This window comes from Rhinoderma darwinii, chromosome 7, assembly GCF_050947455.1.
Source record: "Rhinoderma darwinii isolate aRhiDar2 chromosome 7, aRhiDar2.hap1, whole genome shotgun sequence".
NCBI lineage: Eukaryota > Metazoa > Chordata > Amphibia > Anura > Rhinodermatidae > Rhinoderma > Rhinoderma darwinii.
The window spans coordinates 43,146,115-43,218,203 of NC_134693.1; the positions used below are offsets into that span (position 1 = coordinate 43,146,115).

At 40.8% G+C, this 72,089-nt stretch overlaps 1 protein-coding gene across 2 annotated transcripts; it reads right to left on the minus strand.

The window, feature by feature from the left end:
* Positions 1–6,109: 6,109 nt before the first annotated feature.
* On the minus strand, positions 6,110–44,732 carry LMO4 (LIM domain only 4). 2 transcript variants are annotated; one of them, XM_075832193.1, is made up of 5 exons: positions 44,297–44,732; positions 41,314–41,552; positions 22,506–22,602; positions 22,114–22,269; positions 6,110–6,866 (listed from the first exon to the last, which is right to left on the minus strand). In XM_075832193.1, the coding sequence occupies exons 2-5, from the start codon at positions 41,547–41,549 to the stop codon at positions 6,858–6,860; spliced, it is 498 nt and encodes a 165-aa protein (XP_075688308.1). In that variant the 5' UTR covers positions 41,550–41,552; positions 44,297–44,732; the 3' UTR covers positions 6,110–6,857. The 2 variants fall into 2 exon arrangements, with proteins under 2 accessions (XP_075688308.1, XP_075688310.1); XM_075832195.1 differs by lacking the exon at positions 44,297–44,732 and adding an exon at positions 41,724–41,744.
* Positions 44,733–72,089: the final 27,357 nt, after the last annotated feature.

Below are 72,089 nucleotides of genomic sequence, written 5' to 3' on the forward strand. Positions count from 1 at the left end.
TTAAATCTTCCCATTAACTGAGTAGCAGTTCTTTAAGAACCTAGGGATATAATGGCTCATTTAAAGCGCTAACTGAACTTTGACCCTTACAACACTAAATACCTTTTTTTGGATACTTACTAATTGTTAGCAGCCATGTTTAGCATTCCTTGCCTATCATACAGGGTACTAGGTTTCAACCAGTCATAGGGCAGGATTCTCACTAATGCCCTGGAATTTTCACTAATTAGCATATGATATATGTAAGCAAACTGGAGTCCTCTGACATTGTATGCCCACAATATATGATCTAAAGCTTGGAGTGCCAGATAAGATGGTACGAGACTGAGGTCGCATGAAAATCATTAAGCTCTATGATTATCTTGATTACTACAAAAAGGATGCCTTCCAACTTTCATGGACAGGGACAACACATGCAGCATGCAAAGCCATGTTAAGCCTCACCTCTAACCCTGCCCAATCCCTGTCTATACACACCTCAGTATCGTGCCCTCAGAGTGCCCTGACACAGAGTCATGCCCCCAGACAGTATCCTGCCTTTGTAACGTCCACCACATATCATACCCCCATAGTGCCGCCACACAGAGTATAATGCCCCCATAGTGCCTCCCAACACAGTATGATGCTCCCCATAGTGCCCTCCACACAGTATAATGCCCCATAGTGGCTTCTTACACAGTATCTCGCCCCACATAGTATAATGCCACATAGTGCCCCATGCACAGTATAATGCCCCCATAGTGCCCCAACAAACTATAATGCTCCATCGTGCATCCCCACACAGTATAGTGCCCTCAGAGTGCCCCAACACACAGTATAGTGCCCCCATAATGCCTAACCACACAATATCATACCTCATAGTGCACCACACAGTATAATGCCCCCATAGCACCTTTCCACACACTAACATGCCCCATACTGCCACCAAACAGCATAATGCCCCTATAGTGCCTCCCCACATAGTATAATGCCCTCATAGTGCCTCTCCATAGTATGATGCCCCCATAGTGCCCTCACACAGTATAATGTCCCCATAGTACTCTATCTCTCCACACAGTATAATGTCCCCATAGTGACTCCCCACACAGTATAATGCCCTATTAGTGCCCACCCACAAAGTATAACGTCCCCATAGTGCCCCTCACACAGTATAATGTTCTTATAGTGACCTACCACAGTATAATGCCCCCATCGTGCCCCTCACACAGTATAATGTCCCCATAGTGCCTCCTCACACAGTATAATTCCTCCATAGTGCCCCTCCACAGTATAATGCCCCATTAGTACCCACCCACACAGTATAATGCCCCTATAGTGCTTTACCACACAGTATAATGTACCCATAGTGCACCCAACACAGAATGGGTCCCTACACTAAACATTATAGCTATACACAGGTGACTTTCCTCTCTCGGGCCTAGACCTACATAATAAATTCATGTTAGATAGGAACCAGCGTTATTTTATACTAATTAAAAAGCGCCTTCAACAAGTGGGGAGGATTGCAGAAACCAAGATGGAGGCAGTCACCACCCCCAAGAGCACAATGCAGAAGATAAAGTTAGTCAGTAGCTTCTAACAAAGTTAAAATAAATGGGCAGGTGCTTATCTGCTGTGACTGCAATGAAAAACAAACAATTTAAAATAATACAAATATTAAATGTTTGCATATATCTTAGCGCCTGCAGGGTGCTGCAGCAACTTTGTGTTTGTTTGTTTTGCATTGCAGTCAAAGCAGATTAGCACCTGCCCATTTATTTCACTTAGTTAGGAGGTGCTGACTGACGTCTTTTGTGTTGTGTGAAGGTATCATGTCAGGCAACCTTTGTCTGCAACAGCACCATGGCCCCTTAAGGTCCAACACATGGTGCCACTCAATGGATTTTATGGTCGTTGATCATCATATGCCCCAACTGTTGTGCCGCAGAAGTAGTACTGTAGCCTTGGCTTAATAGATAACCCTCAATGGAAGACATCATATCCAGACAGGTGCCACTTTGCTCTCACACCTCCAGTTCCTCTGTATTTACTTATCGGTAATTGCGGACAGCTCAATCTCAAGATTTATCAGCCAACCACAAAGGAAAATGTCAGCAGTACGGAGTTTCATTTTTTTTGGTTTGATTGGTTAAATATAAGAATTAACAGAAATCACGACTTTATGACTTTTATGGCTGGAAAACTTTTAGGCCAAGGTTATACAAGGCGATGGTACGTTTTACTGTTGATGTTAGTGATTGAGAATTTATGAATTCCCACTCACATACAAGTGTACTGTGCACTTATAATGATCTCTTTGCAGTTTATTGAAATAGCAATATGTCCTAGTCTAGGATGTTTGTGGTGTTGCTCACATGGAGATTCTATTAAAGAGGCTCTGTCACCAGATTTTGCAGCCCCTATCTGCTATTGCAGCAGATAGGCGCTGCAATGTAGATTACAGTAACGTTTTTATTTTTTAAAAACGAGCATTTTTGGCCAAGTTATGGCCATTTTTGTAGTTATGCAAATGAGGCTTGCAAAAGTCCAAGTGGGTGTGTTTAAAAGTAAAAGTCCAAGTGGGCGTGTATTATGTGCGTACATCGGGGCGTTTTTAATACTTTTACTAGCTGGGCGTTCTGATGAGAAGTATCATCCACTTCTCTTCAGAACGCCCAGCTTCTGGCAGTGCAGATCTGTGACGTCACTCACAGGTCCTGCATGTGTCGGACACATCGGCACCAGAGGCTTCAGTTGATTCTGCAGCAGCATCGGCGTTAGCAGGTAAGTCGATGTAGCTACTTACCTGCAAACGCCGATGCTGCTGCAGAATCATCTGTAGCCTCTGGTGCCGATGTGTCCCCGCTCGTCAGACACGATGCAGGACCTGTGAGTGAGTGCATACAGTATCACAGAGTGCCTATTAGTCTGCATATTGGCCCACAAAGACACCATGTGCCGCCAGAGCATTGCCATATGCATGAACTCCAAGTCTGTCAATATTATGGAGGCACTGATGGGCTCTGTAGCTGGGTCCTTATGGATTCAGTTTAGCTAGCATTTATGGGGCAATTTAGTGGACAATAAGCTGGCACAATATAAGGGGAGACTGTGGCTCTGCTCACATTCAGCAGTGGCAAATATTTATCTAGTTACTTCCAATTCACGCTATACCACTTGTAAGTTATATATAGAATTATATCTTGGGGCCCTTTAGTTAATAGTAGTGATTAAGGCATTGGTATTTGCAATACTTTGTAGAGGAGCTAGAGGGTAACATCGGTGGTTAATGTTTGGTGATTGTGTCCATCACATTCATAAATACAGTACATGTTTTCTTCATGGAATATTTTACTTCTATTCCATTCTTGAAATATCTCATGACATGATAAATGAAAGAATAAAACACTCAAGTGGATAGAACGTTAAACATTTAGCAGTTTTTTTTAGTATTAGGGAAAGTGTACGTAAAGGGGTTTTCCCACGAGGGACATTTGACATATCCACAGGATAGTTAATAAATGTCAGATAGAAGCAGGTCCCACCTCTGTAAACACAAAACCCTGATCGCTAGTCAAATACTTCTAAAACAGAAGTTCCCATCTTAGACCTGCACACGTCAGACATTAATGGCATATATCCTGAATGTGGGTCATCCAACCCCATCTCTCCTTATGAGGCAGCTGCCACATCCAGGCGAAGGATGAATGGAGAGGTGGCCACACATGAATGGAAGAGCTGGGACCCACATTTATGAAATTTTTTGTGGATATGGCATAAATATCTAAGATAGACATAACCCCTAAGGCCGGGTTCTCATGGGTCGGATACGCTGCATAATAAAAAAAATCATGCAGCCTATCAGACCTGGAACCCACAGTACATTGTGAAAAAAATAATAATAAATCGCACCACATCGTGGTGCGGTTTTTCAAACAGAATTTCCACAGAAGAAAAAAAAGCGATGGAGAAAAAAAAACAAACTGATCATACTTACCCTTACCTCTCCATCTGCTTTGCGCATAGTCCAGCCTCCTGGGATGACATTGCAGGCCATGCGATGCTGCAGCAGTCACATGGGATGAAATGTCATCCCAGGAGGCCGGACTGCAGGAAAAAGGAGAGTCTTCTGGGTAATTATAATTATTTTTTTCCCTGACTTGCAATTTTTGCGGCGGATTTGCTGTGACTCTGCGCAACACTTGGCTTGCTGTTGCGTGTTATGCATCTAGATTGAATTCAATGGGGAAAACCCGCAACAGAAAATCGACGAAAATGCAGCATAAATTGGCATGCTGTGGAATTAAATTCTGCACCGCAGGTCAATTTATTAACGTTTATGCTGCATTTTTTTTCCGCAGCGTGGGAATGAGATTTACTAAACCTCATTCACTTTGTAGCTACTGTAAATGCTACGGAATTAGTGGCTGGAGAGAGGGGATAGCGGGACAAGAAATAAATAATTTGGTACGGTTTTCAACATGGTCACTATACATTGTGATTAGGGCTGGGCGATTCTGCCAAAAAAGTAAATCTAGATTTTTTCAAAACTTTGGGCGATTTTCGATTTGAAGCTAAATTTTCTTATATTTCTTCGTTTTTTTTCCCCACTAGCACCGAGCAGGCACTCTAGGACGAGATTACATTATAGTGTCTGAAGTGTGAGCAGGACCCTGTGCAGAAATGGCCCCACCATGGGGTTTTAATAAATGACATTAAGGTCAGATTCACACGACCGTGATTGGACTGTGAGAAACAGTCCGTGTCTCCGCCGGATTTCCCAGCCCGTTCATGGTACATGTGAACGGGACTGCTGCCACCATAGACATTTAGGCTGCAGTCACACGACAGTAAAAAAAAATAAAAAAATTGAAAAAACAAAAATGGCCATTAAAAAATGATCAATTGTGTACGTACATCAGTGTCTCCAAACTCTCATCCATTTCCAGTCCATCTGTCCACTTTTCATGGCCGTTAAAAAAAAATGGATTTGATTTGTCAGGGTTTTTGTATTAATCCACTGAAAACAGCAGTGCCCATGTAGATAGTGCCGCAAAGTCCCTGTAGATAATGCCAGTGCCCACATATAGTGACCGTGCCACAGTGCCCAGATATAGTGACAGTGCCCATATAGTCAGTGCCACAGTAACTACAAATAGAGTGCCCACAGAGACTGTGTCCACATAGACAGTGCCCAGTGCCAACCCCTCAATATAGTGCCAATGTAGATAGTGCCACACACCCTTGCAGATAGCACCCCCAACCTCTATGTAGATCGCAGCACCCCTCCTCCCTTGTAGCTAGCACCCCCACATGTATGTCTCACCCCCCTTGTTGATCGCAGCACAACTCCTACTCCCTTGTAGATCGCACTCCCACATGTAGATGCCCCCCCCCCCTTGTAGGTCACAGCATAACCCCAACTCACTTGTAGATCGTACCCCCCTTTCTTCCTTGTAGATATCGCCACTATAGCTGCCAGTAGGAGCTGAATCCCCGGCCAGGGATGCCGACGCTTTGGCCAGGGATTCAGCTACTGTAGTGCAATCTCAAGGTGGGGTGGCTAGATCTGCAAGGGGGGGGGGGGGTGCTATCTACAGCTCGGTGGTGTCTCACTCTATACTAGGAGTCCCCGTGGAACTGCTGTTTCGCACTATCATTTTGTTCAGTACAGAACAACAGCTCCATGGGGAAGCAGGGACAGAATGGGGCGAACCAGGCAGTGATGAGGCAGAGCTTCCTCCTGCAGCACGGTACCACTAAAGAATAGATAGAGTACTTGAGGGCGAATTAGTCAAATTAATTTGATTAATCGCCCAGCCCTAATTGTGGTCTTCAAACGAACTGGAAATGGTAACAATTTTAGGGAGTATATTCATAGATTGTAAGCTCTTGCGAGCAGGGTCCTCGCTGCTCGTTTGAATTAATTAGTTTTTTCACTATGTAATGTCAGATATTGTCTGTACATGTTCCGTCTGAATTATAGAGTTCGGTGGAATATGTTGGCGCTATATAAATACATGTTTTAATATTGTAAACCAGTCAATATACTGCTAGTGAACCGCTTCCAAAGAACAGCTACAAAATGGTCAGTTTGTGTTTCGCTATAAACTTTAAAACACAATTTAACTATAGCATTTTAATCTTTTATTACTTAAATACACCATACTAGAGCAAGTCTCTGAAAATATCACAAATAAAAGTTTTTCTTCTTCAATCAGCAAGTAGGTGAAAATTTCTACACAATAGCAGATTCTTTCCCCGCCCCTTCCCTTTTGCCACGGGAAGCAGCAACAATATAGGACAAACAAAATGTTAAAAATAAAAACAAATAAAATAACACATACATGCATACGTACATTGTATTTTACAGAGAGATACAATAAAAGTGTTTGTGATAAAGTACCACAAAAGCTACAACTCCTTTATCTTATGTTCACTTTGACCGGAACATTCTTCCTCACAGCACGTAAAATAGACAGAGTGAGTAGAGTTGTCGAGGGAAAGGGTGCAAACTCTGGCCAGTGCCCTGCTAATCTGTAAGGAGGGTAGTAAGCAGTTTTGGACTGCCTCTTGTAATTGGTCTCATTAGTCATTTTCACCCTCGTCAAAAAGTCCTCTGGTGAACTGCTCATTTAATTTTTCCAAGTCTCCCAATTAGCCCAGGTTCATGGAGTCCTTAATATGTGTCTTCAGTCATTTTCATACACCAATAAATGTGGGAAGGGCAACCAAGAGGAGAAAAAAAAAGGTGCAATGGCATGAAGCTGGCACTGATGCCAGCTACAAAGGTGACTTGTCCACTGGAGACAAATGGGATCCATCTGCGATGAACAGAACTTGAGATGAAGGCACGCATTCTGTTTTATTCTGACCTTTTAACAAACCTAGAACGAAAAACAGACATTTTATTAGTCTAATTTGCAGAAATATGTGTACGGTCAAAAACAAGACAACTTTTTTTTTTTGCCTGTAGACAAAGAAGGCAACTCCTCACCTCTAGGGAAGGGTTAGCAAAGGAGATTGCAAAGGAAACTACATAACCCTTCCCCACACCCTTACAAATGTAAAACAATACTTTTCAAGAATAATAAAAGAATAATCTTCTATGTACATATCCTGCAAAGCAGGTTTAGTGTAGATATCACAATTGAAACTTAGCACTACGTGTGAACTTACTCTTGGCGTAAAGGATATGAAAGTCAAAATACTGCAAATTTTCTACAACGTATTTCATTGTGGAAAATCCGTAGCATAATACAGTAGCAGCAGAGTGGATGAGATTTGAACAATGCTCATCCACACACTGCGTAAATACTGAGCGGGAAAACCGCTCAAATCGATTGGAGGTGCAGTTTTTCTTAATCCGCAGTAATTTTGCGTAATTGCGGCTTTTTGTTGCAGGTTTCCCCATTGAATTCAATTGGGAGATAAAACCCACAACAAATAGCAGACGTTGCGATTTTTGCGGTGGAATATCTCAACCACTTGCCTGCAACAGTGTTCCACTGCAGCTTTTCCACCCGCAAATCCAGACAGAAAATCTGCAACTAATCTGCTACGTGTACAGGGTCCTACCTCTGTATTACAGTGAAGCATCACAAAAATAATTTTTCGCATGGATTACATATGAATCCATGTGAGAAAAAAACGCCTTGCATGCCACCGTATCATGACCTATAGCGGGCAACAGCTACAATGCAGATCTTTAACGACAGCGTGTATGACGTGTAATGAGATTGTTAGGGTATGTTCACATGGGCTATTTTCAGTCGTTTTTAGGGCCATAAACGCCCCAAAAAAATTGCTAAACATGCGGTGGCTGAACACCTCCAAACATCTGCCCATTGATTTCAATGGGAAAAACGTCATTCCGTTCCCACGGGGCGTTTTTTACGCGGCCGTTTTTAAAAACCGTTTTTGACTGACAATAGAAAAACAGCTCCTAAAACAGCTGTAAAGATCTATACAAAAAACGCTAGTTGCTTAAAATCAGAGGCGGTTTCCCCTAGAAAACAGCTCCGTATTTTCAGCCATTTTTTTTTTTATAAAGTGTTTGAACATAGCCTAATTGTGGATGCCAATGGCTGAACGCCCCAGCTTTTTGGTGCGAATGCTGAATGTAGGGCCAGCAAAATCTCATTAGAGACAGAATATCAAAGTTGGCCTGTACATGTCTAGTGTAATAAAAAAAAATGGCTTAATGGCCGAGCCAACAGAGGCAATAATTTAATTTACAAGGTGTTATATTTAATTAGAATTTAATAAAATATCACTGAGATGAACATATTTTCGCTTAAAAAAAAAAAAAAAAAAAAAAAGCTTCGTCTAATCTTCTCGAAAGAAATATATATTAAAAAAATTCTAAGCAGCACAAAATAAGTGCCATAACTTCAGCTCAGTGTAAAAACAATCTCCCGAACCTAGAAAAGCACCAAGTTAGTAAAAACTTACGGTCTCTGAATAAGTTCAAGGTCCCCACCCCCTCCTTCAGGAGCACCGTACTTTCAAGCTAATTAAAGTGGTGCGGGAGTAGAGGTTCAATTCCCAAGAGTTGAAGCTCAGTGTGAGAAAGGTAATTTGGCTGTCCAGAACAAAGAGATTAGAGAGCAGCCAGTGAGCATATTTAATAAATGAGCATCATATGTCCTCTACTATGAACGCAGACAACTCCAATTATATAACAACGAGGGAATTGTTGAGTGATATGTAAACTAGAAGATTTTTTTTAATAACCAATAAAGTGAATGGTGCAGTCCTTGGTTTAAAACAACCCAGAATAGATCACATAATACTCTATATGCTGATTGATTGTACAGGTGAGCTTGCTTGCCTTGCCATGCTCTTCCACCCCCTTGCCAAACACAACGTAACAAAGAACTTAATTAACAAGTAAGTAAATAGTGAGGGGCACATCTACATGCAACAGCGGCTAGGCCTGGAATTACAACGTGGAAACTAAATTAGAAACGGGTCCTGTATAGAAGCTTCAAAGTAAACAAAATAGCTCCTCATAGTGAAGTGTTTTTGTTTTTTTTAAATTTTCTGTTCAAGATTTGTGTCGATTTTCAGACTAAATTAAAAAAAATAAAAATCTGCAGTTTTTCATTTTCATTGATTTTAGATTATAATTTTTAATACCACTTGTAGGTTGACATTAAGATGTATAATAATTAAAATGTAAGCTGGTATTTGTATGACCTTTTATATAGGCGATTTGCTTTTCAGTTCTGATTTATATAAATAGTTTGTTCTTCAGTTATAGAAGTGATTGAAAAAGAAGATGCTGATAACTTGACATTAAGGTTTTAGATACAAAATGACGAGGGCTGATAATCCGTTGAAGTTGCAGTTTAATGGATAGTGGTCACTCAATACGGAAGTAAAATCCAGAAGATACAGGACTATGATCCAAGACGGACATCTGTTGATCCAACAGTCTATACATGGAGACAAGTCTCATTGACGCCTACAGTTGGTGAGACATTTTCACGTACGCCGCTGCCGACATAGTGGTCTGATCCTTTCCTTTTCTGCCTGATGGTGCAAGTCTCTCCAATAATAGAATTAAGTTGGCCATTTTTAAACTAGGTAGAGAAATACGCAAGTTTTTGTTTCTACAAAGTCAGACCGAAAACATCATCAAACCAGATCTAGAAGTGACGAAGATTGGTGCAGCTATTGGGCAGCTTTACTAAACGGTCTAAAATTTAGACCCCATAAACGGTCTGAAGATGAGCCAAATTTATCACAGCGGCGCAGGCTGTATGGTAAATTTGGCACATCACGTTCGATACTTTTTGCTTCCTTATATCAACTCTTGGTTGGCTTAGTTTTTTGTGGGCACTTTTTGTATGTGTATAGTGAGGCCTAAATATCGGTTCTAAAATTAGTTTAAAACGTGAAATGTGCCAAAGTGTGGCACATTTTCTGACACTTTCTAGACGCAGACACAGTGGTAATTCTGCCCCATTCTACTGTTGTTTAGGGTGACAGTAAAATCATCTATGTAAATGGACGCACTATTGTCCCATCACCTTCCAGGGTTGCTTTGTTTAGCCTACAATCTAATTGCTACTGTGTTTTTAGTCTGTCTTTGAAGCATTTAATGGTGTGTGTAACCCTACTCAGTGTTTTTGTAGGTCGACAAAATCCCTCAACCAGTTATAATCCTAGCTGAGCCTCACACTGTGCAGTCACACATGGTGTATTTGCCTAGTATTTCTGCAGCATAAAAATACGCTGCAGAAAGCATTACAATGTAAGCCTAAGGGAAAAATATTCTGCAACACAAGAAATTGAGAATACTGTCTGACTAGCGGAATATTTTCCCATTGGACATTGTACAACTTTCTGCAACCTAGGATTACGCTGCAGAAATATATGTCAAATACGCCTCGTGTGACTGCACCCTAAGGGTATGTTCACACGCACTAATTACGGACGTAATTCGGGCGTTTTTGATCCGAATTACGTCCGAAAAAAGCGCCTCGATAGCGCTGACAAACATCTGCCCATTGAAAGCAATGGGCTGATGTTTGTCTGTTCACACGAGGCGTATATTTACGCGCCGCTGTCAAATGACGGCGCGTAAATAGACGCTCGCGTCAAAGAAGTGACCTGTCACTTCTTGGGGCCTAATTGGAGCCGTTATTCATTGACTCCAATGAATAGCAGCGCCAATTACGTCCGTAACTGACGCGGCGTTCAAGCGCCTGCACATGCCGTTACGGCTGAAATTACGGGGATGTTTCCTCCTAAAAACATCCCCGTAATTTCAGCCGTTACGGACGCTGCCGTGTGAACATACCCTTACTGCAGTTTGTCAGGGTTGAAGGTTTCCTTAACGGTAAAGACTTCTGTTACATAACAGGAAATGGATGTGAACCCCCTTATAGTCTATTAACCTCATAATTGCGGAATCAAAACATTTGTGGCGATCAATATGTGCACTTTCGTGATTTACTTTATATTGTTAGTTATCCTACATTATCAAAAGTTTAACAATCCAATTAAATCATGAGGATCGTAATAGTTGTCTTACCATTACCACTTGAGTAACGTTAATGTGTGTTTATGTGGCTGTACATAGTGATCTAGTATGATCACTATGTGCTGTGTAAATGAATGGAGAGAAGTGTATGACGCTGATTGTTCACTGATTGGTCAGCGTCATACACTTCTCTCCACAACGCCCACTTGGTCAAAAAGTAAAACACGCCCGGTTGGGCATTAAGAAACTAATTAGCATAAAGCTAAAATCGTTCATAACTCCATCAAAAATTATTATTTTTCTAAATAAAAAAACACTGCTGTAATCTATATTACAGCGCCGATCACATTATGTACAAGATATGGTACTTATAATCTGGTGACAGAGCCTCATTAAGCCAAGGTCACATGTTGTGTTGAAAGCAAGTGTATGCTGTTTTTATAAGAACTCGCAGGCTATGCTCACATGTAGAGAAAGGCTGAGTTCACACGGGGTTGATATGCTGCGTAAAAGCACGCAGCATATACGCCCTCTGTGCCACAGGGAATTCTGTGCCGAAAAACCGCATCAAACTGTGGTGCAGTTTTTCGCCCTGAATGTTTTCTGTGGAAAACTGCAGCATTTTGCCGGCCGCCTAACAGGCCAGTATCCCAGGATGAAGTTTCATCCACAGAGACTGCTGCAGCCTGGCATTGGCTGCAGCAGTAGTCACATGGAGGATGCGTTATCCCATGAGGCCGGCCCTCTGACGTCATCCAGGCCGGCCTCCTGATGTCATCCCAGGAGGAAGAAACACAGACTTCTGGGTAAGTATGAGAAATGTTTTTTTTTTTCGAGTAGCGTTTTTTGTGACTGATTAGCTGTAAATCCGCCGGGAAAAAAACCCAATAGCTGCTATTTGTTGCAGGATTTACCTTCGCTTTGAATTCAATGGGGGTAAACCAGCAACAAAAGCAGTGTTTACGCAAATACAATAGACGTGCTGCGGAATAAAATTCTGCACCGCATGTAAATTTCTGAGCGGTTATTCCGCTCAGTATTTGTGCAGCATGTGGATGAGATTTGTTCTCTCATCCACTTTGCTACTACTGGATTATGCTGCAGATTTTTAGCAACAAATTCCATTGCAGAAAATCTGCAGTATTTACGCAATGTGAGAACGGACCCGAATTGCTGCATATTTTCCATCCGGATTTGTGGTCAGAATACCTGCTGCGAATTACAGCAGCAGCAAACTGAATGAGATTCAAAAAGTCTCATCCACACTCTGCAAAAATTTCCATGCAGAAATTGACCTGTGGTGCAATTATTTTTTTAAATGGTTGCATATTTGTTGCAAATTTTCCATTTAGAATTCAATAGGGAAAGGGAAAATCAGTAACAAATGGCGTGGGTTTTGTGCTGAGGAATAGCTGCAATTCCTCAAAAATAAAAAACAGAACACGACCATACTTTCCTCCCCTGGTGCCGCTGTAGCGACGTGTCCCCGTTCCCCGGGCTGGTCTGTGTTAATCAGGCCTCCTGGCATGACGTTTTGTCCCATGCAACTGCTGCATCCAATCACAGGCTACAGCATCATATGGGACGAGACATAATCAAGAGGCGGGCTCAACACAGACCAGCCAGGTGAGCAGGGAGTCTTTGCTATAGCAGAACCAAGGAAGGGGAGTATTTTAATTTTTTTTAACCCCCCCCCCCCCCCTCCGGCCAAAATTTGGTGCGGACACTATTTGGTGCGGACTTTCAGCCGTTAGACCCTGCACAATCTGGGTCGGATTTGTAGAAAATCTAACCAGTGTGAACAAACCTTAAGGCTGTATTCACACATCCAGATTTTGCTCTGTTTTTTTTTAATGCATTTTTTGAAGCCAAAGCCAGGTTTGGATCATAAAAAGGGAGAGAAAGTAAAAAAGGAAAGATGCTACTTCTCTTAATTGAATTTCTGCTTTGATTTGGCTTCAAAAACTGGATAAAAAAAAAAAAAAAAAAAAAAGAACCTGAACAAAACCTGCACGTGTAAATACACGGTTAGGCCTTCTTCACTGTTTGTTTCTCGGACATTTTAAACTGCATTAAAAAAAACAAACACCTTATGTAAAAACCCAAGTGCTTTTAAAATGTAACATGCGTTATTGGTGGCTTTTTTTTTTACTTAGCGTCATTTTGTACGAGTTTTTCCTGTAGTCTTTGAAGTAGGGCTGGGCAATTAATTGAAAAATAATCTAAATAGAAATACAGCGCAATTAATAGAAGTCATCTTGCAAATTTCGGTTTGATAAATTTTTTCCCCCGGTTTAAACTGTATCTGAATCTTCAGGACGGAGATACGGTTGAATCTAAAGGTAGAACATTCACTATGTATCGCCGGACGCGAGGCAGTGACATCATCGCGCCTGTCTGAGCCGTGTTGCAGAGAAAGGAGGAGCTGAGGGATCTCCTCCACTTGTCGGAATGGGTTAGGGGAGTACGTATATTATTATTTTTATCAGGTACTATGGGGGCATTATATTGTGTGGAGGGCAGTTATGGGGGCATTATACTGTGTGGAGGGCAGTTATGGGGGGCATTATACTGTGTGGAGGGCAGTTATGGGGGGCATTATACTGTGTGGAGGGCAGTTATGGGGGGCATTATACTGTGTGGAGGGCAGTTATGGGGGGCTTTATACTGTGTGGAGGGCAGTTATGGGGGCATTATATTGTGTGGAGGGCAGTTATGGGGGGCATTATACTGTGTGGAGGGCAGTTATGGGGGCATTATATTGTGTGGAGGGCAGTTATGGGGGGCATTATACTGTGTGGAGGGCAGTTATGGGGGGCATTATATTGTGTGGGGGCAGTGTCAGGGTGTATATTCTATACACTAGTATACAGCAGGCTCAGGGAATAAATATGACTTCAGTGGCGTAGCATGCAAAAAGGGGTGTGGCCTGAATAATCGTTCATTAATCGTAATCGTGGTTATATGTTCAGTTAATCGTGATTTTTATTTAGGTCATAATTATCCAGCCCTACTTAGAAGTTCTAGGCTGGATTCACACATCACAAATTCAGCCCTATGGAGACGCCTACGAGAAAAATTACATAAAACCGCCATACCTAGAGCTCAAATAAAAAAATTAAACTCACCCCAAAGATTTCAAGTAAATACTGTATGTGAATCCAGCCTTAGGCCAGTTTCGCACAAATATACGGGTTGGATAATCCGCAGCTAAAAGTACGCTTTTGCCATGCATATAGTTGCAGAAAAGCTGTAAAAACCGAAACAGCAAGCCTGGTCTCACAAGGGATTTTATGCTCCCCATATTAGTCAATGGGGAAAATCAGCTCAGAATCAGCAGCATAAATGGACATGTTGTAGATTATAAAGCCGCACCACAGCCGAATTTCCGCACAAATAAACGCGGTGGATTTTCTACAGATTAATCCGTTCAAAATCAGTTCCAATCATCTGAATGGGTTTGTTTCTGCAGAAAGCGCATGGATTTATGAAAGTTCCATTCAGATAAATGGAATGGATTTTCAGCCTCAGAAATTTCTGCAGCAAAATCTGCTGCGCCTGAATCCACCCTTAGGCCATGTTCAGATGTGGCGGAATTTTCCGCTGCAAATGTTGGTGCAGATTTGGGGCAATTATGCAACGAATCTGCACCAACATTTGTATATTTGACAGGTAATTCAGACGCTGCAGATATCACAGCGGACTTGCCACATCTTTCAGTTTTTGCATTGCAAAGGCTAAAATCCGCAGTGAAATTCGGCTTCTTCTCCGCAACAGACAGTGAATGCTGCGGAGGAAAAATTCTGCACCGCAGGCTAATTTCCGCAAAGTTATTTTCTGCAACGTCTGAACTAACTTTCCTAAAAATGTATAGAAAGAAATGAAAAAAACGGCTGCTGCAGAATTCCACTGCAGACTGTCCGCAGCGGAATTCGACAACAATTCCACCATGTCTAAATGTACCGTAAGGGTATGTTCACACGCTTAACAAAAAACGTCTGAAAATACGGAGCGGTTTTCAAGGAAAAACAGCTCCTGATTTTCAGCCGTTTAAGCAACTTGCGTTTTTTGCTGCGTTTTTTTTATTGCCGTTTTTGGAGCGGTTTCTCTATTGAGTCACTGAAAAAAATGGCTCCAAAAACGGCATGTTCCCACGGGATATTTTCAGCCGTTTTTCGGTCCGTAAACGTCATGAAAAACGGCAGAAAAATCTGAAGCAGAACAAACACCTGCCCATTGATTCCAATGGGAAATACAGTGTTCTGTTCCAACGGGGCGTTTTTTTTAAGCCGCATTTTCAAATAACGGTGCGTAAAAAGACGTAAAAAGAAATGCATGTCACTTCTTGAGCCGTTTTTAAAGCCGTTTTTCATGGACAATAGAAAAACAGCTCCAAAAACCGCTAGTTTAATTAAAAACGGCTGAAATTCAAGCTCCGTATTTTCAGCTGTATATTGTTGAGCGTGTGAACATACACACGTGCATCTTTTTATGAGCCATTGTTTGAAAATGAGGCGTAAAAAATACCCCGTGTGAACGGAAGGCCGTATTTTTGATTGAAATCAATGGGTAGATGTTTGTTGGCCTTCAGCCTTCGTATTTTCAGCCGTTTTTCAGGGGCATTTGTGGCCCAAAGAACGGCTGAAAATAGGCCGTGTGAACATAGCCCGTTTTTACGACCACAAATTCAGGCGTGACCGTGGTTCTGATGACTTGACCTTACCGTTTCATAGGTGCATAAATTCGCCTGTATTAGGCCTGGTTCCCACCGGTCGGATATGCTGCAGTAAAAACTATGCAGCATATCCGACCTGGAACCGGCAGCACCTTTCGTCCGAAAAATCGTCAGATTTTCAGCCGGAATTTCCGCTGCGGTGAACCAGCGTAGAAAAAAAATAAATCAATAAAAAGTCCATACTTACCTAGGCCGTTGTCCTGGTGGCATCTCCCTCTTTTGCCATCCGGTCTAGCCTCCCTGGATGACTCTACAGCCCATGATTGGGTGCAGCGGTCACATAAGATAAAATGTCATCCCAGGCAGCTGGCCTGGAGGAAGAAGCGGCTGAGTTATGGGTAAGCATGGGTTTTGCTTTTTTCCTGAATTGCGATTATTGCAGCGGAATCGCTGTGATTCTGTTTTCTGTTGCGGGTTTTGCATCCCCATTGAATTCAATGGGAAAAACCTGCAACAGAAAAGCAACGAAAACGCAGCATAAATTGACATGCTGGGGATTTAAATTCCATGCCGCAGGTCAATTTATTAACGTTTTCGCTGCGGTTTTTTTTTCAACAGTGTGGGCATGAGATTTTCTAAATCTCCACTATCCACTTTTCTGCTGCTGTAAATGCTGCACAATTTCCGCACAGAATTCAGTTGCGGAAATTCTGCAGCATTTAGGCTACGTTGGAACCCGGCCTTAGGGTGGGGTCACACGTGGCGTATGTGCCTTGTTTTTCCACAGCGTAAAAATACTTTGCGGAAAATGTTACAATGTAATCCAATGGGAAAAATCTTTCACAACTAAGACAGATTTCTCAATTTCTTGCAAAGTGGAATATTTTTACCATTGGATTACATTGTAACCGTTCCTGCTGCGGAAGTACAAGGGATACAGGGTGCAGTCACACGTGGCAGATTTACTTACAGAACTGAAAATCAGTTCCATTCATCTGAATGTGGTTGTACTGAAGTAGGTGCGTGGATTTCTGCAAGTTCCAATCAAGGGAAAACAGCTCCTGATTTTCAGCCGTTTTTAAAGCAACTCGCGTTTTTCACGGCCGTTTTTTCTATAGATTCAATGAAAACCGTCTCCAAAAACGTCTCAAGAAGTGACATGCACTTTTTCGCACGCGTTTTTTTACACAACCGTTTTTCAAAACGGACGCGAAATAAAACGCCCCGTTAGAACAGAACACCGTTTTTCCTATTGAAATCAATGGGCAGATGTTTGGAGGCGTTCTGCTTTCCTTTTTTTCGGCCGTTTACAGCCCGAAAATAAGCCGTGTGAACATACCCTTATACTCGCGTGGAAATGGCCTAACTTTAAATAGTAGAAAGCGGTTTTGCTCCTAGCTGAAAACATATCACAAATGGAGAAAATTATACGTCTCTACAGGTAACCTGATATTATATTGTAGATCACCAAACATATAAAATCTGTACATTTTTGTGACAGTGATGCCCATTGTATTCCATGTCTAACATCAGAACTCCAAAAATGGTCCATGAAACATTAAAAAATAAATTAAAAAAATATATAAATAAAAAAACACCTCCCTAGGGTATGTTCCGATGTAGCATAAATACAGCAGAATTTACGTCCGGATTTTTCGGAGCTGAAATTCTGCTGCATTTTTGCAACAATCAGATATGCTGCAGAATGAAATTCCGTTCAGAATGTCAATTTCCGACCGTTTTTGCGTGTGGATGAGATTTGTTTAATCTCATCCACTTTGCAGCTACTGTAAACATAGAGTTGTTGACCGGATTTTCCGTCCTGACATTCAGCAACGTTTACGCTACGTGGGAATATACCCTTAATCTGTAGGAATAATCTATGGAATTAAAGCATTACTTGTCAACAGCAATTATCTATAAGTGCCTAGACAATAAGAATAGTACACAAAGTCACAGAAGATGGGGGGAGAATATGGACGTATGTGTACGAATATCGTCATTTAATTTATAGGGAGAGAAAATTCCTTCTCGAATATAAAAATATATTATATATATATATATATATATATATATACACATACACACACACATTATATATATATATATATATACACACACATATATACACACATATATATATATACATATATATATATATACACACACACACACATATATATATATATACATACACACACACACGTGTATATATATATATATATATATATATATATATACACACACACATATATATATATATATATATATATACACACACACACATATATATATATATATATATATATATATATATATATATATATACATATATATATATATATATATACACACACACACACACATATATATATATATATATATATATATATACACACACACACACACACACACACATACTTCCTTCCTAAACAAATAATTTTGTGCACATATAATAAAAGGAGTAATAAATCCATCAGGTTGTGTTTAAATATAATCCTACATAGAGATAATTGCTTTTGGGAAATAGCAATGGTGCTAAGATATTGGGTGAATAATTCTATAAAGGATACATATGTATTCTAATATTGTTCCCTCTGCAGGGAATGTTTTACAAAATCCGGAGTTATTATTTTATTCGACTATGCAGAGAAGAGAATAAAAGCATTTTCTTTAATTCTCAGCACATTAATGAAGTTTCTATTGCAAATCCATATAGTAGCAGCAACTGAAGTACGGTATGCATTTCTTGTTTCACTGCAATAACTCAGTGCAGCGTGATTGCCTGGGTTAATGATGAAAAAGTCAAATACGCTATCAGAGCTGATGGAAAAATCTATCACCAATTTGAAATTAAAATTCATATGTGGTCAATAAGATTTACTACCCATGCAAGTGGAGCTGTAAAGAGTAAATGAATCAATGTCATCAATACATAATCAGTATGAAATATGATGTGAATACAATTATGTGCAGGAGTCGTGCGTTCCGTCTTTTCCCCGGAACCAGCGCGGAATGAACAGACTTGGTGAGGACTGACAGTAATTGGTACAAATTAGACACAGCAGTTATCAAAATGCACTCACTAGAATAGCAAGGAGACTTATTAGGAAAATGAAGCTAGATCTTAAACAGTCTCGTTCCCGGAGATATTGTACAACTGTTGATCTGAATTGCCGGTCTCCATACGTGCATTATGAGGATACATTCATTTCAATCTAGTCAGGGTGAAATGCACGGAAATGTTAAAGATCTAGTGTGCGTTTGTCACTGCATTTGTTAATAGAGCAACCAGACACGCAATGTTAATGGGAATTAGGCTTCATATACGCAGAGCCTGTACACAGGCATATAGAGTCCCTCCATAGTACAGAGCTGGAGGAGATAGATAGATAGATAGATAGATAGAGACATAAAACACGGCATTCTATGGAGCAGGACATTTTTTTTTCTGCTGGATTTATATGGAAAAAAAAACCTGTTTGCCTTTGTATGAAATCAGTGGCATACAAAAAAAAAACAGACTGTATATAGACTTATATGAGTACCATGTTATGCGGAGGGTCTACAGAGCCGTAATGCAGCAGTGTACACGAGCTCGTAATGAAATATTAACATTCGCAGCAATTTTAATGCGTACTGCGTTTTTTTTCTCCATAGGTGTGTCTTTTAGGTGGACATTTGTCCCTATGGACTTCAAGGCTGGTTTTACACTTGCAGTTTGATAGTTAGGTTTTGTTTGTTTTTTTACAAAAAGGAAGGAAAATGTAAGAGGAAAGACTGATACATCTCTTCCTTTTGTATCTACTCGTGCATCAAAAACTGGATCAAAACTTAAGGTGTGAATCTAGCCCAAAAATAGAAAAAAAAAAAATTATAGAAAAACAGAACTTAAAATTTAAATGGGATTTTCTACAGAAAATTTCCTAAAATGCCTAAAAAGCATCTACAATTTCTAAATCCCACATATATTATTGCCCTGGATTTCCAAAAAATGATCACGACGTTAAAAAAAACGTTAGACCAACATTTTATAACGTGCTTCTGGATACGGCATTTGCCAGATATTGTTTATTAGAGCAGTTGGATGTAATAACACAACGAGCACACGGTGGCATGCGTATAATATACCCTCACGTGGCGGGCCTGTAGACATTTAGTCTGGATCTATGAAGTTCTCCAACTAGCAATTATGTATTTGTTGTTTTAAGCAGATAAATATAATTGCTCGAGTCAATTGTGCCGGATCAAATAGAGAAAAAAAGGAAGTGAAATGACAAGTTAAATGTTGACAAAATAGTTATTCTGCTAGACAGGAAGGCTGGAAGTGACATTTACTGGGATTTGCCTGAGAGGTGAGATCACGTCCTATCAGGAACCATATGCAGGAAATAAACATAGGCTACAAATGATATTGAGACGTAATGGCCAGTTTAGACTTTGGTTCCCATTCTAGAATTAGTCGGGAGCCATAGTACTGAATGCAATCTTTCACATGTAAAATGATGCGACTATCCAAGCGGATAGACCTCTTTACATCAGGGCATTTCAACGATACGTTTTGGGTGGGGTGGGGGGTTGGTGGGTACAACTGCTACCCATAACACAGAACAATTAGAGCATCCTTATAGATGCCCTGTTATACACGAATATAGAGAAGCCAGTCTGGTGACCGACCCTCTGAGGTCGCAGCTTATTTTTCCTGGGTTTTAATTAACGGTAAACAGACATAATAAAAAAAAAAATAAAAAAAAATAAAAAAAAGGAGCGCATTAATTATTTCAGCTGGAATTATAATTAAAAATCCCCTGTGAATAAAAGTCCTTGTGTTGTACTCTTGTGTAAATGCTTCATATTCTATTCAGCAGTTTCTTAGATACATCTGTTTCTAAAAAGGCTTGTTAACCGATATGGTCCCCATTATATCTGAGGGGTCATCGGCCATCTTTTCCGTCTAGTTATGCAGCGATTTATCTTGTGCTCCCATAGTGCTGTATAACTAGTTAGTTTTGCCATTCAGGTCTCTAGGAGAGCTGGGTGACAACCACTGCGGAAGCCGTGGTGGTGGCCACAGCTTTTATTACTATTCATAAACAGTGTAGAGAGTGAACACCAACCTTTATGAACTCCCATATGAATTCGTAATCACCTTTAACTAGTCCTCCTTTAATGGATTTTTACTTCTCACCTGGGGTTCGCTACCTCAAAATGTACATTCTGATTGGTTTTAATAGATCCGTTTCCAAGACCATCTCTGAGGGTCTGACCAATACGTCCACCTGCAGCCATTGGAGTAGGACATGCTCTGCGCCACTACTCTATTATATCTCTTCCCCTGAGGTCCTGTGACTTCATTCTTGCAGTCTAAAACTTTGCAGACCGTACAGAAAGACCCTGTAGGCACTAAATCTCTGCTGCATTAGGTCCTAGACCATAATGGTCATGAAGCATAGTCTTAGGCCACGTTCAGACGTGGCGGAATTGCTGTTGAATTCCGCTGCGGACAGCCCACAGTGGAATTCCGCTGCAGCCATTTTTTTACATTTGCTTCTATACATTTTTAGGAAACTTAGTTCAGACGTTGCGGAAAATAAAGGTGCGGAAATTAGGCTGCGGTGCAGAATTTCCCCTCCACAGCATGCACATTATGTGGCGGAGAAGAATCGGAATTTCACTGCGGATTTCAGCCTTTGCAATGCAAAAACGGAAATCTGTGGCAAGTCCGCTGTGATATCTGCAACGTCTGAATTACCTGTCAAATATGCAAATGTTGGTGCATATTCTTTGCGTAATTGCCCCGAATCTGCACCAACATTGGCAACGGAAAAATTCTGCCACGTCTGAACGTAGCCTTAAAGTGATACTCAAGAAAAACAAGCTGCATCTCAGCGCGGTCCGGTCGAAAATGTGGTTTTATGGGAAGATGTGGCCTGTTTTGGAGGAGTGTCACCTTAAGGGGTCGTAAACCTTAAGCCAATATTTAATACACTTCTTGTCAGCCATTTTTAGGCTGTAGAATAAAAAAAAATTACAACTTTCCTAACCAAAAGCTTCTGAGCAATATCAGATTTTTGCTCCACTTTTTAAATATTTTATAAGTATAGTACATAAAATAAACTTTCTTCAGGGCACACAACTGCAAGTGAATCTGGAATTTTACAAGAGGCTTCTACTTCATCAGTATCGTAAGACTTTTTCAGGACCATCTGATATGGCCCGAAACATTTTTATAACTGGCACCGATTGGGTTCAAGTAAAGCTCAGAGTATTTTACTGAATGTGAAAATATATATATATTTTTTTAAATATAGAGAGTTAAATAATAAAATGAAGCATTGAGCATAAAACAAAAAAGATCTATTCTGTACCCCTCAACCTGTAAGAAATGAACATAAGAGTATATAAAACATAATTGTGGCAATTAGCCCCCTGGAAAAAGCTTGTTAATAAAGAGTTAAGTATTCACCTTCTGGTCTGGCAGTAGTGGATTGCTCTGAAGTGAATTCAAATGACCATTGATAAGAGCTGTAGGTCTATCATGTTCACAGAATAAACTGCCATTGATGTAGTGAAACCGGTCCCCTGGGACGAGGCGATTCCGACAGGTTGAGCACGTAAAACACTGCACGGCAGAAGAGGGAAGGTAATAGAATCAAATTAATCATAGAAAGAAAAAAAAAGGTTGATAAAACAATACTATAGATCATAGCTTCAATCAAGGGCCGCAGTAAAATCTAATCAGGATTCATTTTTAACCCCTTTCATGCCAGACAGCATCAAAATACACCAAATTCCGGATGAAAAGCAAGCATTTAAAGCTCGAAACGACCCAGATAACATTGTATACGGCAAAAATACCTTAAGATGATAGACGTTTCCTTGTGCCCTCATGACCAGTTCACTGGCTGGAATTGACTGCCCACAAGCACTGCAAGCTCCGCTGTTTCCAAATAACCTATAACAAGACAAAAAGGGAAGAAAATGAGGATTGATTATTGTAATGACGCATCGTACCTCCAAAATCATTACAGAAGATCTAGCAACATCTGAAGATATGGTGCTGGGCTTACAGCAGGGAACTTGGGGGGTGGGGGGTTGGGATGTTTTTTGGTATCAGCAGAAAAATACAACCTAGGATTCGCAAGGAGCCATGGGATTTAATCAAAAACACTGGTTTATACCTCAAGCAAATACAAAACAATTCTGTTCTACACACATTTTATCAGATTTCCAGGCTCATCATAAAAAAATAGATACAATTCATGACTGGAGTTTAAATGTATTGTGTCCTTGAAATTATTTGAAGAACTCTCTTTTTGTGGTTTAATCATATCAAGAGATATGAGTCATCAAAGGGGTTAAGGGGATTTGATTGTATATCTAAGAAGACATCATGCTCGGTGTATTGAAACTCTAGCAAACCGCCATCAGAGCAGAGTTTCCATTAGGAAGTCACTGCTATCCAGGTTGATATATAATGTGTATGGGTTAACCTTTTCAATCATAGTGTCAACACTTTAGATTTGCCTCCGCTCATCTCTTTCATTCTAACCTTCTCTCTCTCTCTCTTGATAATGAAATGCTTGCTCCGACTTCCCTCTATCTGCTCCTGAGTCCACAATTTAGATTACTTCATCTCTGCTAGCAACAAACTGAATGAAATTTCGATTTGAGCAGAAAGTAATTTACCGGGATCTGGACCCATTTGTCATCATATCTCTCTGGGTGTTTGTTGTATCACTGCAGTTTTCCTATGCAATCAAATGAGACCACAACATCTGCCATAGGGGGGAGTGTAGAAAGGGGGACGTGAAAAAAAAAAAAAAAAAAAGTACGTACATAATTTGTTAATACATTGATGCCCTCGCTAAAACAGTGCACACGGTAGTTAATGAGGATTGCATTTTACCTCCGTCAGGCGGGCGAAAAGTTAATTTCGTTTGACATCTTGCCTTTTAGAAGGCACTAGTATAGCTGGCTCGTAAGATCTAGAACCCAAGGATAAGTCTTTTCTAAACGGACAGATGTTAATTACTGAACGATTTTTTTTAATTTAAAGAGAAAGCTTATGTGGAGCCTAAAATGAATCTTAAGATTGGCTTGCCTATTATTTCTAGAGGATTAGAACACTGAATGCTTGACAATGAAAGGACAATGGTGTTACATTCCCTTCCGCCTCGCGTCTAAAAAGGGAGACAAAAAGTGGAGGAGAAGTTACTCATAGCAACCAGTCAGATCTCAAATAGTTACTCGTAGCAGCTTTCTAAACCGGTTGCTACGGACAACAAGCACACCGGGGCAGTTATACTAGTACGGTCTTAAATTTAGACAGCTTAGAATTAGACTAAATGTGCCAAATTTATCACGTTGACTCATGCTGGATGATAAATTTGGTGCACATTTAGACACTTCTGTCTAACTTTATACCACCTCTTTGTTGGCTTACTTTAGTCCACTTTTTTGAACCAATATATTGGCGCAATTTGTTATATCTAAAGCCACACCCCTTGACAGACTAGACGTAATAATCTGTTCTTTTTAGCAGATTTCATTAATAAATTTGCACCAAAAAGAAGTGCAACTTAGGCCAGAATTCTGACGCAACACCAACAGTAAATTTGCCCATTTGTGTCAAATGGGTAAAAGATCTGTGGCACTATAGGGATACTTAATTTTTAGGTTCTTCTTGTATACTGATTGACCGCTATTAAAAAAAAAAAAAAAAAAAAGGAGGGAATCTGAGATTTGGCGAAGCGCGGAAAGTAATTAATGGAGCGCCCCTATACTCTACAAGTGTGTCCAAAAAGTGTAAATAACCTTTTCTATACAAAGCCAAAGTGCAGCAACTTTCCACATGTTTGACATCAAATAGTCATGTATGTACGGCAGTATTTTGCATTATTTGTAAGCCGAAACCAGGAGTGCGTCCAAATCTTTCCATTACACGTTTTCCTGCTTGTGCTTCACTCCTGGTTTTGGACTAAAAATACTGATGCAAAACACTCGCCTAAATAAGTGTAAAGATGCTGCACTTGTCTTTGTCTTTCTGCTGCCGGTAGACCTCCTCTACCAGCTCCTATCCCACACTACTTCAGTAGGTATCAGGGACCATCTTCTTCTTCAGGAGTTGATGTACTGGTGACGTTTATTCTACCAGCACTTCTAAAAAAAAAAACAGCAAAAAAAGGTGACCACTCTGATCACAAGTGCCTGAAGATTCAGCATGCTCCCCTACTCAAATTGCCTCCCAAACGCGATCATGTGTTGTCTAGTTAGCATAGTAATTGCAGATATTTCTTAAGGTGTTTGAAGGACTCCCTAAAGTAGAATACCAAATAGGAAACTCAAAATTTCCCTTCAAAACCAAGCCTGTGGGTATTTAACTGATAAAAATGTGGTATTATCTAGTCAATGCCAGACCATGCTCTTTAGATGATGCATTCCCAGTATAAAAAGCCACGTAGCCCTACACTAGCAGTTTATATATAGTGACTTTACAAAATTATATCATAATAGATTTTGGTATATAGCAATTGGTGGAGGCCTAAATAATCGGACCACAGGCTTCATGCGCCTATGACCGTACAAAACATATATCTTTCGAAAACTCCACATGAACACAACACTTCTAACTTCCGTGACCTAAAAGGGATCTCCAGACTTCAAAAGTTTTTGCGAAGAACAGGAAATTTGATAAAATAAAAAACTACTCATCTATTCAATTCCTTGTCGCCGCTCCGGTGGTCCCCACCAGTCTTTGTTTAGTTTTCTGCAGTGATGACATGCCGTACATGTAGGTGACGCTGCAGCTAATCACTGCCCCCAGCAGCGACACTAGTATACAGCCAGTAGGACAAGTCAACAAACAACAGCAGGAATCACTGGATCGGCAGGAGATTGAACAGGTGGGACACTTTTTGTTTTATTTCAATCAACTTTCCTGTGCTTTCCCTTTAAGTGCACCTGACAAGACAGACATTTCCTTTCACTTTGAAGTCTGTATATTCTCAACAAAAGGTGATGTCATTGCAAAGTAAAGGCGATGCATGCAGCCCTTGGACAGACTACACGCTGCTTAAATAGTAGCCAGCATTCTGCTGATGTTTCTCCATTTCAATTACAGGATATTAAAAGGGGCTGTAAAGCAAAAAAATAAGTCTGCTCTTTTCCCAGAAATAGCCCCACTCTTGTCCATAGGCCGTGTCTAGTATTGAACTCTTATATTCACTTTAATGGTGTGGAGCTGCAGTACCAGACACAAACAATGGATAAGAGGGGCACTGTTACTGTACATCTTGCAGTCTCTTCTCTACACGGATACTCCATTGCGTTTTCCAAGTGACCCCTAAAAAAGGTGTTGGACGACATTAATATCTGTAATAGTTTCCAGCCCTCTAATTTACTTTGAATATATTTTATTAAGTATTATTAATTTAATGTGAATAATGGGAGCTTCCGTCTAATGTACCCCAGAGGATTCTTAGTTGATTAAATGACAATAAATTTCATAAACCAAAGTTGTGAAACGAACGGTCAGTGTTGCGATTTACATTCAACAGGTTCCAAAGGTTCATATATTATGTTATATATTAACTATTTGCTGTAAGTTCACAAAATCAATTGCCAGTTTGAAATGGACTAAAAAACAGAAGCCTCTATTTAAGTAGATGTTGATAATGTCCACCAATATCTACCGTATCACATGCACTAAGGCTTTTATTATGCGATTTGATCCATTTTGGTGGCATTAAAAAAATTAATTAAAAAAAGCAGCAGCATTAGGCGCACGGCTATTTTGTGCAAAAACATGAAACTTTTTTTGCTTTTAGGACCCCTGTAAATGCTGCAGTGTTATTGAAGATTGTATGCAGTGTGTGCAGGGGCCTTAAACCACATCTGGAACTTTTAAAAAGGGGTGTGATTTTTCAAAAGGGGGCGTGTTTATGCCAGAAACTGCCGTAAATGATAGCGGAGATCTACGGCAGATCGGTGCTGGGTAGATTTCACTTTCAGGTGCACGCACAGCAGAAGACGTGACTATTTTGTAAAGCGGTGTGCGCCACTTAATAAATGACTCAACTCTTACTCCTGCAGGCTTCGAAGTATGTAACGCCAGTCTTCGTACATCTGGCCCAAACTTTTATCTAGGAATCCTGCAAGCCATGAGATCAAGCAGTTTCAAATCCGACAAAAGGGCAACATCTGCATGGAATTTGTATACATAGAATATCTATGTAATACGACTCTATACCAAGTGCCATATGGTGGCACACACTGCCTATGGCTTTATAGTATGAAGGAACATCGAGTGCCTATGGCTATGTAACATGGAGCCGCAGGGACTCCATGTGTCCCCGTACAGCCTCGCTGTATCATGTGCAAGAGTCCTTAAAGGGGGTTGTACAAGATTTGAAAAATATAGCTGAATTTTCCCAGAAATGGTGCCGCACCTTTACACAGGTTGTGTCTGGTATTACGGCTCAGGTTCATTGAAGTGAATGTAGCCCAGCTGAAAAACATCACACGGAGGAACAGGTTATGGAAGAAAGTAGATATGTTTTTCCAATTCGGGACAACCCCTTTAAACTGCCCTATGCAGGGAAAGTACCTCCCTTGAATTATAAAGAAAACACCCTTTAAAAGCAAACCAATCCTAAATAATTCTTTAAAAAAAAACAAACGCAATTGCTAAAAGCCTGGAGAAAAATAAGAACTAGGTTTATGAAATACATACAAAGAAAAAAAAACCCACACACAACGTGCTGCAAAGGCTGCACACCTACAGCTTTACAAACCAGGCCCGTCTAACAATAATCGCCTGCGAAGCCTTGTTCAAGTACGATTACCCCTAGGACATCTCTGAAATAAACGAAGGAATGCCCAGTGTGCTTTTAAAGAGGTTCTGCAATTGAATTGTCCTGCGGTTGAAGAGACAGCCTTCAAGATAATTAATGGTGGTCTACAAACACACAATAGCGAGACTGCAACTGTCCCTCTGCCACCCAGTCAGAATGTAGTGCTCCGCCTGGCAGCACAGCAGGGGTTAATAATGAGTCTTCGCCACTACGAGTGCTTCTCATTACAGCAACATGCTTCCTCCTTAGGAAAAAAAACGGAAAAAAAACCAAAACTAATTGCCCGGAGTTTTCTGAATCTGATCTTGCAGGAGGCTTGTCATGTTCAAACTACTAATTTGCTGTCGCCACTTTATTGAAAATAGCCTGTAAGTTGTTATTAAATGTATCGACTGAACGACAGGGAGAGTAGTAAAAACTGCCCCTTAAGATGGCTTTTAATAGGAAGCCCGAGAAACAAATTTTGCAGCAGCATCGATTTGGAGAGTTCAATCAAAACTCCATTTCAAAACTAATTAGTCTGAGGCCCAGGATCGCACGCTGACACGTTCCTGCAGAATGCTCAGGGTGGTGGGAGCGGGGGGAGGGAAGCCCAGAACACGTGGTACTTCCGGACACTGAGGCCTCTCATACATGCACTAGACAGAGAGGAGAGAGGAGGCGGGGCAAGTATAGGAAACGGGGTTATCCGAAATACCTAAAACAAGCCTTGCTTGTAAACTATTTTAGAAGTTGCATGCGATATCCTGCAGTATAGGAAGTGGACAGAAAAAAAAAAGAGAATAACTCCCAGCAGTCCTATGTAAGGATCAGCTGCTGTTAACCTAAATTATGTCCTAGGTCATCTGCACCTTTAAATTCACATTGTGAAAGAGATACAACAGTAGGACTACTTAGGTGCATTAGCTTATGTAACCTGCTTTTCTTCGTTTTATTGGAACCAGAAGTCCCAGCAGTATCGGTCTTGGAGGCTGTAGATCATTCTGGGACTGGTAGTTCAGCTGGACAACAAAATTTACAATTCTTGTTGCAAAAAAACTTAACCTACAACGCAAACTTGAGCGCTTCTATGGCCATGTTCATACTGGAAAACAGCAACTGTCCATTGCGGACGAAAAACTATGCGTCCTTTCTGCACCACGTGGCAACATGCAAACTTAGCCTATGGTTAGGCATCAGAGTTAGGCTCGTTGATCGGCGCTCAATTTCTCCTTTCACAAGGCGCTAGTATAGGGACGAACGCTCGTTACTCCGATCACTCATCCCCAGACATTTATATCATGTCTGCAGCACGTCGTCTTGTTTACATAGGGAAATGTGCCGCCGGCAACAATATTTATTTAATTTAAACCAATACAATCAGCCGATGAACGAGCGTTTGCTCGCTCAGTGGCTGATCGTTGCCCTGTTTACACAGGGAAATTATCGGAAACGAGTTTTCTGTAAACGCTAGTTTGTCCCAATAATTGGCCGCTGTAAAAGGGCCCTTACGCCACAGCCCTACTTCCTGGTGCATATACCGAACGCAACCATAGACCCCAATTCACCCAGCGTGAACGACCTTTTGGCATATGCCGGGCAGATATGGGTCGGCATACTACGTTTTTTGTACTATGGAACAGTGTAGTAGACAGTAAACTGAGTGGTATAGGTTGTTTTTTTTCTCAACATGGTGTCCTATGGATGACGTACCCCATTGTATGTCTATATAGTGGGATACATCGCAGCCTTCCTTCGGAGTTATGCGTCGGGACATCCTCCCAAATGTATGCCTCCGACATAGGGCTCTGACATAACGTGAACAGAGCCTAGTCTAAAGTAGAAAAATGTGGCATGTTCCATGTCATACTGGGTTATGCAGGTATTCTAGTATTGCTTGTAGGGGAAAACATGATACCTCACAATGGCACCAGATTGCCGATGGGTCCAAAAATATGGACCCGTCAGAATGCCACTTGTCACCGCACCGGCTTCTGCGCACCTCAATGTGCCATGCGCATGGACCCTAAAATGAAGACAAGACTGACTAAGGAATTATTGGGATGTTGGTCGGATTAAAGCTAAAAGATAAAGAGTAAGTTACTGCTATCTGTTATCAGCCATATGAGGGGGGAAAAAAAAAGGACCTACTGTGCAAGTATATGCAGACTATTTTTCTATCTTGGGAATATTTCTATTAGGAATTCTGTTGGAACATCTTGTATAAAAAGTGCCAGGTATATGCTCTAGTGAATTGTGCTGGGATAACCAGTAAGGTCGTAGGACAGATGGAATTAAAAAAAAAAAAAAAGCCTTTTACGGAAAGACGGAATTACAGCAGAAGGTATTTGCATGTCAAATCTCCAAAACAAAGGGTTTATTCTTTATTTTAGGAGAGTGTATGGAGCCATGCAAATTGATCTCGCTCCTACCTGTACCGGACTATGCATCCAGAACTGCTGGTGTACACAAAAAATGCCAATGGCTAAAAATTAGAGCATATATAGTCCAAGGTATCAAATGAGCAGAATATAATCCAAAGAAAATAAATCTATTCTGAAGATAAGACACAGGCTACAGATCACGGCTTTGTAATGAAACAGCTCTCATCATGTCCTGGCCGCCTCAAGCTCTAAAAGGTGCCCATATACTTCAGAAAGATGTCGGGCAAACTTTTGTTCGGTCAACAGCTATTACTCCCGACTCCACCATTAACGCCTTAGTGACCAGCCTATTTTAGGCCTTAATGACCGAGCTATTTTTTAAGTATTTCCATCGTCTCATTCAAAGAGCTATAACTTTTTAATTTTTGCGTCGACATAGCTGTAGAAGGTCTTGTTTTTTTGTAGTTGTAGTTTCTTTTTAATAGCGCCATTTTGGGATACGTAGAAGTTATTGCTTAACTTTTAATCAACTTTTTTTGGTGGGGAACAGAAAAAAACACAGCAATTTCGCCACCTTTTTCCGTCCTAAATTCACACCGTTTACCGTGTGGTATAAATAACACAAATAACTTTACTCAGCGGGTTGTTACGATTGAAACGATACCAAATTTATATAGATTTTATATGTTTTACTACTTTTACACAGAAAAAAAACCTTTTTTTCTTCAAAATTATTTGTTTGTGTCTGTATATTTCAAGAGCCATAACTTTTTTATTTTTCCACCAATGCAGCCGCATGAGGGCTTTTTTTTTGCGGGATGACTTGTAGTTTTTATTGGTACCATTTTGGGAGTAGATGCCACTTTTTTATCCCATTTTTTTTTCCAAGACAGGATTCACAGAAAACTATTTTCGCAGTTTTTAATTATGTTTTTTTTACAGCGTTCACCGTACGGGTTAAATAATGTAATAACTTTATATAAGTGGGGCCATTATGAATGCGGCAATACCAAATATGTGTAACTTTTTTCCATTTTTTTTTTAAAATAATAATAAAAGCATTTTGTAAAGGGAAAAAGGTGTTTTTCCATTTATTTATTTTTTACTTTTTTACTAGTCCCACCAGGGGACTTCACTATGCGATCCTCCGATTGCATTTATAATACACTCCAATACTTTTGTATTGCAGTGTATTAGTGCCTGCCTGCGTAAAACAGACAGGCATCTTTTGGGCCATGCGTCTGGCATGGCCTAGCAGGCATAACTAGTGGCAGAGCTGGGGGGCTTTATTAGGCCCCTTGGCTGCCATAGAAACCACCGACATCCTGCGATCTTATCGCAGGTTGCCGGTGGGGCGAGGGAGCTCCCGCTCTGCAAAACCACTCAGATGTGGCGCTTGCTATTGAGCGCCGCATCTGAGGGGTTAAACTGGCGAGATAGATACGATCGATCTCGCCCGTTCCAGCAGGACTGCTCCCAGAGCAGGGAGATTTTACGGCTCCCTGCTCCATTTATTTATTCTGATGCAGCGCTGTGAAAAGGCTTATGCATTGGAATAAAGCCCATTAGTGGCCGCCGTGAAAAGGCATATTGGCGGTCACTAACGGGCTAACATGCATGCTTGGCCGAGCATGCATGTTTATCTTAATGGGGAGAAGGAAGTCACTTCAGACACCTCTGGCCACGGCTTATCTCCTGCATGTATAAAGTAGCGGACATGTTGAAATCCAGTATGCCCGATCCTTCTCCCCAGCATCTGCCTCCGGAAGAGTGTCGGGATGCCACCCATACACATCGATTAGATTGGTGTTTAACAACAACTGCAGAGGCAAAGATTGCAGATATAGATTAAACACAGATTATGGGAACATAGTAATAAATCATGGATATTATATTAATATACGGTGTGCGGATTGTAGGAAAATAATATTTTTTTTAAAATGGTTATATATTTAGTGTTCAGCGTTACATTGTAAACAAACAGAGCTGTCAGGGTGTTACAATTGTCTTCATTAGAAGTCATTAAAATGTCATCTTTTGTTCCACTGTTAACAGTTTGTCACTTAAGTGAATCATTGGACCTTTATACAAGTTTGTAAGCCACATTAAACTTCAGCAGTCTAGTGTTCTGCATGTGGATACAGTCAATTTACCCCGTGTTAATGTAGCCAGCAGGACGCCTGTGAAATGTACGGAGAATGATAATTTATACAAGCAAAGGGGACAGAAAGTTTTATGCATATAGGGGGAGAACAAAATTCAGAGATTATATCTGGGTCAGAACTGGTATCAGTGCTCTTGTGTTTGCTGCTCGTGGATTTTGCAATAGTATAAATGAGGAAATCCACCGGCTAAGGCTCTATTCACATCTGTGTTAGATGCTCCGTTGCAGATTACATCAGATTTGACAGGAAGAGCTACATGCATTGCTATTCTTCCTGTAAAATGACAGACACCATGACATAAGACCAGTCACACAATGGGCGCTAGTGGTATGCCAGTTATGGCACTGCGTTGAGGTTTTCCATTATTTTTACGCAGATGTAAAAAAAAAGCCTAAAGGCTGAAATCGTATGTATCAATGTTTTTTAGAATCTGACTTTGATCATAGCGGCATAAGTGACGATATGTACTTTATGTAATGGACAATAATGCCCAGGCCCATGAAATATACCCCGTATCTAAAAAGTATAGAAAACTCAGTTCAAGACCCAGACACAAAAAAACGTCACGGTGTGAACCTGGACTACTGATAGGAACCCACAGCGACGCTGGATCCCTACAGCAAACTTTGCCTCTGGTCACAAAGTTAAAGTATGTGATTTATCAAAGCATATTGAGAATCTACAATTTTCCCCAGTAAAAATGCCACTCGTCTCCATGGGCTTTGTCAGGTATTGCAGCTCATCCCCATTTATTTGGGACCCATAAACAGAAGAGGCAAGGTTTCTGGAGAAAAAAAAAAAAAAAAACTATTTTAATCTCATACAAATAATTTGATTAACCCTATAAAACACTTTGTAATCTGGCCAGGTGTCAGCTACTGTTCTCAGTGATCAGAAAATATAAGCCTTTTAAATTGAAATCTACTTAAAAGACAAGGATACACGAAAGATGGAAAAAATAATCTCCCTGAACTTTATAATATAATTCAGATAGATAAAAGGTCTTCGATTAATATCTCAATCATCTTTTTAGATATCAAATGTGCCACACCTGTAATTTATAAATATATGTCAAACCTGATCGCTAACATAATTAATGATACAGCCGTCGTGTTCTTCCCATGTCTTCTACTTCCAAGAAAAAGTGAATTATAAGTGGTATTGTTTTTAGTTCTATAATTTAGGAGTAGGTGGTCATGTGTTATGTTATATATTCAGAAATAAATTTGTGATTAGCAGTAGTCACTAGTAGGAAACCACTAGTCAATGGACTGACTGAGGCATGGAAAGGGGGAGGGAGACCCTCCTTCTACCATAAACATCATAGATGAACTACAAATTATATCCACCCCCGTAGGGTAGTCTACATCTAGGTCAGCATGTGTGACATAACACATACATACCAAAAGGGGGCATCCTACAGATTTTTGAATGTTTAGCCAGGACTCAACATTAACTAACATAATAAAGTGGTATCCTGCTTTAAAGAGGCTCTGTCACCAGATTTTGCAACCCCTATCTGCTATTGCAGCAGATAGGCGCTGCAATGTAGATTACAGTAACGTTTTTATTTTAAAAAAACGAGCATTTTTGGCCAAGTTATGACCATTTTTGTATTTATGCAAATGAGGCTTGCAAAAGTCCAACTGGGCGTGTTTAAAGTAAAAGTCCAAGTGGGCGTGTATTATGTGTGTACATCGGGGCGTTTTTACTACTTTTACTAGCTGGGCGTTCTGATGAGAAGTATCATCCACTTCTCTTCAGAACGCCCAGCTTCTGGCAGTGCACAGACACAGCGTGTTCGAGAGATCACGCTGTGTCGTCACTCACTTCCTGCCCCAGGTCCTGCATCGTGTCGGCCGAGCGAGGACACATCGGCACCAGAGGCTACAGTTGATTCTGCAGCAGCATCGGCGTTTGCAGGTAAGTCGATGTAGCTACTTACCTGCAAACTCTGATGCTGCTGCAGAATCAACTGTAGCCTCTGGTGCCGATGTGGCCGACACGATGCAGGACCTGGGGCAGGAAGTGAGTGACGTCACAGCGTGATCTCTCGAGAACACGCTGTGTGTCTGTGCACTGCCAGAAGCTGGGCGTTAACGAACAGAAGTGGATGATGGTGATTCGTCAGCATCATACACTCCCATTCCTAACGCCCAGCTAGTAAAAACGCCCCGATGTACACACATAATACACGCCCAATTGTACTTTTACTGTAAACACGCCCAGTTGTACTTTCGCAAGCTTCATTTGCATAAATGCAAAAATGGTCATAACTTGGCCAAAAATGCTCGTTTTTTAAAAATAAAAAATCTACATTGCAGCGCCGATCTGCTGCAATAGCAGATAGGGGTTGCAAAATCTGGTGACAGAGCCTCTTTAAGGGAAATATTAAAAAAAGAAGAGCAGCAGCAAACTTTAGAATGGAACTTTTTGAAGCGGATCTCCGGTACCACAGCTATGGGGAAGACGGCACTGTTCGTTTTATAGGGCTGTTTTATCAATACGTCCGGAATGAAACACTCATGAACAAGGTGACTTGTTCAATGCTTGGTAAACACCTGAAACATGTGAATATGTTGATGTAACCCAAGACAGCTTATAATTTTGCCCTTTTAAAAGTGGGTTTGACGGTCACAGACAGTTATCAATGTTACATTTTGTAGTAGCGCACATGACAGGACAGACATAGTGCAGAGTTGGTAATTGTTTTATTGCAGTCTGTAGGATTTGAGACATTTATCATGTGCCGTGGGACATTCTAAACAATAAAATTACTTTAGCAAATACTGTCAACTCCTATAGGCTCAAAGTAGTATTTCCACCTAGGAGTCTGCTAAACTGTGACTGTGTAAATTACACCCCTTCTCCAAGTGTGTATCACACACCAGTACTGCTTGCGTTTAGTTACGGACAAGCACAAGGTCATCATTACAAGCAATCTGTCAGGTACGTGTTACACCTTTTCCACTGTAAAGATACTATTCTTAAAAAAAAAAAATACAAAATCGGGGACAAGTACAGTCAATGGACCATAGAAGCCCTTAGTGCTTCTTAAACAGGGTTTCTATTGTATGCCCCATGTTGTCTTCACTCCTTTGTATGAAATAACCACCCAAGACCATATTGGCTACACAATACAATACTATCTATTGTTCTCTTTTAATTGCCTGGATGTTGGTTATCAGTCTTCGTGCATGAAGGTCATTTGTAGGTCAAACCCAATTTCCCTAATGTGGTCCAGTACGATACGTTTGCGTTTCCCTTTCTCACGCTCCCTTACGTAAGATTGGTCAATTTTCTTTCATGGGAATGTTCACATCAGTTTGTATAGGCCGAATATTTAATTATATCATTTTCTGGAAATTGAAAAATCTCAGTGAATGTAAACCCTTGTAAATGACGAGAAGTAATTGCTTTTCACTTTGAGCCAAGAATGAAGGCAACTATGTAACTGTAGCCTTTTCTAAAAACTTGTTTTCACAGAGTTTCTGTGAGGCAGGAGAGTTAATTATCTAACCAGGGGATTGTGCAGGACAGTGTTTGATTTAAAAGGCTCGAGGCTTTAGGTGCTCAATTAAGTAGCTATCAGTCTCCGTCTGGACTTTAATGGGCTTTTTCTTCCCCTCCTCTTCAACTCCAGCTATGGGGGGGGGGGGGGGAGATACACCCCAGGTCAGACTAATTAAAGCCAGGGGACTCCTTAATTGTGATGACAGAAATGGTTTCAGTTTCCTCTGTTAAGGTCTTCGGACCGGTGGAGAACGTTAATATTTTAGCATTTGGGGAACACAATCAATCTCAAAACAGCAAGATGTGCCTAATACAGTGAGACCATTTACAATTACAGGCAGATCATTGTTCTGAAGGCTAGATCTGACATAAGAGATTGCCTACATGTAAATATTTTATTTAATGATCTCCACTGCTTGGTGTCACTGGATCTCATCTAATCTACAGATGTCGCTGGAGTCAATGCACTAAAGGAGACAGGCTAAAATATTTGAAAGAGCTCAGTCCTAGAGGCACAAAAATCGAATACGTTAAATGTGTTATATAGTAAAGTAGCAAAAACAAACAATATATATTTAGCCATTAAAAGTAAATGTTATTAGGGGGTTCTATTGTGAATAAGAAAAGGGAATGGTTACTTAAAAGAGGATCTGTCACCTCTCCGGTCAGGTCTGTTTACTAAATTATATTTCCCATGAAATAAAAATTATGGATTATCTTTTATTAGATTTCTACGTTGTGCTGTTCCTCTGTTATTCCTCCTAGAAATGTATAAATAAACTGAGTGTTACGAATTGGGGGCGAGTCTGTACACAGCTGACACTGTCCAATCAGTGCGAGACTGTAGGGAAACACCCCTTTTGACAAGGAGGTGAATAGTAACACCCAGTTATCCATTTAGTCAAATTTCTAGGAGGAAAAACAAGGAACGGCACAATGCAGAGTTTTTAGAAAATATGTTCCAGAATTGTTATTTTAGAAGGAATACAGAAATTTACCAAAATAGACATGTCAGGAGAGGTGACAGGTACTCATTAACTCTTGCAAACCTGAAGGCTAATTGTAAGTTCCAGGAGCAATTCTATCAATATGAAGAGTCTGGGTATGGAAGGTCTAAAAAGTCAGATTGCCTACTACGTCGGAGACATTTTTTTAAATTGTGGCTCTGAGAGGGGTGTGGCAGGGGTGTGGTTTTCCAGTCATAGCTGTGCAACATTTATCACTTTCTACAGACAGATTAGGGTGTGTTCACACACGACAGATTAGTTTCCAAGTTCTGGGTGACTGAAAATCTGTTCCATACATCTGCATGGATTTCTACAAACCTCTTTCAGATGAATGGGACAAATGTTTGCAACAAATCTGCCATGTGTAAATATACCTGTAGTCTTACAAATATGGAGTTTGTCTGACTACACAATTATTAATGTAGATATCTATATTTTGTATACGGCATTAGTGTATACACTGAAGAAATGTTGGTATTTTGAATGGATGGAGAATACTAATTTCTGAAGTTTATATCGGTCAAATCTAGTGTCAAGTTACAGACGTTACAAAAGTGAAGAACATATATGACAGGTCACACCTGGCAAAGCACTAGTGCCTATATTATAACAGTGTGTAGAAGTAGGGACATTTATCACGAGCAATGGGACACTTTAAAGAACAGGTCACTCAAATTACGCAGATTTACATAGCGCCAAATCCTGGCCCTTTGACATGGATTGTGGCTAAATACTCAATAAAACAAGGCAAACATTTATGAAGGCCAAGTTAGATTATAATAATAAATACTAATAATAATGTCTGAGATATGAGAAATAGGAGTTAAAAGTCCCTACAGATTTAATCAATTCTATTTAATTACCATTTTAATCAAAAACGTAGTACTGCCCTGCAGAAGAAACGCCTGCAAATGATATATATATAATTTAAAAAAAAAACACTATAAAATACCAATTCCTCATTAAAACGGTCAATAAAAACAACGATAAGCTTGGCATACCTACTTCCTAACTAACAAATATCCTAATGTTAATAAAAACATTGATCTTCTGGTACCGTCGCAGCCATTCTTAAAATAGCATTACTGTGCTGGCTTAAAGGGTAATTTATGGTCCTCAAGGTCATATGAATTATTTCATTTTTCATATAAAACACTGTTCTTTAGCGTTAACCGGTTTTATAAGCAATTATATAAGTCTTGCCTTTTCATTTAAGTCCCTTCTGCAGAAGAGTGCAATGCATTAACCTCCAGCTCTCCAGGGGTTAATGGGAGGTGTATTAAATGCTACAAAGTGATGCCAAGAGCCAAGTCCATTAAAGGTACTTCATACTAACTGGATACTAAGGCACCTTAAAAGCTCTAGGAGCTATTGATACTTAGAAAAGGGCTGTGCATAATGGCTGCAGCTACATTAGAGAAGAGAAGGAGGAAGAAAAAAAAAAAATCTGCCAAATTACGCTTGGTTAATTCAGAGTAACAGATCTGCCCCCAAGTGAATTGGAGGCCTTGAATTAATTCTGTTATGACAAATCAAGATAAACGTTCCCCCTAAATTGCATGCGATTTAATTAATTTTTGAGATCCAGTTTTTTCCCCTCTCTCCCAGCTAATAGTTCACATGCTCCTGTGCTGTCATTGTGCTTGAGTGGGCAGACTTCAAAGTGATATTAAATAACCAACTATTAGATTTACCTAGCACGTCCTATTGGAAAAACGCCATTTAATTACCTAGCCTGTTCAATTAAAGGGACAGCATTCCCTGAATATAGCAGCTTGCTGTTGATTACCAGGGAAATTAACTCTCTGCATGATGTCTCTTGGATTCCGTCTAAAGAAACGAGGAGGGGCCCTAGCGGGGGGGGGGGGGGGGCAGCTACCAGACGTATTACATCAGCAATTACAGCGAAGACCTCTGTCTAAACTGGGATTTAGGACTGGGGCACCAGACACCACCATTATTAATGCTTAAGCACGACGCAGACTAGAATTATTTTATTCATGATCACAGGACTTTTTGAAAAGAGACATGGGCAAAAAGCTATTTTTCTTATATTTTTAATATTAACTTTACCAATTGGATCAGGAATCGAGGCGGTTGTGAAGAACAAGCGAAACTTTAACCTATGCCGACCACAAAGAAGTTGACTCGTAGTGGAAAGTCATGCGGAGCAGTATAAAAACCATGGACCACAAAGGGTTAACGCAGCCAACGTGGTTTAGACAATAACACTACAGGCATTAACAGACTGTCGTTCCCTATGTGACCCATCAACCAAGGAGAATCGATGGCAAAGAACCATCAATAGAACCCTATTGTACTGTAAAGATGTAGGTGAGCCACTCAACCTCCTCTTTGGTATTTTAATTCTTGCTGGCTGCTACAATGCCCGCTGACAGGGCAGTAATGTTTAGGGATGCGCAGAATCGAAGATTCTGTAATCACATCAACATCTCTCCAAATCCTTTTAATGTTTCCCAGTCATCAGACACTGGCCCTTTAACAGTCTGAATCCTCAGCCCTGGTTAATAATCCCCTCTCTTACAGGCCAATTTTGTTAATTAAATGTTTTGTTTGCAATGCAGCTCTCATTCATTTCGGACACGTCATTCCGAGCAGATCTAAGCCAGGGCCCAGATCTCATTAGATAAAACCTATCAGGACTAAAAGAAAATGGAGGAGTCACTAATTAAAGCTTTTAATTGTGTGTATTCACTGTCAGGCTGTTTTATCTTGAATCTATGATTGTAAGCTACATGTCAGTCTCCCACCAAAAGCACTTTCATTAATGGAAGAGGTGGATTTCAATCTCCCCCCCACCCCTTCTCGAAATGAAGGGTAGAGCTGAAGCACTTTGTTTGGCCTTACTCAGAAGGTGCTTTTCAAAGACAATCATATCCTCACATCAAACTCTCAAGACATTTGCCAAGCCCCTTACCTTTTTTTTTGGCCATTTTGACAGGCCTTATTTCTACCATAGAGACCAATACACCCCTGTTATTTCATCAATGCAGGGTCTCCATTTTTTCCTGTACCTCGTATTGAATAGTCAAATATTGAACAATATATCCCATAACCAGTATGTTAGTATTGGATGCCGAAAACCTAAGCACCTTACAACGAGGTTTAGTAATAAGTCTCCAATAACATCCAGTGCTCTAACTTCCAAATACATTAACAATAACTGGATTCAAATGTGGGTCCTGTGTCCTGTTTTTGGCACCCACAACTTCAGGGGAGATTGTATATAGAAGTTAATCAACTCAGTTGGCTCTAGACATGGAATACGTCCATTGCGATCGATATACATATATCACGGAGACTGTATGGTGTATGTAAACAATCCCACATACCCCATGTGGCCATGGTAGCAGAGGTCAGCACTCATAGACCAGGTTAACACTATATATTACAGCACATTATGTACTCGTTACTTGTACTGTATTAACTTAAAAGCTACAGACCCCTGAAATTTATCTCCGTCAAGTGTGTGTTCTACTGGCAATAGCAAGACGTAACACAAAACGTGGAATACAACCTCACACGTAGGGATCTAGACAGAAAATACAGCCATGTGAACGAGCCCTTATTGTCGTGATAAACACATATATACAATATAGGATCCGGATGATAACACTAACTGATCAGTACCCTGAAGTTGGCTCGTACAGAATGCTATTTATTGCTAGAGACATCTGGAGCATAGGAAGCATTGAGATAGTGGTGTCAATTTTTCCACTTCAAACAAATGGCTTTCTTCCCCCATGTTCTGCTCCATTTAATTAAAATTCGGTCAAGCCTACAGTAGCTCTTGCAGCCACTGAGAAGTATAGAATGGACACCGGTTTGTTAAAGCATGTGCTGATTTTCTAACATTTACGTCTAAAAAAAAATAAAAATCACTTAGTGAAATTAATGTTGCAATCCCTCGATGGCCTTTTCAGCGAGCATATTACTTCTATTTGGCGGATTGAGGACAGTGGGATTCGGCAGGACATAGGTTAGAGCACTTGGACTTTATCATTTTAAAACTAAACTTGGTCTACAGTGTTCTTCAATCCAACTGATGGTGAAACAGGATCCTACATTACCCAGCACATTCTAGAGCAAACTTCAGCCAAAATCTTAAGGAATAGGTTTCTGCTTTTGTAGGATGTCCAGATTGGTTATTTATGGACTACATAGAAAGAAATCCTGAAGAGGACAGGTCTAAAAAGTGTAGGGCATCCAGGTGCATCAGTGTATTAAACCGTTCACTTAAATTAAATATGTAATCCTTCAAATGTCTCTCAGTTTAATGACTTCAGAAGCTTGGTTTCACCTGGAAAGATCGCATGGGCACACGATCCTTATTGATTCCCATCCTTAAAATGACATTAGGAAGCATGATGGACATCTAATTAATCTGTGCTCACATCTTGTGCAATTAATGGGTTATTACTTAGGATGATTACATCCAGAAGTCAGGAAATGGATCATTTTCTAAAGGAAGGGAATGCAAAGATGCCCAAACCAGTTTCGTAATTAGGATATTCAACATGTTCCATCATGTGCGGAGTGGAAACTATGTGTAGATAAAATCATGCAATATTTCACTTTTTTCTAAAGAAACTTTAGCTCAGAATGTCATCACATGATTTGGCTCAGACAACGTACTGCTCTGATGTACATACAACTTGCTAGTAAAATCAGCATGGTAAACATTGGGTACACTGCTATTAAAACATGTATAAGAGGGAAATAAAAAACCAAAAACGACATACCTGATGTAGTCATTTCTGCAAAGGATCATGCCACTCTTTGTATAACATGAGGTGCCAATTTCCCCAAGTTGCGCCTGACAGCATGAACACTTAAGGCATCTACTGTGCCAGTAGCTGTCCATGGCATAAAGCAGGAACCGGTCTGCGATCTTGCCCCCACAACCAGCGCACCTTTTCCAAGAGAGGGTGCTAGCGGTCACAGGGGGAGGCTGGGCACTACTACCTGGGTTCACCATCGTCTAAGAAAACAGAGCAAAAGAAAGGAGATAAAGAAATAAAAATAAGTTATTAAGGATGTTCTTCAACCTTTATGTGGCTTTCTAAACAGTAGCAAATCACGGGATCCAGCTAATTAATGAAGACTACAAGAGCTTGTTTGTTTAGATTGGGGTCAATGATCTGCCACCCACCAGATGACTTTTACTGATACTCCTCCCAACTCTCTGAAGTTGTGTCAGGTCCTCAGGAGAACACCTTTAAAAGAGGTCCTAGAGATATTAAGAGTAGTGGATGTCAGAAGGCAGGCACAAAGGCATAGTTTGGTACTAGGGTTGGCATTGCGTTGGCCGAAGAAATAATAATTAACAATAACTTTATTGCTTCACTAAAGGAGGATTACAGTTCAAGCCAAGACCATTCAGTTCTCTTCTATACATGTGACCTACCTGCCACTAAGTATTTGTACAAATGCATGAGACAGTGGGGTGAAAACTTGTTGAGCTGTTTTTTGTTTTTTTTTTTAGTTATTTTCTCTTTGTTGCCATTTAATCAATTTCTTATTATTGTTGGATCAGCTGAAATCTCATTTGATTTCAAGGCAATCAATGAATGACATTTTGGAACTAGGAGCAAATAAACCAGGTTGAACTTTAGGAAGCCCTGCTAACTTGCTATACACACAAATAACACTTTTGTATCACTAATCTGTCCTTGATCAGCAATTTAAATGCAATGAATGGACACCTTCAAAAGGCTTCCATTTAGATAAAAGTCAGGAGAGATACAATTGAAGCTAGTCTGAATTCAACATCTGTCAACACATTTGCAGAAGCATTGCACCACCTTATTAGAAGTAGTTCTATCACCAATATATCCATTGGAAACCAGCTTTTATAGTCTAAATGAACACAGGGCTACCTAAACCAGGCTGATCTAAACTGGACTCTAAAAGTAGGTCTAGATAAACCCAAGCAGGTAGGGATGACAACAGCACCTAACCTTGACAGTTGACACCTTAGCTCCTGGTAAGGTCTACCTGTGTTATTTCTAAAACTTCCTTGGTGGGATCAAAATAACCCAAAATCGAGGCCAGTCCTGCTTAACCCACCAGACATCAATACTTTATCACAGAGTGTCATCTTTCAAGAATGACCTAAATGTGTCTTCTCATCTATGGTTTGTATAATTCTACAATGCCTTTATAGCAAGCCAATAATAATTTGTTCTACATATATGTTTACATACACAAATAGACAAGTCCATAAAATACACTAAACATGGAAAAAGTTTCAAGTTGATGGCAGTATTTAAAAACATTTTGCAAAAGGACAGTAAATAAACCGCATAATCTGCTATAATCAGAACTGTACCTTTTAAGCTGTAACAAAACACTAGGACTTGGGAAACGGAACCACTCTAAAAGCCATTATCTTTGTGTACCCAAATGCATCATACCTTTATGTAAATTGATTTATCTGATGCATTACTCAACGAATGGCTTTTGGTAACAATTTCATCTTCAACCCCTAAATGAATCTGCATTTCCTGCTCTGAGTCCACCAAGTGTTTTCATGTCTTCCCCCCCCCCCCTCCTTCGTTTCGAATTTCTTTTAGGAGGACGACTGCCTATGACCGGCCTGAACCCTTGTCGAAAGGTAAATAAAAAAAATAATAATAAAAGAAACGTGACACTGCGCCAGGCATCCAGTAACCACATTAAGTAAAGCTCTTAAAGACAAGCAATACCTTAATGCTGATTAAATCTACTAGAGATGAATCCTTCCTTACTGACCAGAAAGGACTATCAAGATAACTTATAGGGAGGACGCTCATCAAGTTTCATTGCAGTCGAGGAAATAAAAACCTTTTAACTTTAATAGAACTGCTACATAAATTATATAGCCAGGCAATTTAGGGAATGTAAGGGGAAGCCAGCAGTGGCAGCTAGAGGCAACAGCAACGTCTCCTGTTTAATGGAGATCTCTTGAAGAAGAAGAGGGAGGAGGGCAATTTGTTATACGAAAAAAAATCCCAAAACTAGAAGCTGGGTTTTAATTAGTCGGTGGATTCCCAGTTCGGAGACCTGGGGCCACTTTGATCCTCCTGCCACTGTTTCTTAAAAATAAGGGCTTCGGTTTCTCAGTCCGATCAAGAAGGCGGGTGGCGATCACCCAATTAAGCTAGGGAGTCCTTTCCACAGAAAATATAGTAGAGGAAGGGGTGGAGAGGGTAGAAACCTCTTCGCAAAGCTCCGCATCTAGAGCAGGGGGAAGCATAGATCTGCTTCTGTCAGGGACTAGTGAGATTTCTTCATTATTTGCACAGGGGTCCCATAATAGAGCCACCAGGACTCTCAGGAGCAGGAATAGGGGGCCACTTCTCATGCACATGATGCCAAGGTGGCCCAATGGAAAGGGTCAAGAAGCCCACTAAGTGCACATTCACTAGAGGAACCCTAAACCTAAAGTCTATGTCCTCTCCATTTGCTGTGCAGTTGAATACAATCTATTGTTATGGCTGTTCGCAGCCATTTGAGGTTGTGGAGAGACTGAGCATATTCTTCAATGGTATTACTGACAGGACGTCCAGACCAGTCTATGCCCCCATGATCACTACTTTATGTGCCATCTCTCCAGTTGTGGGCGCCTCCAGAGACACTTCCATGCATAGATGGACACGATAATAGCAGCTCTGTACTTTTTCTAAGCTTTGCACTTTAGGCTTCCTTTAACCCTTGAAGCTCACAACATAAAGGCTTGCTTACCTTTCCCTGGTTCCCCTGATACAGCCGGCGCTGGGATCACAGTACAGCAATGTGAATGCACAGCTCCAGTAATAGATAACGCAGCTCCAAGACGCAGCTAGCTCCCCACAAGCGCAGATCCTGCGTGCTAGAAACCGCAAGTTTGCTCCTGAACGCTGATCAACTCCTGGACTGACACAAGGGGGGGAGGGGGTGAAGACTTGAGTGCAGAGTCCTCTCTGTAAGTGCAGGTGAGTGAGTCCAGGGTGTAGTGTGTGTACAGAGGAGATGTCTTGCTGCAGACACTGGAGGCCCCGGCTCTCTCTATGAGCTCTCTGCTCTCTCTATGAGCTCTCTGCTCTCTCTCCAGCCTGACATGTGTTACTGACGGAGCTAAGCCCAGCACTGCTGCCGAGATCGCTCCTCCCAGCCCAATCCCCTTCTCTGATTGTTCAGGCGGAATAATAAAAAGAGCCAAGGGAAGGCCAGTGCCTGAGACTGGGGGCAGTGCACAGGATGATGGATAGATCAGGTGGAAGAATCTTTTTTTTTTTTCTTGTGTCTCTCCCCCCCTTCCTTTTAGAAGTCATTTAATTGAGAGATCCAGTCCTAAGTAAAGATCTGAGCTGCTGCTTCTGACAATTACAATTAGGGACATGTCACAAATTAACCCTTGCAGCAACCCCTCTGGCAGCTGTGGGGTTAAACAAGAAGTTTTGGAGGGAGTTATTAGACAATGACTTTCTTTTGCGTAGGAATGCATGGCTCCGTACAATGTGCGCTAGGTCTGCGGCGCGTCAGTCTCTTGTGTTTGCAGCGTTGTCGCACAAGGCTGGGGATGCGTCAGGCTTTTGTCAGCTGTAATGTTAATTGTGTCAATTGACTTTTTTTCTTTCTTTTACTTGCGTCTTTATTATTCATATTTAGTCGCACCACCGTGGCATGAAAATCTCATGAATGTTGCATCTCTGTGTATTCCTATGGACTGCAAGTGTCATGCTACAAAAAGTTTGTTATTCACTGTCATGGAACAGTATCACAACATTTCTATTGCCATCTGTTGGGAGTAATAGTCCTGCAAAACTCTTCAACATTCACAGTTGCGCTCCATAGAAACCGATAGAAATTGACAAATTTGCAGGACATTTCTCTTTAGATTCCATAGAAAAAAAGTTGTATTATTTGAACAGCACAAACCCGCAAGTCGACATCAAGTTCTAGCCTTAGCCGCCAACCTCCCCTTTACTTTTTTCCTCGTTTTAATCCACGACATGTGTTATAAAGATCAAAAGAAGTTAATAGAGATCATTAGAACCCAATAGGATACATTAACCCTCTGTGTAATTCAAACCAGTCCTGTCATCCAGGATGTTAGCTCACAAGCATGCATGGATTTCTATGACCCACTGCAGAATAATGCGGGGTTAATCAGTACTCAGGGTTTATCACTCACTTTATATCTACATTATAGCAGCTGAATCCCCCTAGTACGTTAATGGCCACATTATCCGTACATGCATTACCGTATTTGTTTCATACGTTGCATCACTCTTCTCATTCACTTTGATCCAATAAAAAATAACCCATTTTAAGGAATATTGCTTTGTGTACATGGACAAAATCATTAGATCAATTGGGGCAAAGCCACCTGCACAAAGTCCCTACAAGTCCGTACTACGGGGCTGCAGGCAGTCCGTGTGCCACCGTATGTGGCATGTGTTGGAACATCAAGAATGTGTTGGACTCCGTATAAAATCAGAGGTACAGCATGGTCTTATAGCAGTCTGTGGGTGCTATATTACCGATCTGTGCAACCTCGTAATACACGTAATATGTGTAATGTGTGAATGGGCAGTAGTCTTTTTTTTTTATTTTTTTATATTATCTAATTTTGGCTAAAACAAATGCCTGTGGCAACTACACTAAGTTGCGTAGCTAAAGGGGTTGCAGCGGTCGCAATTACGACCGCTCCCTAAGCCAGTTGGGAACACAGGTCGCCCCTCACCACAAAATAGCTGTACCCTTGCTTTTTAACACTCTCTCTCCTGTGCGCTGTGCGGTAATCTGTGCGATTCAGAATGCACAGGCTGCCGCGCATGACGCAAGAAGAAGAATAGCAATATGATAAGATAAATATGGGGGCCCACCCAGATCCACATTAGGCCTGTGGCGCAAAGACGGTCCTGACGCCTGCCAGTATATGGAGGTTGTCTGTCATGCAGCACACGGAACGTCCTGACGGTAGACGTTGTGTGCATAGTTGCATTTTACGTCCTGACACCGCTTGGCATCAAGGCCTACTATGCCATGTGGCACAGACCAGACTCTCATGTGTCAGCCCGTGGGATACGTAGCAGGTGGGCTGTGAAGTCAAGCTAGGGGCAGTGAGTAAATGCCTTTTTTTTCTGATTTGCGGTCTGATTTAGGGGTCCACGTTGAGGGGGAGGCCTATCCAAAATCGTGGCATGGGACCCCGCACTCTCTAGTTACACCCCTGACTACACTGCAACTGTATTGTGTGAACCTGGTCTAGGAACTAATGGGGGGAGAGTTTTAAGACTAGTGCAAGGGAAAAGTGGAGCAGTTGCCAATAGCAACCAATCTGATTGCTGCTTTCATTTTCAAAAGGGTCTTTTAAAAATAAAAGATGCCGTCAGATTGGTTGCTATGGACATTTCCTCCATTTTCCTCTTGCACTAGTCTTGGTAAATCTGCTCCAACTGAAACAAAATATCTTCGGTTATAGATGGGCGGCTCATACAATCTTCTTGATAATGAGTAATCGGAACTTTGGTTTGATCGGGGCCATAATCCTAATGGGTACACCGAGCCTTGAAGCTAAACATTCATCAGAATGCAGCTTGTTTACAGCCATGGCATTTTATTTTTCATGTGAAATGGTTACAGTAATCTCTTATCCAAATAATCTGATTAGCATAATAAAACTAGAAAAATAATAACAATAAGGAAAAAAAATATCTATGGTAACTGGGTAGGGATCTAGAGAAGGAAAAGGAAAGATTGTCATCTTTATGAAAACCCCCAATGTCCCAGCAATAATGAACAGCCGAGATATATACAATTGTAACAATGTTTCAATCCATTCTGAGGACATAGGGTTATTAATTTAACAGTTATTCTTAGTCATGTTGGGTATATTGTGTTCACGCAGTTATTAATTGTTGGCAGAAGTTGTTCGCTAATGGAGGTGAAGGCTGCGTTTTGCAGGTGGAACACGCCATTAAGTGATTATTGATTTTAGAGGGGAAAAAGCAGAAACGAAAAAAAAAAAAAAGAAAAAATAAGTTTTTCTTTTCTGCTTTTCTAGTCATAAATGTTTCTGAGTGCTCCTGTGGTGATATGACGAATTTATCTCTAATGTAAATGCATCACGGTGATACATATATAACCAGCCGTTGTGATATTACCCTCGGAAACTGTTTTTAAGGCTGTATTATGTGACACAGACAGTGAAACAACGTTGAAGACATATTTAGTAGCAGGAAGGGTGCGGTAATCTCAGCAATGGACTAAACATATTTTCTAAGTGTATATTTTCCTGTCACTCTCACCCTCAGGGATACTAATGTCAAATATATCATGTTTTTTTTTTATATGAGCTTAAAGAGGCTCTGTCACCAGATTTTGCAACCCCTATCTGCTATTGCAGCAGATCGGCGCTGCAATGTAGATTACAGTAACGTTTTTATTTTTAAAAAACGAGCATTTTTGGCCAAGTTATGACCATTTTTGTATTTATGCAAATGAGGCTTGCAAAAGTCCAAGTGGGCGTGTTTAAAGTAAAAGTCCAAGTGGGCGTGTATTATGTGCGTACATCGGGGCGTTTTTACTACTTTTACTAGCTGGGCGTTCTGACGAGAAGTATCATGCACTTCTCTTCAGAACGCCCAGCTTCTGGCGTGCAGATCTGTGACGTCACTCACAGGTCCTGCATCGTGTCGGCCACATCGGCACCAGATGCTACAGTTGATTCTGCAGCAGCATCAGCGTTTGCAGGTAAGTAGCTACATCGACTTACCTGCAAACGCTGATGCTGCTGCAGAATCAACTGTAGCCTCTGGTGCCGATGTGTCCGACACGATGCAGGACCTGTGAGTGACGTCACAGATCTGCACGCCAGAAGCTGGGCGTTCTGAAGAGAAGTGCATGATACTTCTCGTCAGAACGCCCAGCTAGTAAAAGTAGTAAAAACGCCCCGATGTACGCACATAATACACGCCCACTTGGACTTTTACTTTAAACACGCCCAGTTGTACTTTTGCAAGCCTCATTTGCATAAATACAAAAATGGTCATAACTTGGCCAAAAATGCTCGTTTTTTAAAAATAAAAACGTTACTGTAATCTACATTGCAGCGCCTATTTGCTGCAATAGCAGATAGGGGTTGCAAAATCTGGTGACAGAGCCCCTTTAAGGCCTATGCTATATTATAAGTGTGCGCTGATGAATATGTAACTGCAAGGGACTGGTCTATAAGGTATCCTCTGTGTTTTGCTTTGTTGATTTTTATTTTTTTGTGTCAATGTATTGGGTATCGTGGAAGAAGTTGTCTTTAGAAACATCTCGGAGTTCATATTCTATTTTTCTTACCTTCAATGGAAAATGGAACCATCGATTCCAGTTGCTGAGTAACAACAGTTCTCATACAAAGTTTTTGTGCATGAGGACTGTTGTCTTTGCTGCTATTACATTTTGGTGCTTTTACATTGTTTGATAAGATTTTCTCTGTCACGACTGCTGAATTGCCAACCCTGGTTTACTGAGCACAACGCCATAATTTGAGTCCTTATTGATCACATATGTGGATCATGTGGCATCTGAATCTTTGCCCGTATTATAGGTAAATATTTTTGCGCCCAGAAGAGAGTCATGTAAGGATAGATTTCATACCGTAGCATATCATTTGTATTGATTTCTTGGATGGTCCAAGACTATCCTGTGCCATGAGGACTATGTATAAGAAAGGACAAAGTAAGTAAGATAGGTTCATGAATAATATGTTTATCTGCAGTTTAGTGATGGTCATTACTTCAAAGTCCTCATTGTAGTTGTATTTGAATTGTCTAAGGATAATGTATAAGGATAATGTATTGGCCTGTCTGAACTTGGACTTACTTTGGGGATAGTCTTTTATACCTGTGAACATAATAATCCATATTAAGTAGGTATGTCTGAAAATAAAGTATCATTTGTAGCCAAGATAGTAGACCTTTCATAGAATGTTTCTACAGGTCCTGTGTAATGTACTAACCACACAGCAAGTGACATGGTAGCAGATGAAGCTGGCGCACATGGCGTCCACAGAACTGTATCCACTGCCAGACTCCAGGTATGTGGCAGCTTGAGACTGAATTTACACGTTCTCGCCTATGGATTCTATAATTCCCACATTCCTTGGCCTTCTACAGTGAAACCTGTTTCATGCTACTATATACAGTTTAGGGCAGTTTTAACAAGCAATTGTTTTACTTGCATTTCAAGACATTACTGCTTATGCAATAGTCAGACAATTTGTGCAAATGTTTCATCACATAATATCATACCTATGGATCTGACCTCGTATACTGTATGTTAATTGCCAATGGTGCAGAATTTGGTCACTTATGTGGGTACCAAACAATTAAAAATGGCCCAAAGTTGTCATTATAAGGTCACCCAAAGTGAGTAGCTACCAAAGTGCTAGTACTACACCTTCTGAATTCAATCTATATATATATATATATATATATATATATATATATATACACAACAGGCAGTATATGACCTGCACACGTACACTCACTCACTCCCTCGTCGCTATCTTGCAATTAATTATAATAATCATCTACTGTGTAAAAATTAATTCAATCATGAAAATCTGTTGTCACAATGTGCCTGAAGGTAAGTGTACACTTGGAGCACTCTCTTCACAAGCGCCTGCCTTGATACCTTTCCTATTAACTTTATCCATAAAGTCTTCATACAGGAAGTGAACTCAATTTATAAAGAAATTGAAAAATATTTCTTGCATTTTTGCCTATGGATATTACAAGAGAAATAAGCATAAACGACTGTATAGAGACGCATAGCTCAATAATATCTATGTTTATTTGAGCACAAACCCAATATCCCAGTGGAGTGATAGAACAGCAAATTTTCTGACCCTTAAAATTCCCTGAGGGGTGGCACCAAATCTTCCTTAATTAGATTTTAATGAAGGATACATGTATGACTATAGAGGAGATCAAGTTTATCCTGGAGGCATACATCTACATAGAGACAATACAGAGACTGTATTATATTCTATGCAACCACTTGTTTTCTTTTGACAAATTGAATCTAATTGCCTTCCGAAGCCTAATAGTCGCTGTCCTTTCCCCAGGCCTTAAATCTGTCCCCCTGCAACAGTTTCCCCCGGACTAAATGCCCATTCGTAGGGCCAGTCACATTATGTTTAATTAATAGTACAGCTCTGGCACCCTAAGAACATTAATGTGATGAGGCTTTGGGGAGATCTGTTCACACGTAAGATGGAAAATGTCCCTTTTATTATCTTAATAATAAAAGGAAAATGGATGTTGTTTAAATGAGACATAAATATACGTAGCACATTGGCGCACACTTGCTGTATAGACAAATGTAATATTTATATCCTTATGATTACATTAGTAAGAAGAAGTGTTACTTATGCAGAAAGGTGAGATGGCTTTTGTCACATTGTGTGTGCCTTTACAAGAGCGCCATCTGTTGGACATTTCACTTCACTGGTTCTTTCTACACAATTATTATTTTTTATAACTTACGTGTATGATTTTACAACTCAAAAATGCACCTGAAATATATCTGTACATACTCGAAGAAATAAACAAATTAATAAAATGTACAGAAAATAAAACCGAGCAGAATACTGAATGAAAAAGTGGTTTGGTTAGATTAAAGGTGTTGTCCAGGTGTTAAAAAAAACAAACATTATGGCTACAGAAAAGCGGTGTTAAAAATCACAACAGACAATATTCATCTGTTAAATCGCCTGCCGCTCCAGCGCCGATCCTCCTGGGGTCCTCCACTGATCTCTGTTTAAATTGCAGCAGCAATAATGACCTGGGACATACCCGTTTTGTTATTTTAACGTGTTCTGCAGCCAGATTTTATATTTTTTTTAACATCTGAATGACTCCGTGTTAAAGAGGCTCTGTCATCTGATTCTGCAACCCCTATCTGCTATTGCAGCAGATCGGCGCTGCAATGTAGATTACAGTAACGTTTTTATTTTTTAAAAACAAGCATTTTTGGCCAAGTTATGACCATTTTTGTATTTATGCAAATGAGGCTTGCAAAAGTACAACTGGGCGTGTTTAAAAGTAAAAGTCCAAGTGGGCGTGTATTATGTGCGTACATCGGGGCGTTTTTAATACTTTCACTAGCTGGGCGTTCTGACGAGAAGTATCATCCACTTCTCTTCAGAACGCCCAACTTCTGGCAGTGCAGACACAGCCGTGTTCTCGAGAGATCACGCTGTGACGTCACTCACAGGTCCTACATCGTGTCAGACGAGCGTGGACACATCGGCACCAGAGGCTACAGTTGATTCTGCAGCAGCATCGGCGTTTGCAGGTAAGTCGATGTAGCTGCTTACCTGCAAACGCTGATGCTGCTGCAGAATCAACTGTAGCCTCTGGTGCCGGTGTGTCCTCGCTCGTCTGACACGATGCAGGACCTGGGGAAGTGACGTCACAGCGTGATCTGCCAGAAGCTGGGCGTTCTGAAGAGAAGTGGATGATACTTCTCGTCAGAACACCCAGCTAGTAAAAGTAGTAAAAACGCCCCGATGTACACACATAATACACGCCCAGTTGGACTTTTACTTTAAACACGCCCACTTGGACTTTTGCAAGCCTCATTTGCATAAATACAAAAATGGTCATAACTTGGCCAAAAATGCTCGTTTTTTTAAAAATAAAAACGTTACTGTAATCTACATTGCAGCGCCTATCTGCTGCAATAGCAGATAGGGGCTGCAAAATCAGGTGACAGAGCCTCTTTAAGTGCTGTTAATTAATTTGACATGATTTTTTAGTGTAACAAGAAGTATTATGAAAAAACAGCAGACTCAAAAAAAAAAAGACTAAAATAATAAACTTAATATACTTTTCTTTAGAGTTGCTCACTTCCTCAAGCTGCCACTGCTCTGCCGGTGCATGGTGACTGGCCAATCACAGGCCGTTGTAGTGAAGTGTTGACCATAAGGACATCACTACAGCCAGCCGGCCCGCACTAGTGACGTCGACCATGTAAAAGAAACATTATCACGCAGACAGGTGAACAAGGTGCCGCGGGTGACCGAACAGCTGCAGCAAGGGTACGGAGATGAACACTAAAGGTAAATATATTAAGAAGTTTTGTTTTTTTTAACCCTTGAAAACCTCTTACCCCTTTAAAATGATCCTCAAATCTTATAACATGCAGTCTTCCGCTTGTAAGCTCAGTCAATTGTGCTCTAGAATTCTTCCCCAAAATATCTATCTGATAGCTGCCATTGTCCGTCATATTAGCTCTCATAGGGCCGGATTGTCCTTTTCCCTCCCTCACTTAGGTGCAGGAAACGTTATACATGCAATTATAACAAACGAATGGAACTTGACCTTGGTTGGTTTGACTTTATTTTTTCATTAGATTGTGCCCCCTTGTACTTCATTTTGCCTTTCGTACTCTGTTCCAACCCCAGCTAATTTATTACTAAATTCTTGCTGTATCCTTTGCTACTGCATTCAACTGTCTGATCCTGACCTGGCTAGACGACTACAAAACTTCCATTGCTGCTGGCAACCTCTTGCTCCACTATGTTTTCCTGCCTCTATTCCACCACCATTACCCAGAGAATAAATTACCAGATAACCATCACACAATTAAGTCCTGGGGCCAGTGGCGCACCAGCAACCAACCCGAAGTTGAAGTTAGAGAGTATCCTACAGGTGAAGTGTGTCATTTTACTTAACTCTTTCTTTGGATATCACGGAAACCGGCTTCTTATGCCAGTTAATAATTTTGTTTTTTATCAGAAGCATAAAATAATGGTTAATGTTTGAGATGACCATTTCTTTCAGTGTGCTGTAATTTATACTATTTAAGATCTTGAAATGCAGAAGTGCCACACTCCCGTATAAATGCTCTATTGCACCTGGTTTTGGATAAGTGCTTCTTGTTTTACAGGGGGCAAAGTGAATTTACAGACCATAAGAGCAATGTCTACCAGACTACAGAGATCTGCCATTCATAGGATAGGTCAATTGAGGGCATTATTTACATTAGGAAAGTTGTTTATAGAGGCCGGTTTGCCAACCTGATTTTCTTTTTTCTGGATGACTTATGAAAAATCACAGACGGCCAACATATTTCTGGACAAATTGGAAAACCGCAATGAATAATAAAGAACATAAGTAATATACACCAATCACCTGATCTCCCTTGTGCCACCAAAACAGATCTGACCCGTCAAGGGAAAGACTTCACAAGACCCCTGAAGGTGTCCTGTGGTATCTGACACTAAAACGTCAGTAGCGGATCCTTTAAGTTACGAGATGGGGGCGCCATAAATCAGACTTGTTTTTCCAGCAGATCCCACAGATGCTCCATCATATTGAGATCTGGGGAATTTGGAGGCCACGTCAACAACTTGAATTTTTTGTCATGTTCCTCAAACCATTCCTGAACAATTTTTGCGGTGTGGCAGTGCGCATTATCCTGCTGAAGGAGACCACGGCCATTAGGAAATACTACTGCAATGAAGGGGTGTACTTGGTCAGCAGCAAAGTTTAGGTAGGCGGTTCATGTCAAAGTAACATCCACATGAATGCCAGGATCCAAGGTTTTATAGCAGAACATCGCCCAGACCATCACACTGCCTCCATCGGCTTGCCTTTTCCCATAGTGCGTCCTGGTGCCATCTTTTCACCAGGTAAGTGATGCTCACGCACCCGGCCGTCCACATGATGTAATAGAACACGTGATTCGTCAGACCAGGCCATCATCTTCTATTGCACTTCTGATGTTCTCATGTCTCTATTGTAGTCACTTCCGGCAATTAATAGAGGTCTGATCTGTGGCTACACAGCCCAAACGCAGCAAGCTACAATGCACTGTGTTCCGACACCTTTCTATCATAGCCGGCATTAACTTTTACAGCAATGGGCACATAAATGGGTTTTGGGCACCCACTACCCTGTTGCCGTTTCACCGTTTGTCATTCCTTGCACCACTTTGGAAGGTACTAACTACTACACACCAGGAACACCACACAAGACCAGCCATTTTGGAGATGCTCTGTCACAGTCGACTAGCCATCAACTTAAAGAACTGACTGATCACTTCCTGCCTAATATAATCCCAGCGCTTGACAGACGCCATTGTAACAAGATAATAAATGTTATTCACTTCACCGATCAGTGGTTTTATTGTTATGGCTGATCGGTATATGTCTATAGCTTGGAATACTGATAAGAACATATTAGCAATATTTTCTGTTAACTGTAAATAGCTAATAATTATAAATCGCAAAAACCTTCACATTCTCCACCAGCTTAAAAAAAATCATGGAAACATCAATTCGTTTTTACGAACACTGGAAAAAAGTCCACATATTTCTATGAATAGTTGCCAACCCTGTATAGAAGTAAATATAATATGCCATCGATGTTGGACCATTGGGGTGCAAATGCTGAGACCCCACCAGTCATGAGAATAATGGGGCAAAGTGCATCAGCCCCTTTATTTTTTTCTTACAAAAATCACTGTTCTCAGCTGTGTCCGTGTATTATAGCTCAACACCGCTCATTCCCATTTAAGTGAATAGAGCTGAGCTGCAATACCAGACATAGTCCATGGGCACTGTGTCTGGAAAATATCCAAAGGTCCAAGCTGCTCCAAGTTTTGCCATGCAAGACCTTATTCACACTTTCGTATTACGGCTTCGTACAACCTTCGACTTGTATGTAGGTGTAATACTACTCCCATAGACTTCTGTTAGGCTCTTCTGTACCTCTTTCTCCCTCCGATTTTATACAGAGGCATACGAATAATTTTTGTGGGTTAAAATGATTCTATGTTCCATCGGATGCTGTTTTACGAGGGTGTTCTCCCCAAGCAGTATTGCTTCTAGAGGAGAATATCTGTGTAATATGGTTCCATACAGAGGTGCCATACAGCGCACATGCATTGCCTACGGCTCCAAACTGGAGGTGCAAGGAGTCCCAGTGTTTCCGGACCGTACGTTCCTTATTCTCAACATTGGTGGAGGTCCCTTAGTTATCGTCACTTTTGGGCTGCTTTGTAGTTAAAAAATTACTACTGCGTGGGTCGTTATAATAATCTGCCCATGGTTGTGGTGCAAATTTCAGGGAATAGGAATGTGATGGATGTCGTATATTCAATGCATATACAAAGCATACTGATTCACTTTGGCAAATCACCATGGGACCTGTTAAAAAAGAACTTGACAACTGCAAGATGCCAGTCCCAACACTGTATTTAATGCAATAAAAAGGTAATTCTTTAATAATGCTGTATAGGAAATTTGTCAAAATCCTCTGACCGTTTTAAAATAGAAAAACGGCAGTATAATATGGATATGTATGGTTAGGTCATCCACCACTGTAATCACACGGCTCCAACAGAGGAGCTATTAATAACATTATTAATAAACATATTTTCTGCAATATGTAATCAGTCGTGAAAAATGAGCCATTTGCAATTGGTCTGAATAGACTCCAATCCCTCCCTCCTTGCTCTTCCCATACACTCTTTTTCTTCTTAACACGTAACAGAAATGCCATGTCTGCCGGGAAAACAAACTGTCTTACAAGACTATAAAGGATTAGTTGAAAAAATGAGAATGTTATACATATATAATTATCTTTCTATTAAAGCAATTATTCTGAAGTACCCTCCTAGCATATGACTTTGCCTGTGAATAACCTTTCTATCATGATATTCATATCTCTGCCTCTGAAGCCTGTAATTAAACCAATACATTAGAAAGTGTCATTTTCGGAGTTCACTGGATATCCTTCATTTAGACTGAACTCGCTGAAGTGTTCTATTTTGACAGTTTAGTGCATTCACCTGTGTTCAGAAGAGAAGGAAACTGCATAGAGCAGGGCTGGAAGGGTCTATGAGGGTATGTTCACACGCTAGCTGTCATTTACGGCTGAAATGACAGCCTGTTTTCAGATGAAAACAGCTGCGTCGTTTCAGCCGTAAAAGCTCCTCGTAATATACGAGGCGTCTGTGACGCTCGTAAATCTTGAGCTGCTCTTCATTGAGTTCAATGAAGAACAGCTCAAATTACGTTGCAAAGAAGTGCCCTGCACTTCTTTGCCGAGGCAGACAATTTACGCGTCGTCGTTTGACAGCTGTCAAACGACGACGCGTAAATTACAGGTCGTCTGCACAATACGTCGGCAAACCCATTCAAATGAATGGGCAGATGTTTGCCGACGTATTGTAGCCTTATTTTCAGGCGTAAAACGAGGCATAATACGCCTCGTTTACGCCTGAAAATCGGTCGTGTGAACCCAGCCTAATGGTCATCTCCAACTTTTGGCTATACAGCTGTTGCAAAACGACATCTCCCTCGTGTATTTCATGGTATACTGGGAGTTGTAGTTTTGTAGCAGAACATTCATATACGAAAAAAAAAGTCCAGTTTAAGACCTAGTTCACACAGTGCAGATTTTGTATACATTTTTTAAGCCAAAACAGAATTGGATCCAGGAGCGGAGACACTTTAAGGCCTTCCTGTATATATCTCTTTTGTTTAGGTTCCATTTACTGGTTTTGACTTAAAAAGTACATGCAGAATCTGCATCAAATCTGCACTGTGCGATCAAGTCCTAAAAGTTACTGGGGGGGGGGGGGGGACAGAGCTGAAAATTTCACAAATTCTCTTCCTTAGTAAACTTTACAATGCTGCTAAGGAGCTGGTCTTATACAGTTGACCTTTTTCGCCTGCTGCAGCTCCCGCCATCCGCCATAGGCCTCCTTGACACACTTTTTTTTATAGCGTTTTAGAAGGCATGTAAAAACCGGAATGTTTTTCAAGTGTTTTTAATGGCGTTCTTGGTGGCACGCCTCTTAATACATCTGTTGCATCTTCCTGCTGGCCTCTGTGGCACAATGACGGTGGCCGTGCGCCATCCATTCCCCCATCGAACATTAAATAAAAATAGGTATACTCACCTCACAGTTCTTCTTCTCCACTCAGGCTCCCTCAGCATGCACTCAACATCCTCAGTGCTGGGTCACATACAACGGAGGGGAGCAGAGGAGAGAGCAGAAGTGGTGTGGTGAACATAAATAATAAAAGAAAACTGTTAATTGTCCGATGGCTGGGGGGGAAGTCGGATGGGAAGCAGTCCGATTGGGGAGCAAGCTACAGGGCCCGCGATGGTCCCCCTCCTTGCCAAGCCCCACAGAGTGAAATCTATGCCAGCTGAGAGCTGGCTTTGAATTCCACTATAGTTTACACTAGTTTTCTGGCGTAAATTATTATCCATTTGTTGGGCTGCTGTGGCCCTGCCCCTTTTGCAAAGCAACGCCCCATTTTTAACAAGTCACTAGGGCGGTGTAAAAAGGCTAAGAGTTCCAATTTGCAATGCAAATTGCAAATTTTGGGCCCTTTTGTGACTTTTCTATGCCAGAAAATTGGAGTAGAAAGGTTGATAAATTCCCGGTGTGCAAATCCAGCCATAAAGTTCTGCAAGGAGATCACTCATGACTGAAAATACGATTTAGAGTTGGGTATTGAAGATTTGCTGACAAGCTGGTTTACGTCTGGGCTGGCTCCGAGTCCATTTCCCAATATTTAATCATGGCCTTGTTGAGAGTTACATTTTTCTTGCCTATCTCTGAGGGGGTTTCTGGCATCCACCGGCATAGAACTAGCATAGTAGTCAATAGGAGTACATACATGGCCACCTAGTGGTAGCAGCACAAAGCAAAAATTTTGAGCTTGGATGAAAACGGGAACTGTGCTCTGTACTAAATAAATGTAGCACCGTAATGTTATCAAGTATATTAGGAATACAATTGGTTAAAACAATTGTAATGATTAGTATACTTTATAGTGTGAATCAGACATCTTAATTATTGTCTGAAAGATTTTTTAGAGGAGAGTGTCTACTGCTAGTTGAAAGGGAGTTTCAATCTGACTGAGCCCCAAAAGCGCTGAGCTACATTCATATAGTATAATGCATCCTAAATTGTGAATATAGGGAATTTAGCAGGTGTGTTTACTAAATGCTTACTTTTCGTCTACCTATAACAATGGTGCGGGTCCCAGCAAACTCGGGGAAAAAGAAGAAGGAATACCGGTGCTACCCACGGATGATCGTAATATATACAGGGGAACTTTTTGATGTCTCATAATAACGTGTTTCGGTAATACTAGCCCTTGTTAAGATCAAGAAACAAAGATTGTAGGCTTGTCTCCAGTGTCTCTGTAGAGATATTTTGATATCATTGTCCCAGTGTGGATGTCAGATCCTACTGCTTTCTTTGTGACCTTGACCCAGACTGCCGCCAGGTACTACACACTGCTACATCTAGTTCCAGACCTTGGCTCATCTGGTTCTACTGCTGTCCCCCATATCAACCGATGCTAGCCCCTAGCCTGGCACTGTGTTCACACATTGCTGTTGCATCACATGGCAAAATCATGGAAAAAATGTAGATGTTTGGGAAACCATGGTGCTTTTGCTGCAGTTTTGTGACACAGTGTTTTTGTGAAGATCACAGCAAAAACTGAAAGATGTAAGCACAGCCTTAGGAGACCACATTGAGGGACTTCTGGTGTACTCAGCAGCTTAGGAGACCACATTGAGGGACTTCTGGTGTACTCAGAAGCAAAGTTTAACTCTTGCAAAGATGAAGGCTATAGTGCCCAACAGACCTATCAGTTCTGGACAAAACCAATCCTAGGTGCTATGAAGAAATGCACTACTCCATCTAGTAAGTGTCATATACTATATACTGTGAAATACTGTTAATACTATATATACCATAACAAGTTCCAACAAAGAATGGCCATTGCAATAGGCCTTCAGGCTAATATATTACATAAGGGTAACAATGACTGTTGCCATCATACAATGAATAGCATCACGTGTATTAGGGCTTGTCCACACCTAGCGGAATCGCTGCTTATTTTCCCTCCAGAATTCGGATGAAAAATACGCAGCAGAATACAGTAGCTGCAAAGTGGGTGAGATTTAACAAATCTCATCCACACGCTGCGTAAAAATTCCGTCCAGGAATTCACCTTCGTTTCCTATTTTTCGTACGCAGTATGTCAATTCCTGCTGGGGAAAGTGGACTGAATTGCTGCTTTTTTCTAAGGAGATGTCACCGTCTCCCAGCATTGAAAAACGCAGCAAAATACGCACTATTTTCTGCAGGAAATAGTGCGTTTTTTCTGCAGCGGAATGTCTGCTACTTTCAACGGAATTGCTGCAGAAATTTTCTGCAGCAATTCCGTTACGTGTGGACAAGCCCTAAAAGTTGCTCTGCTATATTAAAAATCCATAGCCTGTTGTTAAGTTAAAAAGGGACACAGACTGGAGTAAGTGTGTCACACATCACATAACTACTGTACTACTTTTAGCCCAAACCTACAATAACAAAGGACACAAGTGTTTACACATAGAGTATAATAATAGTATAATTCGCTCCAGTCTATTAAGAATGTTTTAGGGTCATGTAAATCCGACTAACGAATAATCTTCCAAAGTCACTATGTTGTTTTCTCTTTTGAACCAAAGACAGACCAAGAGAGTAACACACTTGACCATTATTCCTGAAGGCCTGTCAATTTGCATAAATGAAAAACCTCAACAATTTGCTTCTTGTTCTAATAGGAATTTTGAATAACTGAACTTAAAACAGAAATCAACTAAAGTGGATTGAATAGGAGGGTGCAGAATTTGCTAGCAGTTTAAAATGAGATCACAAAATATATATATATATCAATTTTAATCTGCAGAACTATTTATCTAAAGTCAGTTTTCTATCTTCATACACACTTATGAAATCATTTTGGCTGATTGATCTGGGACCGGTTCACCCATCTGTACATTCAGGTAAAATTATTATGTTTTATAGATAATCTGTGCATATAACATTAGATTCCTTTTAAAATAATAAGCATGGTGAAATATAGTATTACCGTATTGGTCTAGAATCTGAGAAGATTTACTTATGTTAATCACCAATGCATCTCTATGCAGAGGTTTTGTATTGCTTGTTCATCGCAGACATAATACAATGCTCTATATTCAATATAATCCCACAGCAATCAACTTTATTACTGTAAAACTGACATTAGTGATAAAGACAATTTTCCCACAGTCCGTTTAAGGGAAATCTTGAGCATTTCTGAGAATTTAAAGGGTAACTAAACGTTCAACAAACTTCTGACATGTCAGAAGTTTTGATTGGTGGGGCTCCGAGCACTGATACCCCCACCAATCGCTAAAACGAAGCGGCAAAAGTGCTCACGTGAGCATTGAGCCACTTCCTTTCTGTTCGGCTTTTTCCAGAAAGCCGATTTAGCGGAGTACGGGCTCATAGACTTTCTATTGAGCCCATACACCGCTATATTGATTTCCGGAAAAAGCCAAACAGAAACGAAGCTATGACATGTCAGAAGTTTTTGAACAATTAGTCACCCTTTAATATATTACCTTTACAATTATAACCTCCTCACATCAAATTTAAGGTTCTACAAGAAGACAAAGTACTCAACTTGACTATTCGGAAGGGAGAGAAGTAATGCTGGCCATACTCAACCCGATTATGATTAGATTAAGACCTAGTCCTGTTGCATTTGGTTAGATCATCTAGAGCAGTGGTCTCAAACTCGACCGGGTAAATGGGCCACATATAGAAAAAATGGGAAGTTGACGGGCCGCATTACTTTCAAATTTGATACAATACAAAATTATTGTTAATCAGTTAGTTATTTGAACTACTATAATAATACTACATTACTATAATACCGCTAGGTTTAAAATTTAAGAGAATTCTCCACGTGCTTATTTCAACAATCCAGTTTAAGTGTCGCTAAATGCAGTCCGGCGGCTCAGTTAGGAGTGTTTGGCAGACACACATGTCATGATTGGGCAGTCCCTTTTTAGATAGTGCCACAGTGCCCTCTGTAGATAATGCTGCAGTGCCCTCTGTAGATAATGCCACAGTGCCCTCTGTAGATAAGGCTACAGTGCCCTCTGTAGATAAGGCCACAGTGCCCTCTGTAGATAATGCCACAGTGCCCTCTGTAGATAATGCCACAGTGCCCGCTGTAGATCATGCCACAGTGCCCTCTGTAGATAATGCAACACACCCCTAGATAATGCCACAGTGTCCTCTGCAGATACTGCCACACACCCACTTGTAGATGCTGCCACACACCCACTTGTAGATGCTGCCACAGTGCCCTCTGTAGATGCTGCCACAGTGCCCTCTGTAGATGCTGCCACAGTGCCCTCCGTAGATGCTGCCACAGTGCCCTCCGTAGATGCTGCCACAGTGCCCTCCACAGATGCTGCCACAGTGCCCTCCGTAGATGCTGCCACAGTGCCCTCCACAGATGCTGCCACAGTGTCCTCCGCAGATGCTGCCACAGTGCCCTCCGCGGATAATGCCACACACACCCCAACTAGATAGCTCCATTGGGGCTCCCTCTAGGAGTGGAATCCCCAGCCAGAGCGTTGCCGACGCTTTGGCTGGGGATTCCTCTGCTGTTGGAGCCCCTGACGTCACTGTCCATACACTGAGACATCAGGGGATTCTAGTAGGCTCTTCCTGGGACTCCAGCTGTGCTCCTGACATCACTGGGACTCCTGATCTGGGAAAGCCGCTGACATCACTGTCGATGTATGGACAGCGATGTCTGGGAATTCCACAGAGTCCGGGAGCAGAGCCGATACTAGCGCTCTGCACGGGACTCCAGCTCTGGGGAAGCCCCAGACATCGCTGTCAATATGAGGACAGCGATGTCAGGGGATTCCCCACAGTCCCGGAGCAGAGCCTGTACTAGCACTCTGCACAGGACTCCGCTCTTGGCAAGACCCTGACAACATTGTCCATATATGGACAGCGATGTCAGGGAATTCCACAGAGTCCCGGAGAAGAACCTGTTCTAGCGCTCTGCTCGGGACTCCGCTCTGGGGAAGCCGCAGACATCGCTGTCCATATGTGGACAGTGATGTCATGGAATTCCACAGAGTCCCGAAGCAGAGCCTGTACTAGCGGCTCTGTGTCCCGCGGGCCGCAGATGACTGCCCCAGGGGCCGCGTGCTTGAGACCCCTGATCTAGAGCTAACATGTACTTCTAACTATTTGAAGAAAAGGGAGGAATGGTATTCATAGTTCATAGGATCTGAGTGCAGGCAGATGTCTTATTGACAATCAGTGAGACAGCTCCCCATTGCTTGGAACTGCTTTGCACTACCATCGTCATCTCGTAGATCCCTGGACATACAGATATTAGCCGTCTTTATCTTGACTTTTAACGCATTAAATACACAGTGTCAAGCAACTTTAGCTTTACTTTGCTGTCAGTGCAAGAGGTTGAGAAAAGGAGGGATGGCTGTGTGTAGACAAATTTATACAGTTGTCAGAATTTGGACCCAGAAACTCCAATGTCCCAGGTAGCAGTTCTTCTCATTGAGCTATTGGTGCTACTGGACAGCTCCAACAAGGAATCTGTTGTCTAGGTTTTCTTGATTCCTGCATCTTGAGCTTCCTTCTTTGACTACCTGATTAGTCTCACCCCTTTGGCTTCCTATTTAAGCTTGGCCATGGCGCTTCCTGTTTCTAGTCTAGTTCATTGCTGCCTTACTCTACAAACTATTGCTGCTAATTTGTGTACTGAACTTGGATTGTTTCCTGACCACGTCTTTGGCTTATACTACAAATTGTTGCTTCTGTGTATTGCACCTGGACAGTGAATGACTACTCTAGCTATTATCACCAACCTTCCAGGTTGTTTCGGACATTGGACTCTGAATCTGCTTCTAGAAGTTGACAGTTATATTATAAAATTTCACCACAAAATTACTGCTTATGAATTCTTGGAATAAAATAGTGTCATAAAACTACATATCTACCATTACTGAATCCAAGAAGTTTTAGTGTCTTATGTATTTATATTTCAGCTGATGCTATCTACATCCATGGCGCTTTACTGAAGCATTGTATTTAACATTTCCACTGATTGAATGATGTTGGAGGGGTCCAGGCACTAAAAAGAGTGCCTCAGCACCTTCATTTGCAGAATCCAGGTCCCAGGATGCAGACCCACACCAATGTCATTGTCTGATATACCTATAAAAAACAGAGGGCTTCAGTAAAATGTGTGCATAATAAGCCCAGCGTATAGATCATAGACACAAGGCAGCAGGATATGCTAAACTTATAATCAACTCAATGTTTCTATGGCTTTTCCTGAAAGTACATTTACTGCATTCTTCTTCGGCCAGTGAACCCTACCTGAAGAGCCAGTTAAGCTGCATTTACAAGAGGATGAAAACCTCTTGTACTTATAAGACCTTAGGGTGGTGACAGCAAAATCTTTTACAGAGAAAATATTCTTTACACTTAAACTCCAGTCAAAGGTAACTGCAAGTACAATATACAAGTCAACAATTCTGGAGAACTTGTATTAAATCTAGTATAAATAGGAACAGCAGTGTTTCCAACTATCTGACTTAATTGGAAAGGTTAAAAAAACGTAAATATTTATTTAACGCTTTATTTTTTTTGTCTTATTTTATGTCTCATCAGCCAACTGCAACCTTCCAAGGCTGCCAGGACCTCTTTCCTTTCGTTTCTTTGCTCTTGGCCATGTCCTCTTAGGTTTTTCACCCCCTTCCGCTAAGCTTCATCCACTTTTTAGAAAAGTGCAGTGAGTGGCGCAAATAATACATATGTCAAAATTGTTTGTGCAAATGCCAGAAAAATGGTGTAGAACTAATAATAAATACCCCCCACTGTGTATGCCTAGTGAAGGGTCTAAGGGAATGGTGCATGACAGAAGGATTCAAAAAACACCAAAGAGAGAACTATTGTGTCATGCTCTGCCCCCCCCCCCATTATCTGCTCTAGGCATACCATGGTTTTGCCTGCAGTATTCCTTTAAACACTGCAACCTGTTTCCAGCCAGTGCCAATCCAGCATCAACAAAAAGGTTACAGATTCCTGTATGTTACGTAATATTTCTTCCTCTTAATTCCATAAAATTTCCTCTAACTACACAGCTCTAAGTTAGGGCTTAGGTCTCTCTGAGAAGAGCCTTCCATCTGATGGATTATAACAGCAGATCCATCTTAACCTGGCTAATGAAAACATAAGTATATGACAGTCACCTCTCATAGTGCTTCCATGCAGCAAATTCATTTTTTAAGCTGCGTTCAGCTCTTTCCTATTTGCAGAATGTAAAATCCATAGAAATAGTTGGCACTGACAGCCTATATAATAGTTGGAGTTAAGATTGGATATGTTCAATACGTAAACACATTAGCGTCCTTACATATAATCTTGGACATAAATCATATATCTCTTAAATTGTCTTTGATAAATAGCTGTCAGTCCATTTGAACACAGTAAGTCATTGTCCTTCTGTTTCCCAAGATGGGAAAGTAACAGTGGCTTATTACCAGCTACGGGATTCATCGGAAAGAGCTTTTTTTAAACTCTGAAGCCAAGATAACACATACTACATTTATTGTATTACTAAACAGCAAATGACTAAAGTGCTTTTATGTATCATAGGAAAAAAAATACATTGTTACCTGCCTTTTACAGAAAAAATACAGTACAATTGAAAGAAAAAAGATTGAGAAGCAAGGGATGTGCATACATATATTCTCTCTTGGAATATAGTAAGTTTACCGCTAACAGCTACTATTAGCTCTTGTGTACAAGGAATGCGGAGTACAGTCTTGTATGTCTATAAGAATAGATAAGTAGATTAGCTGATATCACCACATAGATTAAATACAAGTTTGGGAAACCTTTCATTATTTTCATCATTGTTTGAGATGCTCTCGGAAATTCTTAAAAATGTATATTATACACAACCTTTTTCGTAAAAAAAACATTGTAGCTTGTAACTCATGTATTAAAATTCAAGAGACGTGTCCTTGTTGCCGATAGCAACTACTCACAGTTAAAACACTGATAAAAAAAATCAATACAATAATGCCCCTTTTCTAAGTGAAATTTTTGATAAATAACGCCCAAGTGGCCAAATATTCTATATTGTTTCTAAATTGTCTACATAGTATTACTGGCTTTTTGGTAAATATATTTTTTAATGGAAATGTGTTGTCAGCAGGTACAATTCAATAATACCCTGCAGGGAATTGAAAATATACCTATTATTATAATTTTTTTTATGTTGCATACATCAGCAAGGGCGTTGCTAGACTCTCAACAACACTTAGAACTCATTGGAGCACTGGTTTACTGTGAAAGGGTTATGCCGGACAACTTGAGGTTGTATCACAGGGGGAATACCCCATAGGCACGTGTCTCGCTCTGCTTTGTTCCCACCCAAATACTTTGCCCAAACAGAAGTATGCATAGCATAACTCTAAATATATAAATAACCTTTGTAACATAACCAATTCCACTTGAAAGTACTGATCAATTGCAGTCAGGCCTTATTCACACGGATGTGTCCGTTTTGCAAAAGATCCGTGTGGCATCAGCATATGTTGCGTGGCTGCGTGATTTCCGCGCAGCCGGCATCATTATGACACTGTTTTTATGTTTACAAACAGAAAAGCACGAGGTGCTTTTCTGTTTTCATTCATTGTTTTTACTACTGTTGCGCGAATCACTCGCAGCACACGGAAGTGCTTCCGTGTGGAGTGCATGATTTTCACGCACCCATTGACTTCAACGGGTGCGTGATGCGTTAAAAACGCACAAATATAGAACATGTTGTGAGTTTTATGCAGCAGACATACAGACAACGGACTGTCTGAACGGCCGCATTGACTAACATAGGTGCGCGCGATGTATTATACGTTTGTGTGAATAAGGCCTCAGAGGGCGAGTAAACAATTAAATCCAATGACTCAGAGTTGATTTCACCTCTAATTGTCATTGATTTTCTCAATTTTTTCCATCTGGCCGAGACCAGCATGAGGACTTTTTCCAGCTATGGCGGGCCTCTTCAGAGTTTGTCATCCAGTTATCGTTGGCTTTCTGACTTTTATACCACATATTCCCTATGTCAGCCAGAGATTACATCCTACAACAGCCACAATGACCCTTATGTCAAACAAAATGCTCCCATGACAGCTACATTAACACTTATGCCAGCCACAATGTCTCAACTGCCGACACAATGCCCTTGTAATAGCCACAATGCCCCCATGACATATGACAACCTCAAGCTCCCTATGCCAGTCATAATGCCCCCATGGCAGCCACAATGCCCCTTATGCTAGCCACAATGCTCCCATGACAGTCAAAATGCTCTCATGACAGCCAGAATGATCTCCATAACAGCCTCAATTGTTCCCCCCAATGAAATTAAACTAATGCATCTGATTTTGTAGTGGCTCCAGGCTTCTTTCTGGTGGAGGTGATCTTGATAGCTGCTGTGAACAACTTCTTTACTTCTTTTAGGCCTCACGCATACAGGCGTATTACAGTATTGTACAACCTCATGGCTATACAGTATATTCCAGTTTAAATTTGTTCAATGTTTTTCCAAACATCATTATGAAGGCAGAAATCTGTTTTCTATCTCTGCTGTAAAAGTGACAGGTATTGCTGCTGTGCTCTGGAGAGGTTGTAAGGATCCCTAGCGTTTCAGGGAACCCTAGTTGGGAAACACTTAACTGATATATGTCCCATATATTATAATTTATTACATTTATATTTTTTTAATTGTTGAGGACGCAGAACAAGTATGCTTTTCCTGAGTATCAGGCAGTTGCCGCATCTGGATGAGCATACTCGTACCCATGCGATCAGGAGTTGGGTAGCAGCTGTATTACATCCGCAGCCCCACTCTAATGGCAGAGATCAGAGGAATACCTGTGATGCAATCGAGGCACATGCCTAGTATGGAACAAAACCCAGGGTCCACTGAAGGCTTTTGACCATATTTTCTGAGTTAGGCCATACTTAGGTATTCCCTAACAACTGCTTGGTTAATATTAGTGCACAGGCGAATGTCCCGGAATATAAATATAAATGTATACAACTGCTTGGTTAATATTAGAGCACAGGCGAATTTCCCGGAATATAGATGTATGCCAGTACAATATAGTTAAAAAATATCAATAAAAATATCCCATTATAGGATTAAAAGAAAAAAGTTAAATTAATATAAGCAACTCATGTTAAAAAAATCAGAAAGAAAAAAGACAAAAATAAACTTTATTAAATAAGTCCCTAAACAATAAATAATATATACATATTTGGCATTGTCACAACCATAACAAACTGTACAAAAAATTCTATAATCATTTCTGATGATCGCTGTATGCCATGAAAAAATATAAATACACAGTGCACTCGGAATGACTTCAGATCCTTTCTGTAAAGGATCTGCCAGGCACAGCTTCGGGGTTAACTCCCTTAATTAATCAGTCAGCACCTGAATCTACATCCCTGAGACTGACTCCAGCTTCCACCACTCAGCCTGGCAGGCTTAGGAGTGGGAGAGCCTATCGCAGCCTGGCCAGACTCAGCTAGCTCCCGCCCTCTGTCTATTTATACCTGCATTTCCTGTTCCTCCTTGCTTGTTATTCTTTTTCGTGTGGTTTCCTGGCCCAGCTACAGCTCCTTCTATTTTGTTCCTGCTCCATACAGACCCTGGCTTACTGACTACTCTTCTGCTCTTCGTTTGGTACCTCGCACACTCCTGGCTTGACTCGGCTCGTTCACCACTCTGGTTGCTCACGGTGTTGCCGTGGGCAACTGCTCCTTTCCCTTGCTTGTATTCCCTTGTATGTTTGTCGTGCACTTACTGAGTGCAGGGACCGCCACCCAGTTGTACCCCGTCGCCTAGGGCGGGTCGTTGCAAGTAGGCAGGGACAGAGTGGCAGGTAGATTAGGGCTCACTTGTCCGTTTCCCTACCCCCCGGTCATTACACTTTCACTTTTTTCACATTTTGTTATGTTGAGACGTTGTGCTAAAGTAAATAAAATTAACGTTTTCCCCATTATTCTGCACTGAATACCCCATAATGACAAAGTGAAAATATAATTAATTATTTAGTAAAAATGAAAAACTAAAATTTTGCATGGACATAAATATTCAGACCCTTTGCTATGAGACTTGAAATTCATCTCTGGGGACCTCCCATTTCTCTACATCATCTTTGAAATGTTTCGGCACCTTGATTGGAGTCCAGCTGTGTTAAATTCATTTGATTGGACATGATTTGGAAAGACACACCCCTGTCTATATACGGACTCACAGCTGACAATGCATATCAGAGCAAAAAACCAAGCCATGAGGAGGAAAGAACTGCCTGTAGAGCTCAGAGACAGGATTGTGTGGAGGCTCAGGTTCTGGAGAAGGGTATAAAAAAAAATTCTGCTGCACTGAAAGTTCCCAAGAGCACAGTGGCCTCCATAATTCTTAAATGGAAGACATTTGGAACAACCAGGATTCTTCCTAGAGCTGGCCGTCCCAATAAACTAAGTAATTGGGGGAGAAGGGCCTTTTGTAAGAGAGGTGACTAATAACCTTACGGTCACTCTGGCTGAGCTAAAAAGATCACGTATGCAGATGGAAGAAACTTCTAGAAAGTCAACTATCACTGCAGCACTCCACCAATCTGGACTTTATTGCAGAGTGGCTAGAAAGAAGCCTATCCTTGTTATAAGAAAAATTGGTAGAGACCCTAGCAGCTGGCAGGGATAGTTATAATGAACGAACAAATAAATGTGCATGGCACAAGAAAGTCCCAAGTTTCCCAACTGCTATAGAATTAATTAAAATATAACTTTTAATGTTTAAATTAGAAACAAATTGTAAACAAGTTGAAGTGCATAGAGTAAATGGTTGTACAATAGTTAGTGTCAATTAAAATTTTTCCTCAGAGCTGGTTAATCTAACGTTGGAGATCTGATGTATGTTAGGATCTCAGTGTGTCAGGCATGGACGGCAGCTGCAGACTGCTCGGGCAGCCTCTAGTATGACACAGTGATAGAGTTTATTTGTTAGACCAGCAATGATTTTAAAAAAGAAACGCTAGCCCCCCCGACATGTTTCACTGCTTCAGCAGCGTCTTCAGGGGATAATTTCAGGGCTATTACTCGCACGTTTGATTTCCTCTTCCTTATATAGTGAGGAGACACCTCTTTCATGGTGTGTCATCACCCTGAAACAACCAATAGAGATTGTGAACCGGGACGAGCCTACTCTGTGTTTGACTGGCACAGAGATCGGCCTATCATATGTAGAGGCCGTTGTTCCGGACATGTGGAATACTTAGTGCATGCGCACTACAGTTGAATCAGGTAATAGAATCAGGTAATAGAAATTATGGCTTTCTGGAGATCGTTATTCACAGGGGACCTGGTGGTGATGCCCAAAACTGATACGATACATTGTATATGCAGGTGCATTCTATGTTGCCGGCGAAATCTTAGTTTTTTATCAAGCAATGGAATTGTCTGATAAAATAGGTCATTGGTTCCATGGATATATATATGTCTGTGATACAGACAGAGATGTCATTGTGTAGATCAGACTCTAAGTAGCGACGCTTACGTGCCTTAGTTAGATCCGGACATAGAATTATGATGTTAAGGGGAACCACTATTATCACTAAAGATGCCGTAATAGACGAGAGAGAAAAAAGGAGTAAATGTGCTCTGTGTTTAGATGCACTGCATCCTATCAGCTGTGTCTACGTTTACTGGCATTCACTGTAGATCCTAGATTTGAAAGTAGTTACATCTAGATGTATATATATTTGTTGGGATGACAGTGAGATATGGCCTTTATTGAGACCACTGCTGTCATCAGAGAATACCGCAGCAGATAGATGCGCTGTATGTACAGTCGCATTACATATTGTCATCTAAATTTAGATTTGCCTGCTGTGATATTGTTACTGTAAGTCACATCTATATTTACCCACATATGATTGAATTATTATGTGGCAGGTGTATTTTCTAAAGAGAGCCAGAATATGCGCCGTATGTGCCGGCGTGTGAGGTATTGACTACTATGTCATAGTTTCTCATCCTAATATAGTTGCACTGTTTGAGTAACTGTTTAGATGTATATATACATCCACAAACAGTAGTGGTAGTTGAAGTGTTGGCATCGGTGTCCATGGTGATGACATGTATAGAGGGAGAGGAAAGATGTCCTATTTTAAATTGTACAACGGCGGTGCGTTGTGAGTCTGTTGTCAAAACTACTTGTTGAGTATGCTGATATATATTGATAATTGTATGTTTTTTGTGTTTTTTTTAAAAGTCCTGTATAGCATCCTTTTAATTAGTAGGTAATAATTAGGGTAAATGTGTATGAAATTGGTACTAGTGACTGTGGTAGTATAAGTAAGTGGATGTATGGAGAAATTGATAGGGGAAAGCTATGGAGAAAATTCTGAATAGGTTATGGATAGGCTACAGGAAAGCAGCAAATGTGAAACCCTCATTGAGACCATTGGGACTGAGAGAATTAAGTCTGTGTATCCAGCGTGCCTCTTCTTGTAATAATTTTTTGTCTAGGTTTCCAGATCTTGGACCCAGTTTTACTTGTGCAATACCCCAGAATTTGAGAGTGTTACTATTTCCTTGATGGAAGTATCTAATGTGCCTCGAGAGGGGTGTATCTTCTTGTGTGTTTATTGTACTGATGTGCTTTGAGATCCTTCTTCTTAGTTGTTGGACGGTCTTGCCGATGTAGAGTTTTGGACATGGACAAATGGCGGCATATATAACACCGCTACTCTGGCAGTTTATAAATTGCCTTATAGTATATTGTTTATCGTCTACTGGGTTTTTGAAAATTTTGTTTTTTAACATGTAGGGGCAGAAGGAACATTTGCCACAGGGGTATGATCCTGTGGCAGGTGATGGAAGCCATGTTTGACGAGGAGTAGATATTGTTGTATAGTGGCTGTGCGTAAGATATTCTCGGAGGTTCTTGCCACGTCGATACGTTATATTTGGGCTATTAGAGATTACCTCAGATAGGTCGGGATCTGCCTGCAGAATGGGCCAGTGATTTCGCAATATATTCGATACAAGAGGTGAGCATGCATCAAAGTTTCCAATGCATCTGATCAAAGAGGGATGTTGGTCTTTGTTTTTGACTAGATGTTTATTTCCAAATAGGAGTTCGTCTCTCGAGACTGCTCTAGCTCTAGCGTATGCCCTATGTAAGGTCTTTTTGGGGTATCCTCGAGCCATAAATTTTTGAAAGAGGGTATCACATTCTTTTTGAAAAGTTGGTTCGTCAGAGCAGTTTCGCCTTGCCCTAAGGTATTGTCCTATTGGTATCCCTTTTTTTAGGGCCGGTGGATGAAAGCTCCCCCAGTGAAGGAAGCTATTTGTGGCTGTTTCCTTACGATAAATGTCAGTATGGACACTCCCACCAGAGTCCAAGGAGATCTGAAGGTCCAAAAAATTAATTTGATTTGTGTGTATTTGGTGAGTGAAGTGCATTCCTATAGTGTTGTTATTGATAATGTCCATAAAATTAAGAAAAAGTGTCTTGTCACCATCCCAAAAAACTAGTATATCATCTATATACCTGCCCCAAAATAAA

Coding starts and splice junctions, on each gene's coding strand:
- LMO4 (XM_075832193.1), bottom strand. CDS start 41,549: ATGGTGAACCCAGGTAGTAGTGCCCAGCCTCCCCCTGTGACCGCTAGC. Junction 22,603..41,313: donor TGCAGAAATGACTACATCAG/GTATGTCGTTTT, acceptor GTCTTGTTATAG/GTTATTTGGAAACAGCGGAG. Junction 22,270..22,505: donor GAAACGTCTATCATCTTAAG/GTATTTTTGCCG, acceptor TCTGCCGTGCAG/TGTTTTACGTGCTCAACCTG.